The sequence below is a fragment of the Ursus maritimus genome, unplaced genomic scaffold (genome assembly GCF_017311325.1).
Source record: "Ursus maritimus isolate PB19 unplaced genomic scaffold, ASM1731132v1 scaffold_7, whole genome shotgun sequence".
Classification (NCBI taxonomy): domain Eukaryota; kingdom Metazoa; phylum Chordata; class Mammalia; order Carnivora; family Ursidae; genus Ursus; species Ursus maritimus.
Window position 1 is genome coordinate 83,929,000 of NW_024426885.1, and position 71,673 is coordinate 84,000,672.

The 71,673-nt window shown below is 40.2% G+C and overlaps 2 protein-coding genes across 3 annotated transcripts in view; one reads left to right on the top strand and one right to left on the bottom strand.

The window, feature by feature from the left end:
• Nucleotides 1–1,598: 1,598 nt before the first annotated feature.
• Nucleotides 1,599–58,221, top strand: ERO1B (endoplasmic reticulum oxidoreductase 1 beta). Of its 2 annotated transcripts, XM_040623808.1 has the most exons (16): nt 1,599–1,744; nt 14,464–14,583; nt 20,351–20,434; nt 29,488–29,529; nt 31,026–31,108; nt 31,888–31,961; nt 36,904–37,024; nt 37,164–37,210; nt 40,722–40,733; nt 42,856–42,882; nt 46,267–46,359; nt 46,489–46,735; nt 47,707–47,776; nt 50,169–50,255; nt 51,203–51,336; nt 56,321–58,221. In XM_040623808.1, the coding sequence occupies exons 1-16, from the start codon at nt 1,643–1,645 to the stop codon at nt 56,379–56,381; spliced, it is 1,404 nt and encodes a 467-aa protein (XP_040479742.1). In that variant the 5' UTR covers nt 1,599–1,642; the 3' UTR covers nt 56,382–58,221. The 2 variants fall into 2 exon arrangements, with proteins under 2 accessions (XP_040479742.1, XP_040479743.1); XM_040623809.1 differs by lacking the exons at nt 36,904–37,024; nt 37,164–37,210; nt 40,722–40,733.
• Nucleotides 58,222–64,092: 5,871 nt separating this feature from the next.
• Nucleotides 64,093–71,673, bottom strand: part of GPR137B (G protein-coupled receptor 137B) — a 50,038-nt gene continuing 42,457 nt past the window's right edge. Inside the window, exons 6-7 of the mRNA XM_008689673.2 lie at nt 67,990–68,114; nt 64,093–66,408 (exon numbers count right to left, since the gene is read on the bottom strand). Coding sequence (XP_008687895.2) covers nt 66,297–66,408; nt 67,990–68,114 — 237 coding nt within the window. The 3' untranslated portion in view covers nt 64,093–66,296. The remainder of the gene's footprint in view (nt 66,409–67,989; nt 68,115–71,673) is intronic.

Sequence of the window (71,673 nt, forward strand, 5' to 3'; positions counted from 1 at the left end):
TTATAAAAAAGCTCAGAAAGGTATAACACACTACTTGTTGGTTGATTACTATCCCCCAAAGATGTGCACACCCTCATCCCCAAAACCTGTCAGTGTGTTACCCTATATGGCAAAAAGGAGTTTGCAGATGTGCTTAAGAATTTTGAGGTGGAGAGATGATTCTGGATTATCTGGGTGGGCCCTATGTAATCACAGGGGTCTTTATGAGAGGGAGGCAGTAGGGTTAGAGTAAGCAAGAGAAGGCATGTGACAATAGAAGTGAGGGAGTGAAGATGTGACAATGTGGTACACAGTTACGAGCTGTTAAGGAATGCAGGTGTCTTCTAGAAGCTGGGAAAGGCAAAGAAACATATTATCACCTAAAGCCTTTAGAAGATGCTCCCTGCTGATCTAATTTGGACTTCTGATTTTCAGAACTCTAAGATAATAGATTTGTTTTGTTTTAAGCCACTAAATTTATGGTAATTTGTTATAGAAGCAATGGGAATCTAATACACACTACATATATGTAAGCTGATGTATTGCTAGTTTTCCAGAAATCAAGGCTATTAATAAATAACAGCTATCATTGATTGAACACTTCCTCTATGCTAGGCACCATACTAAGCCCTTTATGTATACAATCTTCTGTAATCCTAAAACAGTGTTCGAGGTGGGTATTATTCACTTACAGATGAACAAATGAAGGCTCACAGAGGTTAAGTAACATCAGTAAGTCTGAAGCCCATAATAAACTAGGATGTTTCAGATGTGGGAGCTGAAGCCAGTCTGTATCACTCCAAGATCTTCTGTGCGTTTATCCCCATTCCCATACATTATTATAAATGTTTGGGTTTGTTCCCATTCTGCAACGTGCATTATGTTTGTCTCAGCAGAGGAGCGGGAGTGGGACGAGGAAGAGGATGACGTCCACCTCTGCGGGGTATGAAATGAAAGAGCCGGAGCCGCCTGCCCAGGTCGCAGGGGGCTTACTAACGTACCTGCAGGAGATCGGAGGCTACAGAACACTGAACGAGACAAAGAACGCACACCCGGCGCATCCTGGAGCCTCCCGGCTGTGCGGTGTCAGGGAACTGCCACACAAGGAAAAACCCCGCCCGGTTTCCAGGAGCAACTGCCGGGGGAGGGGCGCGGCACTGCGGGCGGCGCAGGGGCAGACAGCCCCGTCCGCACGCCCGCACCGCCCGCAAGGCCCGCACCGCCTCTTGTTTTGGAGGCTCGCGTGGTCCTGCCTCATTGGCCGCCTTCTAGCCCGAGGCCCGGGGAGGCGGAGCAGCCTCCGCTGCTGTAGTTCCCGGGTTTTCCCGGCCGCCGGCCCCGCCTTCCGGGAGGAGGCCGGCTCGCGGCTGCGCGGGACCACAACTCCCACAAGGCCCCGTGCTCGGAGGGGGCGTGGCCGGGGCGAAGGGGAAGCCGGAGGCGGGGCCGCCTAGGGGATGAGGTGGGGGCGCTCGGCTCTTCAGCCTCACTCGCAGCTGCCGGGAGCTGGGGAGAGCGGCCCCCGCCTCCGGACGGGCGTGCAGACCTCTGACTCTGGAGTCTCTCAGCCGCCGGGAGCCGTCCCCGTGGGTCGTCGCCCGGGCCGCCCGCCGTTGCCCGGCCCCGAGGGGCCCGGCCGGCCGCGGTGGGGGGAGAGGTCAGCATGAGCCGGGGGGCCCGGCGGGCCGGCGCTGGGCAGGGGGCGGCGGCCGCAGTGCAGCTGCTGGTCACCTTGAGCTTCCTCCCGAGCGTCGTCGAGGCCCAGGTGAGCCCGAGTGATGGCGGGGCGGGGACGCCCGGCCGAACGGCGGCGGTAGCGGCGAACGGGCCGCAGCTGGGGCGCGGGGAGGGCCGGGGCCGGACCACGAGGGGCTTCTGGGGAGGGGAGAGGGCTGGGGGCTGGAACCCGAACCGCCACGTCCAGGAAACGTCTGCGAACCCCTAGCGTGGTGAGCGGGGATGGCGACGCTCGTGGGGTGGGGGCCGTAAAAAGAGGAAGATGGTGACGGTCCCCTGAGGTGTTTTCGGTTTTCTTTCTGATTTTTTAAGCGGCTGGGAGTGTGGCGGGAGATGAGATGGGAATGAAAACGTCTTCAGCGGTTTTGGGAGGAGAACACGCGTAGAAATGGTGAAACCCTCCCCTTCAACAGGGAGGGAGGGGAGGTGCAGGTGGATGCCCGCGCCCCGCAGAAGTGGAGTGGATCGGGTGGGGGACAAGACTTGACTTCCTTGAACTTCTGGACTAGAGAGCCCCTCGGCTTCTGCCCTTGCCCTAGCGTCTTTCCTTGCTTGGGACTGCTGTTTTTTACCCAACTTGTGCCCTGTCTGCTAGGTGGCATCTCCAGGACGGGGGCGGAGGGCTGTGTCTGGCCTTACAAGGCCTGTCAGTGAGGTGATGGCTGGAGAGTAAACTAGAATTTAGGGGCTGCCTCTGTGAAACCTTTATTGCAGAAGTGTTCTCACTTCTCTGGAAATGGAGGGTTTTGGAAACCAGATCTTTTTGCCTTGAGAGCCCTGTTTGCTTCTTTCTACAGAAGAATTGGAATAGCCTGCCAGGTGCTGCTGTGCCTTGTCTGCAAAGTGGCAAAACTGCTGAGAGGGAGAGAGAGAAGTGTCTCAGGTGGCGCGATAATGAGGGGAGATGTCATTTGAAGCAATTAATGCTCACTGCTGAGAAAAACTGAAGCTATGAGTAAACATGTTTTTCTGACTTTATTCACATACTTTTTTCATGCATGGTGTTGTGCACTAAATCCCAGAAAGCCCGAGTATGCTATTTGTGTAAAATATTTTTTAAATGATTTTTTAAATGATCTGATAAAAATAAAAGGGGCAGAGTTTTGGTTTTGGTATTGGTGAGCATGTTAAAAATGCAGATTCTCTGGCCCCACTGCCACATGTTCTGATGTAGTGGATCTGCAAGTGACCCAGGGGGCAGCAATTTTAAACAAGACTTGTTTGTAAGTAACTGTAATGCATTTATCCTCTGAACTACCTTTTGAACCCTGCTTAGAAAACACTGAAATAGTGGAAAACTGGAAATCTTCTAAAAAGTAAATTTTCCAAATTGTCTTTAGCAAAATTATTTTCTAGCTATTGGTTGGGTGATAGTTTTTGGGTGGAATATACATTTAGATATTTTTCTAAAAGGAGATTTTTCTCATTTTTTTCTTTTTATAGTACATATTGTATACTTTGTCATCAATCTGGAAACTTTAGGTTTTTTTCATCTACTAATTACATATGTTACTGTTTTACAATTGCATGTTTACTTTTATTATACCCAAATGAATATATGTCATTTTATCATGTCCAAATGAATACATATAGTTCAGAAATTAAAGATTTGTGCATATTCAAAGTAGCATGGTGCCAAACAATCCTCAGAAGTGGATACATTTGGTTTTTGTTTCCGGTCGTATTTTCTAATATAGTGTTGGAGCATATTATAAATAGTATTTTAATTTCTAACATGTTTAAATATATATTATCTCATTTTATTGGATCTGCCTCCCAGAGGTGGAGCTATTGAGGTAACTGAAGTTGAGACAGCTTACATGACTAATATCACTTCTCAAGTGAACAAGATTAAACTGGAGCCCTAGTAGGCACCTTTTTCTTCTGTACAGTATATCTCCGTATGCTTGCTTCTTTAGGGTATCGAAATAAAGCAGAGGGAGATCCAGGAAAACAAAAAAGTGGAAATAAGTTCTTTCACTTCTCTTACATATACTAAATTGGGAGGGGGGAGAAAAAATTCCGCTAAAGTATAAAGGGAAAAATTTGTTTTTTTTTAAATACCTGTATTTATAAGAAATCATTTAAGAAGAGGAATATATTGAATATGTCTCCTTGCAATGAAAGCATAAAGTTATTTTTGAGCACATAAAATGATAGGCATTTGTATATCTCATACCCCATTTTCTTTTTTCTTTCCTTTTCTTTTTCTTTTTTTTTTTTTTTTTAAGATTTTATTTATGTGATATAGCATGAGCAGGGGTAGGGGGAAAGCAGAGCGAGACCAACTCGGGGCTTGATCCCAGGACCTGGAGACCATGACCTGAGCCAAAGTCAGATGCTTAACCAACTGAGCCACCCAGGCATCTCTCATACCCTGTTTTCTTATAAATTAAATGCAAATGTGCTTTGTAGTCTGGGAAGCACTACGAATGAAAGACCTAGTGTATACAAATGGTATGATGAGTTAATCTTCCTGTAAAGAAGTAATTTTAGTCAGATGTGTTTTTAGGTCTTTCTAAATGCATCTGAGGTGGTATGAAATCAGGGAATACATAGAGGCCCCCCCCCCCATTCCCGATGGAAAGCTGATCTTGAGACTCAAAAAGTGTGTTCCAGTCCATAACCCTGAGGATTTCCCCCCAACCCTGAAGATCTTGACTTTCTGCTGTGATCCTTGGTGCGATACAGACAAGAAATAAAACACTCTTTGTGTGCCCAAAGAGAGGAAACTAAAAGGAGACTGCGCCATAAAGCTTGAACTCCAAAGAGCTACATTCTCAATGTGGGATATGAATCCTACCAGTAATAAGGGAAAAGTAAGAAACTTGCTAGGGAAGGGGGAAGAGACTCCCTTGAGAATCTATAACCACGAGCCAGCCCTTACAAAGGTTTACAGGCCAAATTCATGGCACCTATGCTGGGAAAAACTTCTAGTGGAAAATTTAATTTACAGCAGACCCAGGTTGGTATGCCCCCAGTTTACTGATAAAAGTAAATATCCATCCCCTCTGGAGGAATTTATTTTCAACCCAGGCCCTGAAAAATTCACCAAACATGAGGCACCGTGAATGAGGTACTAGAAATATAGACTATGGAAAAAGACCTGTGATGACCTTAGATTCTGAAACTATCAGACCCAGTTTAAACACATTAAATACCAAGGGCTGGGGGGCAGAGACAGAAAGACCCTGACCTGAAAGGATTTTAAAGAATGATAAAAAAAATTAAAACATAATGTGATGGAATTTCTAGAGCTGAAATTAAAAACTCAGTGGATGGATTAGATAGCTGATTATATCCAGCAGAAGAAATGATTACTGAATCAGGCAACCATTTTATGTCTTTTTCTACTTAATCCTCCAATACTTTCCCTTTTCTAAGCTTCATACTTCACTAACAAAATTGGAGTAATCAATGTAATCCATATGTGTTTACCTATTAGTCTTTGTACCCACGCATCATGACTTTCAGTGGATTATCGTTGATGAACTGAACTCTTATCAAAGGCCAATCCCTCTCTTGTATATTAGGTTCCATTCCTTCTTTCAAGGACATGGCTCAAGCAGATCTTCCCTTTCTCTCCTGGATCATTTAATTTTTCCTTGTCTGATGGACTGTTAACTGTCATTCTAAAACATAGTGTTAATTCTAATTTACAGTCTCTCTCGACCCGTTCATCTCTCCTGACTCAGCTCCATTTTTCTGTTCTCCTCCATAGGAAAAACTCCTCAAAGGAATTATCCTTATTCCTTCCATTCTGGTCCTCTCTTCAGCCTGCTCCAGTCAGACTTTTGCCCCTTCCGCTCCTCAGAAACTGCTCTTGTCAAGATCACTAATGTCTTTCTTGTCATTAAAGCCAATAGTTAGTTTTTAAACCTTAGCTTTACCTATAGAAGCATTTTTTCCCCACATTTCCCCCCTCCCCCATTACTCTCCTTGAAATACTTTTTTTCTTTGGGCTTGCAGGATGCTGTACTTTTTTGATTTTCATCCTTTCAGGCTAGTCTTTCTGGTATCCTTTGCTTATTTCTCCTCTTTCAGCTGCACCGATGACCCCTGGGATAGGGAGAGGGGTGCTAGAGATTGAGCTCTGTAAAAGCTCTTAAAACAAGATTGATGAGTTTCCGGGTGGGTAAATACAGACCCTTACTGGGAGGGTGGCTCGGAGGCAGGTCTGTACTTGCACCTCCCAGTACCCTATGCCCCTGTCTATTCTATTTGGCCTTCTGAGTTGTATTTTTCACAGTAAACCACTAAACATAAGTGTTTTCCTGGTTTTGTAAGCCATTGCAAATTACTGAGCTGGAGAGTAGTGGGAAGCCCCAATTTATAGCTGGTCAGTCAGAAGTACAGGTGGCTTGGAAATTGAGACTGATATCTAAGGTGAGGACAGTCTGTATGATTTGAGCCTTTAATTCTGTGAGGTCTGCTCTAACTCCAGGTGGTATCAGAACTGAATTGGGCATCCAGTTGGTGTTGGAGAGTTGGAAAATTGGTTGGTGTGAGAAAACCCCAAGTTCCAGTAAAGCCGGAGTCTTATAATCGTCTCCTGTTTCTCCTTTTCACCTACTACATAGTCCTCCTTATTGTTCCTCAGAAACTTTGGGCAAGCTGACTGCCTTGGGGCATTTATATTTTGTGTTCCCGGTATCTAGAATGCTCCCCCCCCCCCCAATTGGGTGGCTTGTTCCTTTTCCTCCTTTAAGTATTGCCAAAAATTCACTGAGACCTTTTATAACTCTCCTTTTGAAAATAGTATCAGGGCACCTGGGTGGCTTAGTTGGTTAAGCATCCACTTTTGGCTGGGGATCGAGCTCCTCACGGCAAGGGGCCCTCTGCTCAGCGGGGAGCCTGCTTCTCCTCTCCCTCTCCCTGCCCCTCTGTCTGCCATTCTGCCTTCTTGTGCTCTCTATCAAATAAATAAATAAAATCTTACCCCAAAAAGGCAAAAACAAACAGTAACAACTCAGTCCTGCAATGCCTGTCTCCATTCCCTCGTTTTCCTATTACTTTATTACCTTCTGACAGACTCTGTACTTGGCTCATTCTTTTTTTTTTCCCCCTTTCCTGTGAGAATATAAGCTCATGGAGGGCAGAGATTTTTGTCTGTTTTTTTTTTTTCTTTTCTTTTCTGTTCTTTTCTTTTCTTTTCTTTTTTCTTTTCTTTTCTTTTTTCTTTCACTTCTGCACTCCCAGCAGTTAGAACAGTGCAAGGCTTACGTTAGGTAGATCCTCAAATATGTTGAATGAATGAATGAATGAATGAATGAATGGAAAATAAAAGCAAATTAATTATTCAGAATGAAGCTCAGAGAGATAATGGGATAGTAAATTTTAAAGCTTAATTAAGAGACATGGTTTAATATAATATGTCTGGTTGGAGTTCCTGGAAGAATGTACCAGCAGAGGGAAAAAGTATTGATTCCTGCCTGTTAATATGAAAAAGACAACTCAGTAGAAAAATGAAAGACAGGTATTTCACACAAGAAGAAATACAAATGTCTTATAGACCATAAAATATTATACTTCATTAGTACAAAAATTAGATACCCTTTCATGCTTACTAGGTTGGTAAAAATTAAAAAAGCATCAACTATTGGTAAGGATATGGTTTAGCATAACTTCTGTCTGCGGTTGGTAGGATTGTAAACTGGTATACCTATTTCAGAAATGAGCTGTAGTAATTCCACTTGTAAGCATATAAGCTGGAGAAACTCTTACATATATAGGGAGATAATGAAAAATATGTTTGTGTAGCCTTGTTCTTTAACTTAATCTGGAAACAACGTGACTATGGGTTGCATCCGTTTCCTATTGCTGCTCTAACAAATTACCACAGATTTGTGGCTTAAAACAATACAAGTTTATGATCGCATGATCTATAGGCCACAAGTCTGCAAGCGGTTTCTACTGGATCAAATCAAGGAATCAGCAAGGCTGCATTTCTTCTGGAGGCTCTAGTGGACAATCCTTCCTTCCCTTTTGCAGGCTTCTAGAGGCTGCCGTGTTCTGCCATGTGTCCTTTTCCACGGTCTTAAAAGCCAGTAGTATAGCATCTTCCAGTCTGACTCTGACACTCTTGTCTTCCTCTTACAAGGGTCTTAGTGTTGAGTCCACTTAAATAATCCAGTGTAATCTTACATCTCAAGATCCTTAATCATGTCTGCACAGTCACTTTTGCTGTGTACTGTAACATATTCACGGGCTTCAGGAACTAGGGCATGGATATCCTTGAGGGGCATTATTCTGCCTACCTTCCAGGTCAACAACAGAACAAATACATTGTGATATTTTAATATAATGCAACATTTATAGCAGGGAAAATGAATGAGCATAAAACTCATGATGGGTAGCTGTCAACATATTAGCAAAAGAAGCACATCACAATATAATTCACACAATAGATGCCATTAATATTAAAGTTAAAAAAAAAACCCTCTATATTGTTTAGGGATATAGCATATGTGATGAAATTGCAAGGAAGAGTAAAGAAATTAACAAAAATAAGATATTCTACCTCCGGGGGGGGGGGTATTTAGAAAGGGACTTAAAAGATAATTCTTTTTCTATTCTATTTCTATTCTATTTCTATTTTTTTTCAAGATTATTTATTTTAGAAAGAGAAGGGGTGGAGGGTGGGGAGAAGGAGAGAAGCAGGTTCCCTGCTGAGCAGGAAGCCTGAAGGGACAGCCTGAGCCTCCATCTCAGGACCCTGAGATCATGACCTGAACTGAAACCAAGTCAGGTGCTCAACCTATGAGGCATCCAGGTACCCCTCTATTAATGTTTTTAAAAATTTTTGGTGATATGCAGGTTTTTGTCTTAGTAGTTGTCTTTAAGAGTTAGAAATAAATACATGATAATTTTGTATACCTTACCCCAGCCTCTACCACAATTAAGATATTTTAAAAAACCAAACAAAAAACCCAGAATATGGTGGTTTACTAAAAAGGAAGAATTTAAGAAAAATTTGTAAGAGCAATCACTGGATAAAATATTTTTAAAACCTGGAAAGTTGTCAGTTGGTATTTCTGCTCCCCCTACCCCCTGCAATACTTAGAATTTGAAGTTTTATAAATAGTAAGCTAGAGAAATGGAATGAAATTCAGTGGAGTTAGTGACAGGATCTTAGTAACTAGGATAGTAAAGCATCTGGAATTCTAGAGCCAAAATTGTTGTTAACGATCCTTTGTTCTTTTTTTTTTTTTAATGATTTTTTGTTATATTGTGTTAGTCACCATACAGTACATCCCCGGATTCCGATGTGAAGTTCGATGCTTCATTAGTTGCGTATAACACCCAGTGCACCATGCAATACGTGCCCTCCTTACTACCCATCACCGGTCTATCCCAGTCCCCCACCCCCCTCCCCGCTGAGGCCCTCAGTTTGTTTCTCAGAGTCCATAGTCTCTCATGTTTCATTCCCCCTTCTGATTACCCCCCCTTCTTTATCCCTTTCTTCCCCTACCGATCATCCTAGTTCTTATGTTCCATAGATGAGAGAAATCATATGATAATTGTCTTTCTCTGCTTGACTTATTTCACTTAGCATTATCTCCTCCAGTGCCATCCATGTTGCAGCAAATGTTGAGAATTCGTTCTTTCTGATAGCTGAGTAATACTCCATTGTATATTTGGACCATAGCTTCTTAATCCATTCGTCTGTTGAAGGGCATCTCGGCTCCTTCCACGATTTAGCTATTGTGGACAATGCTGCTATGAACATTGGGGTGCATATGGCCCTTCTCTTCACTACGTCTGTATCTTTGGGGTAAACACCCAGTAGTGCAATGGCTGGATCATAGGGTAGCTCAATTTTTAACTTTTTAAGGGACCTCCACACTGTTTTCCAGAGTGGCTGTACTAACTTGCATTCCCACCAACAATGTAGGAGGGATCCCCTTTCTCCACATCCTCTCCAACAATTGTTGTTTCTTGCCTTGTCTATTTTTGCCATTCTAACTGGCGTAAGGTGGTATCTCAGTGTGGTTTTGATTTGAATTTCCCTGATGGCTAATGATTTTGAACATTTTTTTCATGTGTCTGTTGGCCATTTGTATGTCTTCATTGGAAAAGTGTCTGTTCATATCTTCTGCCCATTTTTTGATTTGTTTATTTGTTTCTCGTGTATTGAGTTTGAGAAGTTCTTTGTAGATCTTGGATACCAGTCCTTTATCTGTAGTGTCCTTTGCAAATATATTCTACCATTCCGTGGGCTGCCTCTTAGTTTTTTTGATTGTTTCCTTGGCTGTGCAGAAGCTTTTAATCTTGATGAAGTCCCATAAGTTCATTTTATCTTTTGTTTCTCTTGCCTTTGGAGATGTGTCATGAAAAAGGTTGCTTTGGCTGATGTCGTAGAGGTTGCTGCCTATGTTCTCCTCTAGAATTTTGATGGATTCCTGTCTCACATCGAGGTCTTTCATCCATTTGGAGTTTATTTTTGTGTATGGTGTGAGGGAGTGGTCAAGTTTCATTCTTTTGCATGTAGCTGTCCAATTTTCCCAGCACCATTTATTGAAGAGACTGTCTTTTTCCCACCGGATGTTTTTTCCTGCTTTATCAAATATTAGTTGCCCAAAGAGCCGAGTGTCCATTTCTGGGCTCTCTATTCTGTTCCATTGGTCTATGTGTCTGTTTTTGTGCCAGTACCATGCTGTCTTTGTGATCACAGCTTTGTAGTACAGCTCGAAATCCGGCATTGTGATGCCCCCAGCTTTGTTTTTCCTTTTCAACAGTTCCTTGGAGATTCGGGGCCTTTTCTGTTTCCATACAAATTTAAGGACTATTTGTTCCAGTTCTTTGAAAAATGTCCTCGGTATTTTGATCGGGATAGCATTGAAAGTGTAGATTGCTCTGGGTAGCATGGACATTTTAACTATGTTAATTCTTCCAATCCATGAGCATGGAATATCTTTCCATCTTTTTATGTCTTCCTCAATGTCTTTCAAGAGTGATTTATAGTTTCTAGAATATAGGTCCTTTACGTCTCTGGTTAAGTTAATTCCAAGGTAACGTATGGTTTTTGGTGCTATTGTAAATGGGATGGATTCCCTAATTTCTCTTTCTTCGGTCTCGTTATTCGTGTATAGAAATGCAACTGATTTCTGAGCATTGATTTTGTATCCCGCCACGTTACTGAATTGCTCTATAACTTCTAATAGTTTGGGAGTGGCTTCTTTTGGGTTTTCCATATAGAGTATCATGTCATCTGCAAAGAGAGACATTTTGACTTCTTCTTTGCCAATTTGAATACCTTTGATCCCTTTTTGTCGTCTGATTGCTGTTGCAAGGACTTCTAGTATCATGTTGAATAAGAGTGGCGAGAGTGGGCATCCTTGTCGAGTTCCTGATCTTAAGGGAAAGGCTTCCAGCTTTTCCCCATTGAGAATAATATTTGCAGTAGGCTTTTCATAGATGGCTTTTATGAGATTGAGAAATGTACCTTCTATTCCTACACTCTGAAGGGTTTTAATCAGGAAAGGATGCTGTATTTTGTCAAATGCTTTTTCGGCATCGATTGAGAGGATCATATGGTTCCTGAGTCTTTTCTTGTTGATATGATGTATCACGCTGATTGATTTGCGAATATTGAACCACGCTTGCATCCCAGGTATGAATCCCACTTGATCGTGATGGATAATCCTTTTAATGTACTGTTGGATTCTATTAGCAAGTATCTTGTTGAGGATTTTGGCGTCCATATTCATTAGGGAAATCGGTCTGTAATTCTCCTTTTTGAGGGGGTCTTTGCCTGGTTTGGGGATCAAGGTAATATTGGCCTCATAGAATGAGTTTGGTAGCTTTCCTTCTGTTTCTATTTTTTGAAATAGCTTTAGGAGAATAGGTATTATTTCTTCTTTGAATGTTTGGTAGAATTCCCCAGGAAAACCGTCCGGGCCTGGAGTTTTGTTATTTGGAAGGTTGTTTATCACTGACTCAATTTCTTCATAATTAATTGGCCTATTTAAGGAATCAATTTCTTCCTGTTTCAATCTTGGTAGTTTATAGGTTCCAGGAAGGATTCCATCTCTTCCAGATTGCTTAGTTTATTGGCATATAGCTGTTGATAAAAATTTCTAATAATCCTTCCAATTTCAGTGGTGTTCGTCGTGACCTCTCCTTTTTCATTCATAATTTTAATAATCTGGGTCCTTTCTCTTTTCTTTTGGATAAGTCTTGCCAGTGGTCTGTCAATTTTATTGATTCTCTCAAAGAACCAGCTTCTAGTTCTGTTGATCTGCTCTACTGTACTTCTGGTTTCTGCTTGATTGATTTCAGCTCTAATTTTGGTCAACTGCTTCCTCGTGCGTGGATTAGGCCTGTCCTGTAGGGATAGAGGGTACATTTCTCAATCTCATAAAAGCCATCTATGAAAAGCCTACTGCAAATATTATTCTCAATGGGGAAAAGCTGGAAGTCTTTCCCTTAAGATCAGGAACACGACAAGGATGCCCACTCTCGCCACTATTATTCAACATAGTACTAGAAGTCCTTGCAACAGCAATCAGACAACGAAAAGGGATCGAAGGTATCCAAATCAGCAAAGAAGAAGTCAAAATGTCTCTCTTCGCAGATGACATGATACTCTATATGGAAAACCCAAAAGAATCCACTCCCAAACTATTAGAAGTTATAGAGCAATTCAGTAATGTGGCGGGATACAAAATCAATGCCCAGAAATCAGTTGCATTTCTATACACGAATAATGAGACTGAAGAAAGAGAAATTATGGAATCCATCCCATTTACAATAGCACCAAAAACCATAAGTTACCTTGGAATTAACTTAACCAGAGACGTAAAGGACCTATATTCTAGAAACTGTAAATCATTCTTGAAAGACATTGAGGAAGACATAAAAAGATGGAAAAATATTCCATGATCATGGATTGGAAGAATTAACATAGTTAAAATGTCCATGCTACCCAGAGCAATCTACACTTCCTTTGTTCTTCAAAGATAATATACCTCTGACTCTTTCTGTTGTAGGTGGGGACACATTTGCATTCCTAGGGGAAAAGCTTGACAAAGCAGCAACTGGGAAGTTCCGTTTTCTGATCATCTTTGCATAGATCCCTCCAATGGATCACAAGAATGATCTTTAACAACCTGGGTCCCATTTTTGTTTTTATTTTTATTTTATTTTTTTAATTTTAATTTTAATTGATATAATTGTAGGTTCCATTAAGTTGTAAGAAATAATAGCAAAAAATGCCACCTACACTGTGTCTAGGTTTCCCACATATAGTGCAGTATCATCACCAGGACGTTGACGCACTGCTGGTCTTACTCAGATCCCCCCTCGTCTCACTTGTGTCTGTGTGTATGCGGTTCCCTTTCATCCCACCTTTAGGTTTGTGTATCCACCACCAGAGTCAAGATCCTGAACAATTTTATCACCACAAGGGTCCTTCCTCTTGCCCTTTATTAAGACATTTAATTAATTTTTTAGAGAGGGAGTGGGGAGGGGCAGAGGAATAGGGAGAGAGAGAGAGAGACTCTCGGGCAGACCCCCCACTGAGCACAGGGCAGGTTGCTCACTGTGAGGCTTGGTCTCACAACCCTGAGATCCCGACTTGAGCCAAAACCAAGAGTCGGAAGCTCAACAGACTGAGCCACCCAGGCTCTCCTCCTCTTGCCCTTTTATAACCACACTTACCTCCTTTCTACCCTTCTCCCTGTCTCCAATTCCTATATCTACTCCAGTCCTTAAGCCCTGGCAACCAATAAACTGTTCTCCACTTAAAAAATGTTGTATAAATGAAATCATAGTATGTAGCCTTTTGGGGTTGGCTTTTTTCACTCAGCCTGATTCCCTGAAGATTCATCCAAGATGTGGATGTCAGTGAGTCCCATTTTTTAATTTACGTAAAGAATGTTTTATGGAAGTTTTGGATTCTGAACTCATTTTGTAAATATTAGTTAGTGTATACCTTGAGTAGTGGATACAGCATGTATTTTTAAGTGGGATTGACTTGGGACTAAGTCTCATTTCTACTTTGGAAAAATTATTTTAACCATGCTCAGCCTTAATTTTCTTATGTATAAAATGAGGATAATAATACCTATTTCATAGAATTTTTAAAGAATAAATGAGGTAACATGAAATGTTCTTAGCACTATGCCTATCACATAAGCGTTCCATAAATGGCAATAGAAAAGAAAGATAGGTTACACAGCAATATTATTACAGTCTATGACTTTTAGGTTAGTCTTGGAAGAAATTGCTTTAGCATTGCAACTACTTCTTGGATTTTATGTATGTTTGGGGACGGGAAGGAACATTCAATATATTTCTCTAGCCTCTAAACAATAATGCTTAGTTCTTCAGATTAGGTATATCTAATCCCTCTATTGTTTTTTACTTAATGGGCCATAGTAAAAAGTAAATGATTGCTTTAATGTTATGTATCTTTTTTTTTTAAAGGATTTTATTTGAGAGAGAGAGAATGAATGAGAGAGTGGCAGAGAGAGAGGGAGAAGCAGGCTCCCCACTGAGCAGGGAGCCTGACACAGGGCTCAATCCCAGGACCCTGGGATCACCACCCGAGCTGAAGGCAGAGGCTTAACTAACTGAGCCACCCAGGCACCCCTTTAATGTTACGTATCTTAACAAAGGCTAGTTACCTTGAATGAATGAATGATCTTTTTATATAATAGTACAGATTTGTTAAGGTTGAAATAGCTATAATTTACATATTTTAAATTTTATATGTATCTGTATATATATGTATTTCACCCCTAGGTCACCGGAGTCCTGGATGATTGCCTGTGCGATATTGATAGCATTGATAACTTTAACACCTTCAAAATCTTCCCCAAAATAAAAAAATTGCAAGAGCGAGACTACTTCCGTTATTACAAGGTATAGTTATAATTTTTGATTCTGTTAGTAGAAAAAGTTTTTTACATAGCTGTCTACAGATGTGACTGTATGACCCTTTTGAAAACCCGTTTTGACTCTCAGCACTCTATGTGTTTTTTATCTGTGGAACATATCAAGTATTGTAGTGAAACCTGATTGTCTTTTTGAACACAAGGAACCTGAACCCTCTTCCTATGTTTGGGGAATGCCTCATCTTTCAGTTTTGGTTTTGAGACAGAGACTCCTTTTACAGAAGCTGAAATTGCCACAGACTTATTTGTCAGCCTTGGTTGTAAGTTAGGCTTTGCCGTGTAGACTGCTACCCGGGCTCTGTGTTGTGCTGACGGCCGGCCGTGTCCTGTGTTAGTGCTGTTCGCAGTGTAAGTACCACAGCCGCAGACATTTCCTGGGGAGCTCACTGGAAGGGCTGCCAAACCAGGCTGGGGAGAGAGCAGAACACCCTTCAGAGTAATACTGCAGAGTTGGTTCTTAAATCTGACCTCTACTCTAGACCTTTACAGAGTAACCAATGACAGTTTAAAGGTAGCAACAATAACGCAATATTCAAAAGAGCAGTATTTTAAGTTTAAGAACAATATGGTAAATGCTGCTGTTATGCTTTGCTGTGCTTCTGCTCTCAGTATTCAATTGGGTTTATAATTTCTTTGATTTTCATTTTTAGTTTATTTAAAAAATTGAGCATGATTTTCTTTTTTAATCCTGATTCTATATAGCTATCTTAGTCTTTATATATTTCTGAGGATAAGAAAAATCAGAGCAGGAACTAATGGCCATTCTTTTTATGTCACCACCAAAATTTTGGCTCAGCCATTTCCTGTATTTTTGCAATACTTTATACAGGTGCCAAATTTCTGGGAGAAATTTCTCCCAGATTTCTGGAAAAACACTTATACAGGTATCTAATTGGTCTAATTGACCAAAAGAGGAAAAGACATTTTGGTTAACAATCCGATTTGCATAAATAGAAGGCTGAGTGATTGTTTCTCAAAGGAATATTAGGGGATATTACAGAAGAAGGAAAAATGAAAGTTGGGTAGGCAAAAATAACAATGTCCTAAGAACACGTTCTAACCAATTTAATGAAATTACTCCGTGTGTAACGGGAGTATCCTACTCTGCCAGGGGAGGGTAGTGCTGTGATCCAGTTAATGCATTTGTCTCCAAGTCAAGGGTATTCAGGTGACATCTACTCCTTTTCTAGTTCTGCCAACCTGTGAATCAAACAAAAAGGACATTTAACCACCACCAGTGTACCCTCCACACACTAGTGGCAGAAAAGGAAAGCAGAGAGAATAGGTTAATTTTAAACATGTGCATACAAACTTATGACGGGGCAAGCGAGGACACACAGGTAGGAGCAGCAGTCCCCCTGTTAACTGCTCAGTCGGCTGCTATAGCCGGAGTTTACAGTCTCTTGTACTGTCCATTCCTTTATTCACCAAATAGTTATTGAATGATTACTTTGCAGTAGGCACTATTCTTTTTTTTTTTTTTTAAAGAACTTTCCTATTTTTATTTTTTTTTAAAGATTTTATTTATTTGTCAGAGAGCACAAGCAGGGGGGGAGTGGCAGGCGAAGGAAGAAGCAGGCTCCCCGCTGAGCAGGGAGGCTGACACGGGACTCCATCCCAGGACCCTGGGATCATGACCTGAGCCGAAGGCAGACGCTTCACTGATTGAGCCCCCTAGGCGTCCCGCAGTAGGCGCTATTCTAAGTGCTCTGGGTAAAGTAATGAATAACACACAGACTGACTTCATGAAGCTTTTATTCTGATTAGGAAGGCAAGCAATAAACAGTAAAATATAATTTCGTATGGTTATAAAGTAAGTGCTATGGAGGAAAAGTAGGAGATTTAAAGAGTAAATTAATGGGGTAGAGAGGGTAGGTAGGTTTATTTTTAAAGAAGGTGATCAGGAAAGGAAGGCATTCATGCTGTGCCATTTGAGTAAAGACCTACATAATGTGAAAGCCATAACAAGACATGGAGAGAGAACATTCCAGGGAAGGGGAGTAGAATTACAGGTGTAAAGGTTTTGAATGCGGGCATAAAGGTTTAGCGTGTTTGAGGAATAAGAAGACGGATATAGCTGGAGCAAAGTGAGTGAGATATGGAGAGTTGGAAAGATAGGTAGGAGCCAGATTAAAAAAAAATTATAGTGGGCCTTATTCAGCATAAAAAGATGTTGGATTTTAATGTTAGTGCGATAAACTTTTGGTGGGATGTGTACAAAATAAACTCTCAGGGTGTGAGACAGGAAATAGAGAAGCCATGGAGGAGGTTTTTGCATGAGACCAGATGGAAGGTGGTAGGGGTTTGGGATAGGGCAGTAGAGCTGGAAGAGGTGACAGGTGAGCAAATGAGCATTGTATGTAAGAGGTAACACCAGCAGACTTATCTGGTGGAGTGAACGTAAACTGTGAGAGTAGGAATGAAGTCAAAGATGATGCAGCGCTTTGAGCATATTACAAAAAAATATATCCTGACCAAGTTAATCTTATTTTAAGAATGCAAGGACAAGGCTTTTAGGTCTTCAACACAATTCAGCACACATTCCTAATTTTTAAAAAATTTAATAGAAATGATGGACACTTCCTTAACATGATAATTTTAATCCTGACGTTAGCATTGCCACCATCTTGCTTGTTGGGAAATAGTAGAGGAATTCTCACTTAGATGAGGGACCAAGACAAGGGTACCCCCTATCTTCTTTAGGGCTGGCAGTACTAATTAGTGTATCAAACAAGAAGCAGCAACTGGAGGCATAAACATTTTTGAAGAGTAAGCTAAGTAAAACTATCTTCGTTTATAAATGACAAAAAGTATACTAGAAAACTCAAGTAATGAACAAAAGTGATAAAAAAATGCATTAAGATAGCAGGCTATAAACTTAATATACAAAAATTCATATCTTCATAAATATGAACAGTAAGAAGGTATGACAGAAACAAAATCCCCCTTTACATTAAGCAGTGAAAAAAGATGAAATATATAGGAGTAAATGAATCAGTAAATCTGCACAACCTAGAGGAGGAAAGCTTCAAAACAGTACTGAGGCACAAAAGGAGGCTTCAAGAAATGGACGGATGTCTTTGTAGCATAAAGATGTTAACTCTCTCCACCTTAACGTATAGATTTAATGTGATCCTCATAAAAGTACCAGTTTTCTGCTGGAGCTGGACAAGTTGCTACAGCCGAAGTTCTCTGGGAAGCAGATTCTGAGACAATGGTTAATGGACAAGAGGTTAATTAGGGACTGCTTGTGGCTCCGACAGCCCAGGGAGTGAAAAGAGCAGAGGGAGAGGTAAAGCTGTGAGTCAGCTTCTGAGGAAACGTCAGGTGAGCATCTGGGAGTCCTTCAGATGGGATGGCACTCCAGAACTGTCCCCACTTGCAGGGGAGGTCTGCGCCTTGCAGCCCTACATCAGTTATTTGATGAAGGCCACCGTTGGAAGGGGTGGTGTGACCTTGGGCAAAGTGGCTGTGTTCAGCTGAGGTTGGCTGCCTCATTTCCAGAATTTCAGAAGCTAACGTTTCCAGAAGCTGGGGTAATAAACCCTTATTCCTGAAGGGTGATGTGAGCAGCACGGTACAGTGTCCACTCCAGTCCACTCCTTGCACTGTGTATTAGTTTTCTACCACTGCATTACAAATTAGCCTAAAATGTAGCAACTTAAAACAGCACACTGAGAAGGTGGCATTTGGGGAAGATCTAAAGGGAGTAAGAAAGCAAGCCATGTTTATATTTGGAACAAGCACACTTCAGGCAGAGTGAACAGCAGGAACAAAGGCCCTGAGATCGCAGTGTGTCTCGTGTATTGGAAGAACAACATGGAGGCCAGGGAAGAAGAGGTAGAGAGCAGAGGAGCCAGACCATGGGAGGCATTCTTGGCCATTACGGGGACTTGGATTTTGAACTGACTGAATTTTCAGAGGTATTGTATGTGGGCTGAGAGAGCAAGGAGTCAAGGATGATGCCAGGATTTTGGCCTGAGGATCTAGAATAATGGAGTTGCTATTTACTGAGATGGCAGTAAGAATGTCCCATGGAGATATCAGTGAGGTGTTGGACATACAAGCCAGGAGTTCAAGAAACCTCCAGTTCCCAAACAAACATCCTTATCCCTCTGCCTGGAAATCTCCTTCTCTAGGAAACTTCTAGTCCTACCCATTTTACATATTACCAATAGGAGGCCTTCCCTCACAACTCCATAGTGAGAGTGGACCACTCTCTCCTCCTGTTGCCAGTCTCTACATATGGTACCTCTTCCTCTGTAGTGTAGTGTTATTTATTTCATTTTGTGTCTATTTATTGAGATGTCTTTTTTTTTTTTAAGAGAGCACGAGCGTGCCTGTCAGAGAGGGAGGGGCAGAGAGAGAGGGAGAGAGAGAATCCCAAGCAGGTTCCACACCCAGTGCAGAGCCCAACATGGGGCTCAGTCTCACAACCCTGAGATCATGACCTGAGCCGAAATCAAGAGTTAGATGCTTAACTGACCGAGCCACCCAGGTGTTCCTATTGAGGTGTCTATTATGTGTCCTAGGCACTGGGGATAAAAGAATAAATAAGGCAACATGTCAATCCTGACAGTGGGGGATGCAGACAATTGATAAATAAGCCAGTAATATTCAGGCAGTGTTAAGTGCTATAGAAGAATGTAAAACAGGGTGTGGGGTGCATATTGAACATGCTTTGGAGAGTCTGGTCAGGGCAGGTCTCTGCTGAGGTGCCGTCTGAGAGAGTCCTGAATGAGGTGAAGGGAGTGGGTCATAAGATCGGGTGCGACGGTACGGGCAAAGAGCAGAGCCACTGTAAAGGCCCCGAGACAGAAGGGAGATGAGTGTGGCTGCTGTGTGGACCACAGATGGTACTTGGCGGGGTCTAGACAGGAAGGGAGCTGTGGCCGTGGAGGTGGTGGGACGAAGTGGATAATGAATTGTTTGCAGGAGATAGAAAAGGAGTTTTGGCTTGGGCAAGTTCAAAGTAAGAAAATCCAGAGTATTTAACTATGGTTAAAAGGGTCTTTCCCCGTCCTATGTCTACTGTCATTCCCCCACTAAAATTCAGCTAAATTGGTTTTTGTTTTTTTCAGTTCTCACAACCGCTCAAGCTCTATCACTTTATCCAAATGCATGTTTTTCCCAACATTCATCCATCCTAAAATATACCTCCTCAGAGGCCACCATCCACCAGCCCCATTATTTTCCATCACAGAACTCTGGATATTCCTTTGTAGCATTTAACACAGTTTGTGCTTAAACAAACATACAGGCATATAATTTCTGTTCCCTCCTGTAGGCTCTGAGTTCCAGGGGGGAAAGTGCTTTTTTATGTCTCCTTTTGCCCTAGACCCTACACATTGCCAGGCAGATAGATAGTGGGTGCTCAGTACACATTGAAGTGGGTGGGTGTGCGAGAGAACTCTAATGAGTAAGGTGACAGTAAGGTGCTGACAGACATTAAAGTAAAGTGCTTTCCAGGGTCTGCAGATGAGCAGTGTACTTGGACTTCATTTCTTTTTTGAAGTGTCAGAGGACTAATAACAGTTATTTTAAAAAATTAATATTACATTTGGGTGTCTGAAAAACTGCAGTTGTTTAAAATTCTGAACTCAGTCGATGCCACAGGATAGGAAGCTTCCTCTTCTTCCCACCACCACGTCCTGGTGCCGAGCACAGGGTCACGGAGCGAGTGTTGCAGAACCAGCCCACAGCTGGACTAATGTTAATCCAATCTTTCTCTCAAGGTCAATCTGAAGCGACCATGTCCTTTCTGGGCAGAAGATGGCCATTGTTCTATAAAAGACTGCCACGTGGAGCCCTGTCCAGAGGTAAAATAAATTTAAAAAAATAATAAGGACAACATTGCTTCCTCTTGGGCTCTTAGATAAGTGTGAATTTATATTTTAGGCCACTGTTGATGTAAATCCATTTGACTTGTCCTCAAATTCATGTGCTGTCAGCTCTTTTTTAACCGGATTATTGAAGACTTATACTTGTCACCAAAATGGGTTTGAAGACACTTTTGTATTCAGTAATATTGATTGGTTGTGAAAGTATAGTATGACTCTAAGACAGATGGAAAATTGGGGGCCTGTGCTGGCACAGGATCTATAGTTGGCTCTTATTTCATGCTTTATTGAATATGCATATTGTTTCATAAGAAAAGTGATGCTACTGGACCTTAAATTTTACATTTAGAGTGGGAATTAGAGTAGGTAAAATAGAGCAATTTCAGGCTTGGTATGAGGTCTTCACTTGGTCTTACGTTTAAAAAAGCTATACTTACATTTTAGATTTTGTTTTTTGACATCTAGCATAATTAATTTTTCTTGAACAGTAATTCATTATAAGCTCTGTTTTTATTTAACGTTTTGCTTTTCTTAATCAGTTACTCTAGTTTGTTATCCTTAAAAATGGGGGGAAAAACCCATCTTAACCATTGCCCTTTCTAAAGGGACAATTAAAAAAATTCTCTTCATTTTCCTTTAAGAATAAAATGGTTTTGTTTTTGTTTTTACTTTTTAGTTTGAAATAATTTCAGACCTACAGAAAAATTGGGAGAATAATACCAACAGTCCTCATTTACTTTTTATTTAGATTCCCTAATGTTTATCACGTTTGGTTTATTATTCTCTGTATATGTACATGTTAATATTTTCTGAACTATTTGGGTGTAAGTTACCAACATGGTGATACTTTACCCCTAATTACTTGAGTGTGGTTCCTTAAAAACAAGATGATTCTCTTATCTCACCACAATGTAATTAGCAAAATCAGGAAATTAACATTAATTATAATACTAACATCTAATCTGTAGACTTAGTCATATATTTTCAGATGACTTAATGGACTATATAGCTTAAGAAAAGTGTTAAAATATAGTGTTATATTCGTTTCATGTGTACAGAATAGTGACTCGGTAGTTCCATATATTACTCAGCTCATCAAGGTAAGTGTCCTCTTAATCCACTTCGCCTGTTTCAGCATCGCCCCCTCCCACCTCCTCTCTGTTGACCATCTGTTTATTCTCTATGGAGAATATTCTGTATGGAGAACCATTCTCTATGGTTAAGAGTTTGTTATTTGGTTTGTCCCTCTCTCTCTCTCTTTTGTTCTTTTGTTTGTTTTGCTTCTTAAATTCCACATATGAGTGAAACCGTGTGGTAATTATCTTTCTCTGACTGGTTTAGCTCCCTAAGCATTATACTCTCTAGATCCATCCATGTTTTTGCAAGTGGCAGAACTTCACTCTTTCTTTATGGCTGAATAATATTCCATTGTGAATGTATACAGCACATCTTCTTTATCCGTTCATCTATCGATGGACACTCGGACAGCTTCCGTGGTTTGTGTATTATAAATAATGCTGCTATAAACATAGGGGTGCATGTATCCCTTTGAATTAGTGTTTTTGTGTTCTTTGGGTAAATACCTAGTACTGTAATTGTTGGATCATAGGGTAGCTGTATTTTTAATTTTTCAAGGAACCTGCATGCTGTTTTCCACAGTGCTGCACCAGTTTGCATTCCCACCAACAGTGCATGAGTGTTCCTTTTTCTCCACATCCTCGCCAACACTTGTTTCTTGAGTTTTTGAGTTTAGTCATTCTAACAGGTGTGAGGTGATAGCTCATTGTGTTTTTGATTTGCATTTCCTTGATGATGAGTGATGTTGAGCATCTTGTCATGTGTCTGTTGGCCATCTGTATGTCTTCAGCCCATTTTTTAATTGGGTTATTTGGGATTTTTTGGCGTTGAGTTGTATAAGTTCTTTATATAATTTGGATAGTAACCCTTAATTGGGTATGTCATTTGCAAATATCTTCTCCCAATTAGTAGGTTGTCTTTTAGTTTTATTGGTTGTTTCCTTTGCTGTGCAGAAGCCTTTTATTTTAGTGTAATCTCAATAGTTTACTTTTGCTTTTGTTTTACTTGCCTCAGGAGACATACCTAGAAAGATATTGCTATGGTCAGTGTCAGAGAAATTACTGCCTGTGCTCTCTTCTAAGAATTTTATGGTGTTAGGTCTCACATTTAGGTCCCTAATCCATTTTGAGTTTTTGTGCACAGTGTAAGAATTCCAGTTTCATTCTTTTGCATGTAGCCGTACAGTTACTCTTTGTTGAAGAGACATTAAATATAAATATTAAATATTCTTGCCTCCTTTGTCAAAGATTAATTTACATTAGCATTGTGGGTTTATTTCTGTGCTTTGTATTCTGTTCTGTTGATCTATGTGTCTATTTTTGTGCTGGTACCATACGATTTGATTACTACAGATTTGTAATATAATTTGATGTCTGGAATAATGTTCTCTCCAGTTTTGATTTTCTTTTTCAAGATTGCCTTGGCTATTCAGGGTCTTTTGTGGTTCCATACAAATTTTAGGATGTGTTTTTTCTAGTTCTATGAAAAATGCTGTTAGCGTTTTGATATGGATTGCATTAAATGTGTAGCTTGCTTTGGGTAGTGTAGGCATTTTAACAATATTTGTTCTCATAATCCATGAGCGTGGAAAGTCTTGCCATTTCTTTGTATCACCTTCAGCTTCTTCCATCAGTGTTTTATAGTTTTCACAGTACATGTCTTTTACCTCTTTGCCAAGTTTATTCATGGCTGTTTTACTATTTTTGGTGCAGTTGTAAATGGGATTGTTTTCTTAATTTCTCTTTCCGTTGCTTCCTTATTAGTGTATAGAAATGCAACAGATTTTTGTACATTAGTTTTCTGTCCTGAAACTTTACTGAATTCATTTTTCAGGTCTAATAGTTTTTTGGTGGAGGCTTTAGGGTTTTCTACATAGATTATCATGTCATCTGCAAATAGTGAAAGTTTGACTTCTTCCTTACCAGTTTGGTTGCCTTTTATTCCTTTTTGTTGTCTGATCTCTGTGAGTAGGACGTCCAGTAATATGTTGAATATTAGGGGAAAAGCTCTCAGTTTTTCCCCATTGAGTATAATGTTTTCTGTACAAGGCCTTTATTATAGTTGAGGTGTGTTTCCTCTAAACCTACTTTGTTGAGGTTTATTTATCATGCCTGGATGCTGTATTTTATTGGATGCTTTTTCTGCATCTGTTGAAATGATCCTAAGGTTCTTTTCCTTTCTCTTATTGATATGAAATATCACATTGATTGATTTGCAAATATGGAACCACCCTTGCAACCCATGAGTAAATCCCATTTGATCATGGTGAATAATTTTTATTTTTTTAATGGATTGTTGGACTTGGTTTGCTAATATTTTGTAGAGGATTTTTGCGTCTATGTTCATCAGAGGTATTGGCCCGTAGTTGCTTTTTTTTTTAATTAAAAAAATCTTTTTAAGTAACTATTTTTTTTTTTTTTAGTTATGTTTTTTAGCGGTGTCTTTATCTGGTTTCGATATCAGAATTATGCTGGCCTCAGAGACTGAATTTGGAAATTTTCCTTCGTCTTCTGTTTTTTTTGAAATAGTTTGAGAAGATTAGGTGTTAATTCTTCTTGGAATGTTTGGTAGAATTTACCTGTGAAGCCGTCTGGTCCTGGAGTTTTGTTTGTTGGGAATTTTTTGATTACTGATTCAATTTCATTGCTGGTTATCAGTCTGTTCAAATTTTCTTTCTTCCTGTTGCTGTTTTGGTAGATCATGTGTTTCTAGGAATTTGTCCATTTCTTCTAGGTTGTCCAATTTTTTAATATATAATTTTTTATAATATTCTCCTACAGTTGTTTGTATTTCTGTGGTGTCCATTCATTTGCAATTTTGTTTGGGTCCTCCCTCTTTCTCTCTTTTTCTCCCTTTTTTTAAATGAGCCTGGCTAGAGGTTTTGTTGATCTTTTCCAGGAACTAGCTCCTGATTTCGTAGATCTATTTCATTTTTAAAAGTTTTCTATATCATTTATTTGTACTCTAATTTTTATTATTGCCTTCTGCTGGTTTTGGGTTTTGTTATTCTTTTTCTAGCTTCTTTATGTGTAAGTTTAGGTTGTTTGATACTTTTCCTGCCTCTTGGGGTAGGCCTGTATTGCTCTAAACTTCCCTCTTAGAACTGCTTTTGCTGCATCACCAAGATTTTGGACTATTGTGTTTTCATTTTCATTTGTTTCCATGTAATTTTTTATTTCTTCTTTGATGTCTTGGATGACTCATTCATTGTTTAGTAGCATGATATTTAACCTCGATGAATTTGTGCTCTTACCAGATTTTTTCTTGTGGTTGACTTCTAGTTTCTTAGTGTTGTGGTCAGAAAAGATGCTTGGTATGACTTCGATCTTCTTGAATTTGTTGCGGCTTGTTTTATGGGCTAGTATGTGATCTGTTCTGGAGAATGTTCTGTGTGCAGTTGCAAAGAATATGTATCTGCTGTTTTAGGTTGGAATGTTCTGAAAATATCTCTTAAATCCATCTGGTCCAGTGTGTCATTCAAAGCCACTGTTCGTCAATGTGTCCATTGATGTAAGAGGGGTGTTACAGTCCCCTACTGTTATTCTATTCCTATCGATTAGTTTTTTTTTATGTTTGTTGTTAACTGTTTTGTGTATTTGGGTGCTCCCATGTTGGGTACATAGATATTGTTATATCTTTTTGTTGGATTCTCCCCTTCATTGTTGTATAGTGTCTTGCTTCAGTCTGTTTCCTTGTCTCTTGCTACAGTCTGTTTTAAAGTCTATTTTGTTTGATGTAAGTATTGATACTCTGGCTTTCTTTTGACATCCATTTGCATGACAAATGTTTCTTCATTGCCTCACTTCAATCTGCAGTTGTTTTTAGGTCTGAAATGAGTCTCTTATAGGTAACATTATAGATGGGTCTTGTTTTTATCCACTCTGTGTAATCTAAAGACAACCACCCTATGTCTTTGGATTAGACCATCTAGTCCATTTACGTTCAAAGTAGTTATTGATAGATAAAATTTATTACCAAGTTGTTATTTGCTTTGTGATTGTTTTGTAGTTTTTCTCTGATTCTTTCTTCTCTTGCCCTCTTTCACCGTGTTTTGGCTTTCTTTAGTGATATACTTGGATTCCTTTCTCTTTATTCCTTACATATCAGTTGCTGGTTTTTGATTTGTGGTTACCATTCAGTTTGTATATATCATCTTCTGCATATAGCAGTCTGTGTTAAGTTGATGGTCGCTTGAGTTTAACCCGTTTCTTATTCCTTTCTGCCCAATGTTTTAGGTATATGGTGTCATACTTCATATGCTTTGTGAATCTCTTGACTGATATTTACAGATATACTTACTTTTACTGCTTTTGTGTTTCCTACTTTTCATACTTTTACTTGTGGTTTTTTTCTTTCCACTCAAAGAGTCCTCTTTAACATTTGTATGGCTGGTGTAGTGGTCATAAAGTCCTTTAGTTTTTGTTTGAGAAACTCTTTATCTTTTCTTCTATTATGAATGATAGCCTCGCTGGATAGAGTATTCTTCGCTGCATATTTTTTCTTTTCAGCACTTTGAATATATCATGCCACTCTCTTCTGGCTGAAAAAGTTTATGCTAAAAAAAAATAGCTGATAGCTTTTTGGGGCTTTCCCTTGTATGTAATGGTTTTCTTTTCTCTTGCTGTTTTTAAAATTTGTTCTTTTGGGGCGCCTGGGTGGCACAGCGGTTAAGCGTCTGCCTTCGGCTCAGGGCATGATCCCGGCGTTATGGGATCAAGCCCCACATCAGGCTCCTCCGCTATGAGCCTGCTTCTTCCTCTCCCACTCCCCCTGCTTATGTTCCCTCTCTCGCTGGCTGTCTCTATCTCTGTCAAATAAATAAATAAAATCTTTAAAAAAAAATAAAATTTGTTCTTTTATCACTACTTTTTGCCCTTTTAATTACTATGTGTCATGGTATGGATCACCTTGGGTTGATTTTGTCAGGGGACTCTGTGCCTTTGGGATCTCAATATCTGTTTCCTTCCCGAGAGTCAGGAAGTTTTTTAGCTATTATTTCTTCAAATAAAATTTCTGCTGTCTTTTCTCTTCTACTTCCAGGATCCCTGTAATTTGAATATTATTACGCTTAATGGAGTCACTGAGTTCCCTAAGTCTATTCTCATTTTGTATAATTTTTTTTTCTATAACAAGCTCAGCTTTATTACTTTCCATTACTCTGTCTCCCAGGTTGTTAATTCATTTGCTTGTTTCCTTTAGCCTACTGTTTATTCTGTTTAGTATATTTTAATTTCATTTATTGTGTTCTTCATCTCTGATGTGTTCTCTTTTTATCTCTGTGTTAAGGGTCTCACTGATGTCCTCCACTCTTTTCTCAAGTCCAGTGAGTATGTTTATGATCATTACTTTGAATTCTCTATCAGTCATACTAATTTTCTCCATTTCACTTTGGTCTCTTGCTGTGGTTTTGTCCTGTACTTTCATTTGGGACATAATCCTTATCTCCTCATTTTGTCTAACTCTCTGTATCTGTTTCTGTGTGTTAGGAAAGTCAGCTCTGCATCCTCCTCTTGAGGGTCGTGGCCTTGTGAAGAAGAGGTCCTGTAGTGCCCTGCAGTACAGTTGTCCCCTGCTCTCCAGGACCTGGCACTTCAGGGACTGTCTCCTGTGTGTGTTGCATATGCTCTGCTCGTGTATCCTGGCCACTTTCTCCTTTAGTCCAGTTGTCTGCAGAGGCTCTCTTAGCCCGTTGTGGGCTGTGTTTGGCCCCCTGCTGGGGTGCGGCACATTTTAACAAGGTCTGTGCTGATCTGTTTATGAAACGAGACCTGTTGCCTGCACTGGCGGATGGGAGGCTGTGTGGGTGGGGTACCATTTTTAACAGGGTGTGCCTTGACCTTCTGCAGGGCCCACAGCTGCCAGGACTGAGGCCCTGCAAAACGTGTGGGTCAGGAGAAGCTGCGTTGGCAATGTTGATGCTGGTCTTCTGTGGGAGGGGATCCGTAGCCAGAACTGAGGCATACCTGGTGAAAAGGGGATCTGCCCAAGCGTGGGTGGGTAGGGCCTCAGTGTAAGCAATTAGGTGGGGAGTGTTGCATAGTGCTGTTCCTGCAGGTGCCTATGTGTCTATGTCGAGGGTGGGGGTGGGGGAAATGGTGCCTGCCCCCTCTATTCTGGAAGGGCCTCCCTGTGATCCCTGCCTCTCTGGACCTGCTCTGAGATTAGTAAGTAAATCTCCCTCCCTTATGCCCTAGGCGTTTTTTCAGATTGCTGCTTCTATGCTGTAGCTACCTGGGCTGTGTGTCATACTGTCTTTTTTAAGGGCAGGAACTCCACTTCCTAATGCCTTTCAGGCTCTCCCAGAGTGGAGCTGCTGACTTTTAAAATTCCAGGCTTCAAGTCCCACTGGTTGTAGGAACTCATGATTTGGACCCTCTGGCTTTCAAAGCCGAAAGTTATGGGGATTGGTCTTCCCCGTGCAGGTGTTATGTAGTCTGTTTCTCACCCTTCTCCGTGCCTCCATCTCTTGACTGGACAGTCAAGGCCTGTTTCGTTCTCCACTGCATCTCTACCCTTCCTACCCAATTCAATGTGGCGTCTTCTCAACCTTTAGTTGTGGAGTTTTTGTTCTGCCAGTCTTTGGGTTGTTTTCTGGATTATTCGTGCTGATGTTTGTGTTATCTAGTTGTATCCATGGGATGAGGTGAGCCTAGGGTCCTCCTACCCCGCCATCTTCCCTGCCTCAGTCCCAGCTAGGTTTATTTCATGCTTGATTTTAGTTATTAGTTTTATATTTATCACTACTTCTAATAATTCTCTTTTGTGATTGTTATGTGTTATCCATGACAGTCCTCTGTGATGCCTACCCCAGTATTTCCAAAAGCCTTGTTACTAAGATTTGCGTAAGTCAGGTTACTGCATTTAGCATCAAACCTTTAAAAAAGCTGCTAAAGATTTTGATTTTAGCACATTATACTATACTAGTCAGAGGACACACTGCAGCCAGCAGTCACTTCTGGTTAGTATTTATTCCACGTTTTAAATTCAGGGTGCGTGGCTGCTAGATTTGGCTTGAGTTTTAGTCTTCTCTCTTCTGCCTTCTGTTAGATGTTTTAGCAAATGCTGAAATCAAAATATTGGCAGCAAGTAACATTTTAATCTGCTAATCTTTTTATTTGTTAGGGAAATATCTCTTATCATCATCATTATTATTTATATTCTTCCACCTGACAGGAAGATATTTATTCTGAATATTTGGTTAAATTTACCTATGTTTAAATTTATCTTGAAACATGAAAGGATTTTAATAGGTAATTTGCTATACCATAGATTCAGATGTTGGAAATCGGTGCCCTGGATTGATGAGAGGATCAACCTGTGATTTTCTGCTTTCAGATACGATTTTTTGCTTAAAATTGTGTTTGATAAACCAGTTGTAATGATTTCTAGATTTGCTTTTTAAAGCCTAAAACTAATTATTGGCTTTTAGAAAAGAAAGCTGGATCTCTGTGTGGTTTTCTGTTAGTAAACCCTGATTGCCTAGGTTGGTAAACCCTAGGTGAATCCTGTGGACCAAAGAACTAATTCTTTTGGTATTAATCCCAAACTGCCTTCACTTTAAATGTCAATTTAGAGCAGAAATTAAGATTGAGCATAAAATATTCCAAAGATCTTTGAAAATTTCAAAGCTTCTGTTTCTGTGGTAAGTTTTTTTTTAAACCTGAAAATTAGGTAAACTATTCAATATTGCATTGAAGAGTTTAAATTATAGCTGATTTTGACACTCTTATTTTGTATATGTCATTCAGTTTGCTGAACTATGATTTACAAGTCTGTAATTGGTATAATTCTTTACTGTTTATCTTAAAGAGGTAGTATGAAAACAGAATTTGAATAGATGTTCATTTTTTCATCATAGAATAAAATAGCCTTTGTATTTGAGCAATGGCATTACTAATTAAGAAATCTAAAAAAAAAAATCTTTCCTAAATTTTTCTTGTTGTTATTCTTTTAAGAGCAAAATTCCAGTCGGAATTAAAGCTGGGAGTTCTACTAAGGTGAGTCCCTTTTCTTCCTTGACTCTTTTTGCTTTCCATTGTCACTTACATTTGCTGCTTGACAGTGGTTGTGGAAGAGAACTGTACTCGGGTTCGTTGGGAATGGGCACGTTTTGCCCCACAGCCCCAACTTCTAATTCTTGCAGCGGGGACAGAGCTTGTGTGTTTTTACAGTTACACTATACAGCTGCTTTTGCGATATACTTCCATTCTGTTTTCTCTAGAATGGCTGTAGTAGTGTAACTGCAGTGTCACATGGCACATGGCCTGTGCGCAGGTGTTTACCATGCGTGTAGTTGTAGTCTTGTGTCCCAACTAGTCAGCCTGTCGTATTCAGGATTATATTGTGTAAACAGTTATCAAGATATTTTGAGCATAGTACTTTTAAATGGCGTTAGAATATAACTGTGTTAAAGATTACCCTTTTCCTCTTACAAGCATGCCATAATTTACTTAGCTGTGCATGTTTTTAGATAACAGTTTACTTCTAGGTTTTCTGTATGCATAATCAAGATCGTCATACCCTCTCCCTCTGCTTCCTCGCTCCTTCTTCTTTTTTAGTTTTCTCGTGTGGTTTTTTGTTTGTGTTCACTCTCTTTTATTTTTGTTTCAGATCTAAAATAAGAGTATTAGGGACATTTGACATCCCTTCTGGACTCCTTCCCAATCCCATTCTGTTTCCTCCCTCCCTGAAGATAGCCACTTTTTTGAAATCGATGTGTGTCCTTCTGTGATACTTCTTACTTTTATACTTCTATTGCACATGTGTCCACAAGTAATGTATAGATTTTTAATAGGAAGTTTTAAAACATTAAGATTATATATTTTTAAATTTTTTCATTTTAAAAACATTTTTTCAGTTATTTTTTTATTCCGCATTGTGCTTTTGAAATTCTGTGTCTGTTGATATATGTGGCTTTGTTCATTTTAATAGTTGTGTAGTTTTCGATTGTCTATCACTGGTTAGCTCTTCCTCTGTTGATGGACATTTTAACTGTTACGAGTTTTTTGCTGTTAAGAACGGTGATGCATCAGCATTTTTGTGTACACATGGAAGAGTTTTCCTAGGTTGATATTTGGAAGTAAGGTTGCTGGGCCGTTGGTTATGCCTATCTCAACATGATGAGATAGTACCAAATACCTTTCTAAAGTGGTCGTACCTTGTTCTTGGTTTCAAGTATTGCTCTGGGTATGGTTTCGGTTGTAAGCCTGCTGGTTCAAGGGTTTATGCATTTTTACAGCTCTAGATAAATACTGTCAAATTACTTTCCCAAGAGGGTTTTCTCAGTTTACATCATCACCAGCCTACCAGTGCTCATTGTTTTTAATGTCTTATTTAGTTGGTGGGAATTTGTGACTCATTTTGATTTGTATTTCTTACATGTGTGAGAGATTTTGATAATAGGATGTATCTGTGTCATCATTGACAGATTGCCAGTGGAACTTAAAGGGAAAGGTAATAGTTATTACTAAACTTACTGTGAACTTCCTTTCAGTACTTGAAAGTGGCAAACAGTACCAAAGAATTAGAAGATTGTGAGCAAGCTAATAAACTGGGAGCAGTTAACAGCACACTAAGGCAAGTTTTATTTAGTAGTATAAAAAATACTTTTATTTAGTATATCAGAAATCTTATGTGTTTCTTGTGATTTTGATGGAACAGTAAAGTTTCAAGTCATTCTTAAAAGGAAGAAGTTATTCTTCATCCTAAATTCCATTGGGCTTTGCTTCCTCCTCTTAGTGGATTTGTTCTTAAATTTCTAGAATGTACCATCAGTAGTGACTTTATAAAAATGTAAAAATATAGAAGATTGTTCAACTAGCAGTTGAATCCATTCTTCTTGGTTATTATAGTAAAAGGAACTGGAACCTCTAAGTTTTTTGTAAATAGTAATTCAATCTGTATGTTACATTTTGAACAGGAGAAGTTATTACCGTAACTATTAAATTTCATAGATTTTTTTTTCCTATTGACTTTTCCTTGTTTGCTCTAAGTAAAAACCTGCTTGTGAAGGCCAACGTAATTTGTGAGTGGTCTCAGATTATGCACTCTGAAATGACTGAGCATGTCTACAGTTGGGAGTAGGGAATACTTTTTTACTAATAGTCTTTTTAATTTCCCTGTTTGTTTAGGTTAGCATTTGCATACTATAAGTAGAAATCCTTCACGGAAGTTAATATCTGTGTTTTTTGTATAACTTGTTATCATTCCTTCGGGTAACCACTGATTGAATTTATGAACTATCTAAATTAAAGACATGACCTCAGATGTTCTATTTTTAATTATAGAAGATACAATGTAAACATTTTCAACTCCAGATTTAATCATTTTTCTTTTTTATTCCCTCCTTCCCCTAGTAATCAAAGCAAAGAAGCTTTCATTGACTGGGCAAGATATGATGATTCACAGGATCACTTTTGTGAACTTGATGGTAATAAAATAGACTATTTTAATTCAGTTATTTTAGCCTTAATCCTTTTATAAGAAATTGAAATCAAGGAAAGTATCATCAGTTATAACTCAGATACACTGGGTGTTGCTATGTGGATCTTATTATTCATAATGGTGTTTATTGAGAGCTTATGTTCTAGATTCTGTGCTGAGTGCCTTAAGTACGTTATTTCTAATCTTTACAGTTACTTTAATAAGTATGTATTATTTCATATCCGAGGAAACAGAGTCTCAAAAGGACTGACTTGCCCAGGATCACACAGTAGCAAGAGGCTGAGGCAGGATTCAACCCCAGAGCTGACTGGACCCCATACCTGTATTTTTCCATCATGACACCGTCTCCTATGGACCTCTATTTTAAGCCACTTAGTTTAGGTCTGTGAACATATAAACATGTTCACACTGGAATTTTCTGGAGGCCCCAACAAACTAACATAAAGACACCTTGCAGTATTGGGGAGGACTCTAATTTGACTTCCCCACAACCCTCCATCCAAGAGTCCCCTGGAATGGTACAAGGAGAGGGCGCTGTGGAACAGTAACTACCGTGAGTCTTCCTTCAGAAGGTAATGGAAGTGACACAAAATTTTTGATCTAAGGAGAATATTCCCAAGAATTATGCTGAGTAGGCTTACATCATTCATTTGGCCTCTGTTCACTTTTTATGTTTATATCTTGGGTGGTGGAAGAGAATTCGGGGCTCAGCCCTGCGTGGCTGGTTTTAGAAGGTTCACTTGTGCTGTTGTGCTGTTAAGCCGGTGCACAGCGGGATCAGTCACTGTGAGCCGCTGCAGTGGTACGGCAAGGTGAGAAGATGCCAGGAGGTGCGGTGTTGTCACCATAGTTTATGTGGTTTCAGCAAGGGTAGCTTTGGTTTTTTCAAGACTTTATTTATTTATTTAGAGAGCATGAGTGGGGTGTGGGGCGTAGGCAAAGGGAGAGGGAAAGAGAGAATCCTAAGCAGTCTCAGGGCTGAGCATGGAGCCTGATTCAGGGCTCGATCTCACCACCCTGAGATCATGACCTGAGCCAAAATCAAGGGTCGGATGCTCAACCCACTGAGCCACCCGTGTGTCCCCAGCAAGGATTTTTTTTGTTTTTTTTTAGATTTTATTTATTTGACAGAGAGAGGGTGGGCACACAGCAGAGGGAGCAGCAGAGGGAGAGGGAGAAGCAGGCTCTCTGCTGAGCAGGGAGCCCGACGCGGGGCTCGATTCCAGGACCTTGGGCTCATGACCTGAGCCGAAGGCAGACGCTTAACTGACTGAGCCACCAGGTGCCCCAGAGCAAGGATATTTTTAAGAGATCTGAAAAAAAGTTTCTTTGGGTATCTGTATATAATGGAAATTAAATACTCCTGTTACGGTATTTAGAATTGGCAAAGGTTTCATCAAAGCAAGCTGTTGTACCTAGCTTACATATTGACATCACTGCTTACTCTTTCATTTGCTCTTTGGTTATCATTCTAGTTATATTTAGTGTTCAACACTCATGGGCACTTCTTGCCAACTCACCATTTTACCTATTCTTTGACTAAAATAAAAATTTTTTAGTAGTGCTTAGTTAACAGATTTTTATTATTTTTTTTTATAATAATATTTTTTTATTATGTTAGTCACCATACAGTACATCCCTGGTTTTTGATGTAAAGTTCAATGATTCATTAGTTGCGTATAACACCCAGTGCACCATGCAATACGTGCCCTCCTTACTACCCATCAGCAGTCTGTCCCATTCCCCCACCCCCCTCCCCTCTGAATCCATTTCTGTGAATATTTCTCTTATAGGAAAAAATGTAAATATTTATTTTATAGGTATTTAACAAAAAATGCTACTCAATCACAGAGATCACTTAGTATGATCAATGATGTACTCCGTTACCTCTCATCAGTACAGTGTTAACTAATTTTTTAACATTTGCTTCTTATATTGTAAAAATGGAAAAGATGTCCTATAAAAATTTACATAAAATCATCCCATAAGATTTTTAGGATTTCATAATTTTAAAAAATTAGTGATTTTTATATTTTGTGTAGTCCTTAAACATCTAAAACCATTCTACTAGCTGGTTTACCTACTCCTCTGGGTAGTAATGTTCATGTGTGTGCTGATGATTTATATGTACAGTTTTTAAAAACACATCAGAGTAGCTTTAGAGTCATTGTTTAGTTATTTCAGTTATTTAAAACCATTGGATTAAAACAGTCTAAAGAATGTTCACCCCAGTTTATTGGAATATATCTGTACACCCCTGTTCTCTGTTTTGTTGTTCTGTCTTTATTTGAAAGGAAGGTGATCCTTATAGATCAAATAATTTTTAAATAATTTAGCAGTTTAAGGTAAGCTGCTTTCCCNNNTCCTATTTTGTTGTCATTGTTGCTGTTCTTTACGCGTGGCTTCGTTTGGTTCAGGTTTCTGCTCAAATGTCACGTCATCAGAGAAGCCTGCTGTCACCTGCCTGTAGAAAATAGCAATGACTGTCTCTCTGTGTGTTGGCACTGCTGCCTGCTCGCAGCACCGAGAACTCTCAGAGTGCAGGATGGGTTCTTTAGTGTATCTGTTTGTGTCTGTCTGCTCCAGCTGGGTTGTCAGCCACCTGAGGGTACGGGCTTTGTCTTTCTGGTTCACTGCTTTATCCCTAGTGCCTAGAACAGTGCCTGACATGGTACTTGCTCAGTAAGTGTTTGCTGAATGAAGTTGTTGGTCCAGAAATAACCTAAATAGTATGACAGATTTTTACTTTTCTATTTTCCCTTAAAACATGTTCATTAATAAATTTAAAATATTGTTTAAAACAGTAGTTTCTAAACCTGGCTGAGTATCAAAATTACTTGGGAGCTTTATAAACTATAGATTCTCCTCATCTGAGTAAATTCTATTTTAATAATGCATTACTAGCAATCGGGGATAGAGTTGGTGATGGAGGATTGTAGGCTCAATCCTGAGTCTACAGCAATATTCTTTATGTGTATCTGTAAACAGAAAGCCTGCATGCTAAGTTGGTCTGTGCTGTGTTTGAAGAGATATTTGGGTTAGGAGGTGTGGAGGACTGGCTCGCATTCTAGAACATGCAGTGTAGCCACCTAACACTAATATTCAGTTAAGACAGTGAAAAGGAAATTCAGTTGGGGAAAAAAGGTATACTTGAAGAAAAAACAGTTGAAATTGATGAATCCCCAGAATTAGGTATTTTGATTCAGTGAAAATTCTTTGAATCCTTAGGTAACGGTTAGAATGGTCAAATAGAACAACTTTAGAAGGGCTTTATAAAGGGAGGAAGAAGAGAAAGCTTTTGGGGAGGAGGAAGTATTAGGGGTCCAAAGAGCATTATCCAAATGAATGCTAGTCATGCAAATGGAAAGAATTTGTAGTTTATGAGCAAATTAATTAAAATCATGTGATAGGTGGCCCCAGGGAAAGGATGGGGGTACCAGCACCGGTGTGTTTGCAGGGGGGCTCAACCTGTGTATGCCCCCCCGCCCCCTCATCTTGATGCCATGAAACTCTTGTCGGTGTAGGTCAGGGATTGACAAACGTTTTCTTCTGTAAATGGACAGATAGTAAATATTTTAGGCTTTGAATATTGTTGGTTGACAGGAAAATATACTATTAGTAATGAAAAAAAGAGGGACCATATTTTAGTGACCATATTTGGCCACTGTTTTAAGTCAGGTGCCTGCATACTATTGGTTTAAACTATTTGCCTTTCCTATCCAGAATTTAAGCCTTAATAATTAAGAACATTTTCATTATCTTTTGTATCCCTCAGAGATACAATGTCCAAATAGTGGGGATCTGGTAAACACTCGCTTGGATTTCAACACAGAAAATAGTCATTTATGGGTGCCTGGGTGCCTCATTCGGTTAAGCGTCCAACTCTTGGTTCCCGCTCAGGTGGTGGTCTCACCGCCGTGGGGGTGGAGCCCCTCGTGGGGCTCTGAGCTCAGTGAGAGTCTACTTCAGATTCTTTCTCCCTCCCCCTCCCCCTTTACCCCTCCCTGCTTGTGTTCTCTTTCTCTCCCTAAAATAAAATCTTAAAAAAAAAAAAAAAGGAAATGGTTATTTAATTCTAAATGTCTTAACAAGTTGCTGAAGGTGTGCCTGCTATATATTGGCTTGAGAGGGAAAAAAGCACTTCTGTATGTTAACAGCGATAAAAATAAACCGTAGGGGCGCCTGGGTGGCTCAGTCATTAAGCGTCTTCCTTCGGCTCAGGCGTGATCCAGGCCTTCTGGGATCGAGCCCCGCATGGGGCTCCTCCGCTGGGAGCCTGCTTCTTCCTCTCCCACTCCCCCTGCTTGTCTCTCTCTCACTGGCTGTCTCTCTCACTGGCTGTCTCTGTGTCAAATAAATAAATAAAATCTTAAAAAACAAAACAAAGCCGTAATGTGTATTTTTTTTTAAATTAGAGCATTGTGTAACTCTGTGATCAAATCTGAATCACGAAGTTACTGAGCCATTTATTTCTTAAGTCCAAAGTAGAGAATAGAAGAAAAATCTCTTTTTAGTACAGTATACGCTAAACAAAAATGTGTCTAAGCATGTGTTTAGGTAGGTGCCTGCATAGGGAAGAAAGCAAATCCAACATTAGAACAGGTTATGATTCTGTTAGGTTTTTTCAATCCTGTGTGGTTAAAATTTAAGAATGATGAATGCCCCTAAGTAGGGGAGGGGTGTTGTGTACTTGAGAGCACTGAGCATCCAAAGGAAAGGGAGGAGTTGTTTTTTCCTCTCTCACAAGTGTGAGTTATCCCAGGTCAAGCACAGTCCCCAGTGTGCTAACCGCTCTACCCTTTAAGTTGGAGATTACTTGAAAAGTGCAGCCTTTCTCTGATCTTTTGGTAGTTATGTTTGCATTAAAATGTTCCATTTCAGACAACTGGTGGCGTGTGGGTGGTTTTTATGAATTGTTTCTTGTTCAGATGAGCGATCGCCAGCGGCTCAGTATGTAGACCTGCTGCTGAACCCGGAGCGCTACACTGGCTATAAAGGGTCTTCCGCGTGGAGAGTGTGGAACAGCATCTACGAGGAAAACTGTTTCAAGTAACTGGAGGGGGTCGGGGAAGGAGGAGGAATGGCCAAAGGGAGGGCGGAGGGAGAGGAGTAGGATTCTGTTGGGGGGGAAAATGACGTAAAAAAAGCCAAACCATTTTATGTTTGAGTTTTGCACTTGCTCTTTCAGGCCTCGATCTGTTTATCGTCCTTTAAATCCTCTGGCACCTAGCCGAGGTGGGTTTTTCATACATTTTCATGCTTTTAGAGATTATTTACAAAATGTCTTTGTAACTAAACTAAATCTGAGTGAATTTGCAACTATTTTATATTTTCTTCAGTTTGAATGATCTAAAAGTGTAAGGTTAGTTCATAGTTGTCTAAAGTTTTCTTCGTGTTTTATATAATTACCGGCATTGATTGAGTGCCTGATATGTGCCAGGCCCTAAATAAAACAGGAGTTCTATGGAAAATAAATGAAAATATATGAGTAATCCATAGATGGCAGAGGTTACCTGGGGAATTCTTAAACATCTGGATGCCCAGGCCCTATCCCATACTAATTAAGTCAGAATCTGTGGGATTAGTGCCAAGTGTTGCCATTTTTTTAACTGTCCAGATGATTCCAGTATGCAGGCACGTTTGAGAACCACTGGCTCACAACAGGCTTCTCAAAGTTGAGTGTGCATACAGATTACCTCGAAGTCTTGTGGAAATACAGGTTTTGATTCTGTGGGTCTTGCATGAGCCCCGGAATTCTCATGCGCTCCCAGGCGATGCCCGGCGTGCTGGCTGATCCACGACCATGTTTGAGTGCTAAGGATGCAGCCTTGCTGAAGACAGGTTGCCTGGAGCGCTGCGGTAAATGTGCCTTGTCCAGCAAGGTCGCCGCTTGCCACGTCGGGCTGTTGAGCACATGAGATACGGCTGGTGCAGAACCAAACTTTACTGAATTTGTTTAAATTTAAGAACTGAAGCAGTGTAATATAGTTCTGTCATTAAACAGAACTTTATTGTTTTTGATAGGACTGTTTTTACTCTGGCCTCACACAGTGTATCATTGTTGCATTGTACCGCATGTATACTTTTCACTTTTTAAAACATGGATACTAGAAAAAACTTTCCTAGAAATTTCCGTTAGGAAAAAATCTGAAATTACATATGTGGCTGGCATATTTCTGTGGTACAGCATTTCCGGAGGTTAATCAACGTAAAACTCATTGGGCACATCCTCAGTCTCTTGTCAGCAAGGAGCCAAACCCTGGGAGCAGCCCTGTAATTGACTTGACATTCTCATGTTTTCTTTAGACCAGGGTTGATTTAAGAACTTGAATTTCCTGGTCTAGATTTGTACCTTTAAGGCATTTCTGAGAGCCAGAGACACAGAAAGGTTTACTAAAGGGACTGCTTGTAGATGCTCACGGTCTTACGATGCGGCAGATGTTCTTCCTTAAATTCATTCTGATACTGCTGGAAAGGGATTGGGTCCTGAAAAAGGTGTTCATGGTTTCTTTTCCTTTGTCTCTTTTGCTGCTTTTACCCTTATAACTTATTATTATAAAAATGGAAACCACACACACACAATGGAAACAACACAAGTTACATAAAATAGAGAGAGAAAGCCCCCCTCCCTGCCCCCATACCCACTTGCCTTCACGAAGACCTCTGTTCCATAGTACAGAGTTCAGTAGGTATTTTTCCAGATCTTTTCTATGATCACTTTTTTTTTTTTTAGGATTGGAGTTAAAATATTTTTTAAAATAGAGGTATAATTGACATACAACATTATATGAGTTTTGGGTGTTCAATATGATGTTTAGATATTTGTGTATATTGCAAAATGATCACAGTAAGTCTAGTTAAATATCTGTGACCATAATAATTACAGAATTTTTATTCTTGTGATGAGAACTTTTAAGATCTACTCTGGTACCAACTTTAAATCACAGTGTTATTAACTGTAGCTGACAGTCTGTACATGACAATCCCAGGACTTACAAGCTGGTACCTTTTGATGCCCTTTATGCGTCTTGCCTACTCCTCAGCCCCTGCCTCTGGCAACCACCCATCTGTTCTCTGAATCTGTGAGCTCGGGGACTTTTGTTTTGTTTTCAGATTCCACATGCAAATGGGCTCCTACAGTATGTGTCCTTCTCTGACTGACTGCCCTCAGCCTGAGGTCCTCAGGGTCCATCCCTGTGGTCGCCAGTGGCAGAATTTCCTTCTTTTTTATGGCAGAATAATATCACTTCCTTTGAAAGCAGAAAATACGGTTCATTTAATGAAACCATCACATCCTAAGAAATACCTAACGTCCATGCTGTGACAAATTAGAGAGTGAGACCGCTGGAAAGATGGGAGGAAGGAGAGTGCCACGTAGGAAAAGACAGAGGCAGAAGGGGGGGGGGGAGAAGAAAACCGTACTAAGAGAAGGGAGGCAGAGGACCAGGTGAGGGGAGAGCAGGGGTCCTGGTTGCGGTAATGAAGAAGCTGTCTCCGCTGGAGGTGCTGGCATTGGCTCCCAGCTCCTCAGCAGCCTCAGCTCAGCCGCGCGCACGCCCTTGCCGAGCTGGCTTTCCAGCACCTTTCCAACAACAGACCCTTTCTTCCGAAATGAAACCTGGCATCCAGAAGTGCACACACAAAGCAGATAAAGGCAGAGCAGCTGTGGTTCCCTAGAGCCCGACCCTGGCTTCTTCGCCTGGTCTGGGCAGCTCTGTGGCGTCCCCCACTGACGGTTTCACTGATCACAGTTTGGGAAGTACTTTCTTGAGGTGCCTTAGAGGCCGAGGAGCAGTAAGAAAGAGGGGGTTGTGTACTTAACGATGAAAGGAGTGCCTGTGTCCATTTGTTAGTTATTGAAACTAGCGATCTTTAGGAGTATTTTTAGATGCTTTCTGCTATTATGTACTGTATAAAACATATGAAGGTCTTGTACTTTGGGCCTATATTCTTACTGAGAAGTCTCATTTGCAGGGTGATAACACCCTTGGTGTGGTTTTGGAATACAGGTGAGGTTCAGTGGGGTGGAGTCCAGAGCCCACGACCAAGAAAGAATTCTTGAGGTGTCTTTGGTGCAAAATGGTGGTTTATTAAAGCACAGGGTCAGGACCCGTGAGCAGAAAGAGCTGCTGCCCCGGGGTTGTGAGGGGTGGCTGATTATATACTATGGAGTTTGTGGAGGTAAGGAAAAAGGGAGGTTTCAAAAGGATTTTCATATGTTAAAGAAGACTCACAGGATACTGAAGGCCTGGCCATTGTCAGGTTAAGGTTCTTTCCCCCACTAGCAAGGCATTAGCATGAAGATAGTTGGGAGTTTCCCGAAGGAGCATTATATTTGTCCTGCTTCAATTATCTGTCAATGGGCTGCCGGTTGTAAGGACATTTAATTGTATTTACATTTCCTTCCGGAAGCTAGGTTATTGATAGAAATGCTTTGTTTTTGTAGATTGCTAAGACCTTTGTAAACTGAGGGAGAGTCAGGTCCTGCAGGATTGTGATCTCCATAAGTTAACTATTGCCCGAGGAATGTCACATATATCCCATCTGGAGTGGGGGGTTTTGGGGTGTCAGCTTCTTCTCTGTCCTCAGCTTGCCTTCTGTTCCCTCATCACCCTGACCAAGGTTCGTGGTATAATTAATAGTTTAACACACAGTAAGTTTTAATCCCATATTAAAGTAAATAGAATTGGAATCTGAACTGTGGGGGACGGTTTCTAAAATCTTGTTTACTGTTTTCTTTTTTCAGGAGAAGATGATGGTGAGTTAAAACTCTTGTGTTTGGGTATGCCGCCAGTGCAGAGGAAATGTTTTTAATGATCAAAATTTGATTTTTCCTCTGTTTAATTCAAAAGAAAATGTTTATCCTATTTTTTTCAGAAATAGCTACCAATCACTTGTGACAAAAAATAAAGAAGAGATTTATAATGTAAATTTACCCTATGTTTAAAAAAAACTATAAATTCCCTTTTACTTAAATATTTAGCATAGAAACCAGAATTACATTCCAGCTTCCCCATTGTCTGGTTATTATAATCTACTAAAATATGTTGTGAAGAAATGGAGAGAAGGTAAGATAGTTTTACCAGATAATTTGTCTTGTGACTTTATTTTCTTACTGACTTTGTAATTTATAACCTCAGTTATTGTAATACTTAATCTGGTGAATAGTGATTTATCAACAGTTGGTTACTCCAGGTTACCAGATGAGTATCAGTCATAATAAATTGCCCCAAAACAGTCAAAATAGTTATTTCAAATGGATGTTTACTTACTCTGTGTTCAGGGATACAGTGATGGGCATTGTGCGGGATAGAAATATGTGTACAACACGACGCCTTCGCTCCCGGAGCTGGCGGTGTATGGCAGAAGGATCAGCACTGCACGTGGTGATAGGAAGTGCCGCACATACGTAGTTAGAGCAGTAGGTGGTGGACAGATCCTGTCTCACGGGAGGGGTCTGCAGAGCTTACTACGGAAAGTGGCGATGGAGAGGAGTTTTGAGTAAGGGGACAGATGTAGGCTGGTAGGATTGGATCCTGTGGGCTATTAGGAGAAGATGGCATGGACCAAGGAGTTGCAAAGGGAAGAATCAAGCATGTTTGGGGAGACCCCGTTAGCAGTAGGGAAGACTTTAAATAGCAGTGGTTTAAGTTAGAAACATGGGAGGCCAGATTATTGAGGCCTTGGGAGCTCGACTTTTCCTGATAGCATTTGGGGTTTCTCAGGTAAACAAGTGAGATCATGATGAATGGCCCTTAGGAAGAGTATCTTGAAGGCATTAATCTGTGGGAAGATGTTTGTGTAGATCTGCAAAGTGTGAGGACTCTCAGGAAACAAAGCAATTCTCTACCATCTCATTTATCCCCTAGACTCCTGGCTCGGCTCATCTATGTGTTGCGTTTTTCTTAGGCTTTGCTTTTCTTAATTAAAATAAAGATAAGTAACTCACAAAGTGCATTAACTGTTTTGATCTGTACTGACCGTCATTTTTGTTCCGCTCAGAACAGTACTGATCTAGAAATAGATCTTTTAACATTAGTACATAGTTAAGTCAGGTCCCTCTGTATTCTAGTCATTGACTTTTCTGAAAAATTATCTTGAAAATTAAGGGATTTAAAAATTACCCCTTGAAATTTAGTAGTCTTAGATAATTGAGGAGATATACATAGCTTTACTGCTCAGGAAAAAATGGAATAATTACTAATTTGATTTTTGTATTATAATTCAGTGTTTTTTCTAGAATTTTTAAGGAGTTCTGTGGTGGTTATCAAAAGCAAATTTAAGGGGCGCCTGGGTGGCACAGCGGTTGAGCGTCTGCCTTCAGCTCAGGGCGTGATCCTGGCGATCTGGGATCGAGCCCCACATCAGGCTCTTCTGCTATGAGCCTGCTTCTTCCTCTCCCACTCCCCCTGCTTGTGTTCCCTCTCTCGCTGGCTGTCTCTATCTCTGTCGAATAAATAAATAAAATCTTTAAAAAAAAAAAAAAAACAAAAAAAAAACAAAAGCAAATTTAAGATTTTTAAGCTCTTTCACCCTCTATACTTGTTTAAGCCTTCTAATGAATAAGATATTTTATATAATATTTTGAAATGTTTTCTTAAAATTTTTTGCTTAAATATTATTTATAAGAAGATTGTCCAAAAGTTACTTAAATTACTTTGGGGTTTTATTTTCTAGAACCATATGCCTATTTCTCTACTTCACATGATGCAGTGGCCATTTCTAGAGATATTCCTTAGTCTGTCATAGGAAATATTTTATATACTTAATTTATTCTGATTTGTAAATGACTGTTCAAAATATTTTAACCCAAATCTGTGTGTGTGTGTGTGTGTGTGTGTGTGTGTGTGTGTGTCTGTGTTTTGTTTTGTTTTTTAAAGGTGAATCATTCTACACATGGCTGGAAGGTAAACTTATATGTCTGCATTTTGAATTTACTGGTTTCTTGTAAGAAATGTATGGATTTATTTAATATATTTTTGTAATTCAGCATTCATTACCTAGACAACTAATTGTTATAGTGTTTGAAAAAAAATAACATTTTAAGTCACTGTATTTTAGGATACAATGATTTGAAAATTTTGAGGCTATTGGTCAGCCAAGAATAATCAGCATTAGGGAAATAGGGCAGATTTTGGCCTCTGGTTTTTGTAACTGGCTTCTCCGTGTTATTTTCATTCTGTATGTACCACTCATCCAGACTGCTTTCTAGTAACCATTATCCACACTACTTTGTAAGTAGAGACCTTCTTTTTGGAAGGAAGTACTTTTTATATACATATATATGAAATTGAGGGAAGGTAAATTTGGTTTCAGAAGATTTTTTTTTTAAGATTTTATTTATTTATTTGACAGAGAGACAGTGAGAGAGGGAACACAAGCAGGGGGAGTGGGAGAGGGAGAAGCAGGCTTCCTGCTGAGCAGGGAGCCCAATGCGGGGCTCGATCCCGGGACCCTGGGATCATGACCTGAGCCAAAGGCAGAAGCTTAACCACTGAGCCACCCAGGCACCCCCATGATTTCAGAAGATTTTAAGCAGTGTTTACACATGTTTCTGTAGCCTAAACTTGTCTAATTAAAGGATAAAGCAATATAGATCCCAGTAGATACTTTGCATTCTTATATTTTCTAGTGTTGAAAATATAAATGCTATTAGTGGAAAGCTGAAACACTCTAGGATTTTAACAGCCTTATTTAAAAACTGGATATATGATGCTTTTAAAAAATTTGCCAAATTGCCATTCATTTATTAAAAGTTAAGATGTATTAATGAAAGATCAGCAAGTTGAATGATACAGGAGATCATAACCTTATAGGAACTCTACAGAGTAAAACTACTTAATTCTATTTTGTGTTTGCTAATCGGTGATATTATCTTATGAACATGATTTCTCTTTGTTTTTAATGAAGTGTGTACGTATAATGGCCATTACTAAGGTGAACGTTATTGATGTGCCCATGCTATTAGGAATGATATTGATAAATGGCCTATGTGGAAGATGATTCTTCACTTTGCTTCATTAGCTGTATTGTAAAGATACAAATTGTGAAAAGTAGTATTTCAGTTAAAAGAGGTGGTGAGAGACTGTGAATATTGACAGTAGAGGATGGGAGTGAACTGTATGGGCAATACTGAAATCTAGGGTAGTCTGTATGAACCACTTTTGTAGTACCCTACTGATGGGAGCCCCTGAATATTGATACATGGTTTCAGAGAACACTCCTATTTTTATAGGCAACTGACTCAACTTTTCTGAGATTCAGTTTCCTCATCTGGGTCATGAGACTGGCAATAGCCAACCATTTTACCTATACTGTGAGTATAGATGATGCCTGTAAAAATGCCTTTGAAAATCACCGAACAGTGTCCAAGTGTCACATAATCCTGTTACAGTAAATCTGGCCCTATTATGAGAGAAGAAGTTATAGACAGTGTCACTTGATGAACGTGAATTTGAATGAAATTAAATCCGAAAGCAAGAGACCCACTCTCTAAATTGGATAGTTGAATTTGCTCTGTATTGTTAGAAGGCGATATAAAGAACTTCTCAGACTCAACACCCAAAAAACAACAATCCAGTCAAAAAATGGGCGGACATGAATAGACACTTCTCCAAAGAAGATATACAAATGGCTAACAGACACATGAAAAAATGTTCAACATCATTAACCATCAGGGAAATACAAATCCAAACCACATTGAGATACCTTACGCCAGTTAGAGTGGCAAAAATTAACAAGACAGAAAACAGCAAGTGTTGGAGGGGATGTGGAGAAGGGGAAACACTCTTACACTGTTGGTGGGAATGCAAGTTGGTACAGCCACTTTAGAAAACAGTATGGAGGTCCCTCAAAAAGTTAAAAATAGGGCTACCCTATGACCCAGCAATTGTACTACTGGGTATTTACCCCAAAGGCACAGACGTAGTGAAGAGAAGGGCCATATGCACCCCAGTGTTCATAGCAGCATTGATCACAATAGCGAAATCGTGGAAGGAGCCGAGATGCCCTTCAACAGATGAATGGATAAAGATGTTGTGGTCCATATATACAATGGAATATTACTCAGCCATCAGAAAGGATGAATACCCACCATATGCATTGACATGGATGGAACTGGAGGGGATTATGCTAAGTAAAATAAGTCAGGCAGAGAAAGACAATTATCATATGGCTTCACTCATATGTGGAACATAAAGAATAGAGCAGAGGACCATAGGGGAAAGGAGGGAAAACTGAAGGGGGTTGGGAATCACAGAGGGAGATGAACCATGAGAAACTATGGACCCCAGGAAACAAACTGGGGGTTTTGGAGGGGAGGGGGGTGAGGGACAGGTTATTCCGGTGATGGGTATTAAGGAGGGTCTGTGTTGCAATGAGCACTGGGTGCTATATGCTAATAATCACAGAACACTACATCAAAAACTAATGATGTACTGTATGGTGACTAACATAATAAAAATAAATATTATTAATCAGGGGGAAAAAAAGAAATAGAAGTTGGTAGATTTTGCCTTTGTAAATCAGCTTTTGCAGATGTTACTTAAGAGTCATCCAGGAATTTCAACCAATAAACAGTGTACGTTGGCGAAAGTGTTAAGTAACACAGTAATTAACACTGTATGGCTACATAAAATAATTTTCCATCATATTCCTACACTCCATCTGATAAAGATTCTGGTCACACAGTAAAAAGTCAACGTACATTGTTTATTGGTTGAAATTCCTCAGTGACTGTTTTGCAGGTTTTGCTCCTTACAAGCACACCATTTAAGTAGAACTGGAGAATTCTAGGGCAGAGGATTAGTAAGACACACTAAAGAATCTGGAGGAAGACGAGAAATGGAATGCAGTTTCTTCTTCCTCCACGATAAAGTAGGTTCAAAGAAAGGACATCCCTAGGGAAGAGAAAAGGAGAAACCGCTATTGTTAAGCCAAAGCAGTGACTCTGAATTACATTTGCTTTAGTTTAGCCTGACCATGAAAAATCTGTGCTGTTGCCCTCTGGGTAGCACAGGAACTTGCCAAGTCCGTCCATAGTGCTTAGACCTCCAGAGCCCAACATTCTCTGCCTCATTCTGCATTGTTATCATATTCATAACTCCATTCTGAAGTCAGAATCTTATTTTGTCTTATAGTGAGAGAATCTTGATCTAATCATTTTATATTATTCCTTGATTATTTTTAATGTCCTTGAGCCTTAACTTTAAGCCTGTGTACTGAATCTTCTTGATTCAATATTTCTGTTATCTAAATGGATGTGATTTCTTTTTCAATATTTTTCTGAATAGGCTTGTGTCTGGAGAAGAGAGTCTTCTATAAGCTTATATCTGGACTTCATGCTAGTATCAATTTACATCTATGTGCAAATTATCTTTTAGAAGGTAATCACATTTTTATGTAGAGATCTTGCCTTCTATTAGTGTAAAAATTGGGGGAGGAATATATATTCTCTATAGAGAAAAAAAATCCTATTTATTAAAGCTGTATTATGTATTTCTCTTTCTCTTTAGAAACCTGGGGTAAACCTAGCTGGGGACCTAATATGAAAGAATTTAAACGGCGCTTTGACCCTGTGGAAACTAAGGGAGAAGGTCCAAGGAGGCTTAAGAATCTATACTTTTTATACTTAATTGAGCTTCGAGCTTTATCAAAGGTGGCCCCATATTTTGAGCGCTCAATTGTCGATCTTTACACTGGAAATGTAGAAGAAGATGCTGACACAAAAACCCTTTTACTGAATATCTTTCAAGATACAAAGTAAGAATTGAGTATCAGTAATCTGAAATTCCACACTGTATGAATGATGTAGCCCTTGAAATACAACAGAAACTGACTCCTACAAGTTAGGAAGAGGGAGAATTAGAACTGAGAAGGAACGTGGTCAGTAGGACGGCCTAGTCACACTTGAGAACAGGCTCTGTTTTCAAACAGAACTTTGCATTTTATGTAGTATCAAAGTTTGATGCTATTTTATTTTAAAGATTTATTTAGAGAGAGAGAGTAAGTGGGGGGAAGGGATGGGGGAGAGGGAGAGAAAGAGCTCGAAGCAGACTCTGGGCAGACTGCAGAGCCCGACTCTGTGAGGCTCGATCCCCCAACCCTGAGATCATGACCTGAGCCGAACCCGAGAGCTGGACGCTGACCTAAATGCGCGGCCCAGGTGCCCCAGAGTTTAACGCTATTTTCACGGTTTTTTTCCTTTTTCTTTTTTTTTTTTAACCAAGTTCATATTCTTCCAGTTGCTGTTTAAATTCTGGTGCTATAAGTGTGCTCCCATGAAGGTAGATAGATAAGGGAACATTAGCTTTATCTTCTAGACTATAAATTCTTTTAAAAAATGCTGGGTCTATAAAATTTGAGTTTACTGGTGGTTAACATGAGCATGAACCAAAGTTGGATTAAGAAGTGTTTAAATTATGCAAAACCTCTGTAATAGAGTTGCGCATTTTTCACATAAATTGCTTTTAAGTTCAATTTTTAGATGATTTTTATCATGTAATTTCTTTAAAACATTAGTCTTGTAAATTATAAAGCCATTCTTATGTTGCTTTACTCTTCTATTGAGTAGTTTACATGTGAGTTATTTGCCACCTTCCTGTGTTATTAAACTTTACACATGAGTAAATTAAAAATTACAGATATTTGTGGGGATAGAAAATTTTGTCAGAGCTCTACTACCTAGTACGTGAATGTTTTGTCTGTAACTTGTAGTGTTGTCATTTCATCAGGTCCTTTCCCATGCACTTTGACGAGAAATCCATGTTTGCAGGTGACAAAAAGGGGGCCAAGTCATTAAAGGTAAAAAGTTCTTGACTGGGGGACAGGGTGGGGGAGCAGATGACGGGCTGTGTCTTAATCCCCTCCATCTAAACTCTTCTTGCCCAGCCCTCCATCTTGTTGAAGTTGGTCTGACTGGATTTTACTAGAAATGGCACAGAAAGCCCCTTCTCCATACTTTTCAGTTCCTTTCTCCTTTCTGGCTTGGTCAGCTCTTAGCAAAGTCTCTGTTAACTGACCGATGAATATGGCACCTTTATAAAGGTCTTATTTTGAGAGAAAGTTTTCTTACCTTAAAATCACAGTGTGTATTGTTGTTTTGATTTTAAAAATCATGACTGTTTGCCACTCTGAAGGCAATAAATACTATATTTTCCTAAAGTTTGTTTTATGGAATATTTACGGAAAGTTCCAGTTTCTGGAACATTTGTCTTTATGGACTAACATAAAAGGCAAAAATTACCTGTTACCCCGTGATATCGGAGAATGTATTTTAGGGAGCTAACTTGAGAGCTCTTTGTTTTCATTTGCCTACAGCGTATTAAGGAATACATTGTACCCTTAAAATGTTCATAAAAGTATTTGAAATTGACTGGCAAACAGTCTTCTAGTGCTGCTCCACAGTCTTTTATATGTAATTCAGAAATCCAGAAAGCTCCAAAAACGGAAACATTTTTCTTATGTTTGGTACAAATTAATTTGTTAGCAAAACCTGACCTGTACTGACATAAGAATATTTGTAGTGCTTTTAAAAAATTTTGCTTTGTTTAAATATTCTTACATTTTGCTACAGAACCATGAATGTATATGATTACTAGGTGTTGCCACACATGCTGGTGGGGGTATTTCATGATAAATAATGTATGTACTGCATTTCTAAAGTGTGGAGAATTTGGAATTCTGAAACACATTTGGCCCTGAGACGCCCTAGATGCTCCCTGATAAGCGAGCACCGAGTAAGAGTCTCTTGGTGCTTCTCAGGTGAAGTGACTTAGTCACAACTGTATCTTAGTTTTGGAAGGTTGTTGTATTTTATGATTATTATTATTTAAGATTTTATTTATTTGACAGAGAGAGACACAGCGACAGAGGGAACACAAGCAGGGGGAGTGGGAGAGGAAGAAGCAGGCTTCCCGCTGAGCAGGGAGCCCGATGTGGGGCTCGATCCCAGGACCCTGAGATCATGACCTGAGCCGAAGGCAGACGCTTAACCACTGAGCCACCCAGGCGCCCCTGTTTTATGATTATTTTAAGGGCATATTGCTGTTGTGGTGTTTACTATAATGTTAATTTATTTTTGTAGTGTTCCTATTTTTTAACTATTTATACAAGTAGTATACTTTTGGGAGGCTCTGTGGTTCTTTTTGTGGAGGAGGATGGTGCGAGTGAGAAAAGAAGTAGCTGTCATCTATGAATTGCTGGAAATTCTTTTTGCTGTTTTTCAAAGGTGTATGAAGGAGAACTCAAGTCTGTTTCTCCATCTCCTCCCAAGAACATGAGTTACATGAAACGGAGAGCACAGGACTTTGGTGTTCTTTATTTTGTCTTTCAGCCAGGGTGCTGTTTCTTTGGTGGAACCTTTGGAAAGCAGCCGACAGGGCTTCTCATGGCCGGAGTTTTCAGGCTGCTTGCCTCTAGCTTCATGCAATAAAATGTTCACCTCAGTACAATAAAATGAAACTTATTGTCTGTGTTTGCCACATGAAAAAGATGAGGAAACTCTGGTAGCTACTGTTAGCCTCAGATGAGCCTGGCCTTAGAGTCCTAGCAGCCATGCCCGATGCTCACAGGCAGAAGAATCCCTGCTGCGTAGGAAGCAATTGCAGCGCAGCCCAGCGATTCAGTTAGCAAGCATCCCTGGAGAAGCTGGCTGGCAGGTGCGGGACTCGAGGCCACACTTTCCTACCGCCCTGTGAGCATCGGTGCTGATGGAGCACCCATTACAAGCAGCCTGTGGCACTGAGGAGAGATGAAAATTGATCGTTGGTCTAAGACCGGCTTTCTGATTTGGACTCACACAAGCAATACATGAAAAATAAACCAAGCCTAATATAGACACATTTACCACTGGCTATATGCGGGTATGAGATGGAGGCAGCAGTTAAGCTCCTTCAGACTTAAAACCATGTATCACTTACCTGTTTCTCCCTTAGTGCCTGTGTTGGTGCTTTGCATAGAGTAGCACCTCAATAAAAAGTTGGCTGAATTAATATGTGGAATGAATTTTATAAATTTCCATGGTTGTTTTAGGGGCCATGTTATGCCATACAAATCCCGTCAGTTTTCTTCTTCACTGTTGAAAAACACAAGCCATTCATTAATAAGCTTCAGAACTTTTATTTCTTATAATTCATACAAACGCAGTTTAGTTTTCAAGCCTCTAATGAGAGTAAAAATATTTTCTGTATGTTAGGAGGAATTCCGCTTACATTTCAAGAATATTTCCCGTATAATGGACTGTGTTGGATGTGACAAATGCAGATTATGGGGGAAATTGCAGGTTTGTGTTTTGTCTTCTGTTTTAAAACTATTACTAACCTTAAATTTTCCTACTGGAATGTTGCAAGTTTTTATTACAGTAACCCTCACTGTTCATTGAAACAGAAGATCTGAAGTGTGGCTTTTCTGCTTTATTGATGAAAAAGATGAATATATTAAATCTGTGTTATATGTGTAAGAATGTTTTTCCTATAACCTATGTTCATTAACATTCATTTTGGTTTTATTGTATCTGTTTCTGTTGGTACAATCTGAGATTCATTTCTGAAGGTGGTTATAAATAGTATATTAGTATTTTGTAGACCCATATAAAAAATAAGATATACAAAGTCTTAATTATCAAACTTTGTTCACTAAATTTGTTTCAGTGGTCAAAAGAAGACCACCTAGTCACAAAAAAGAAGGTTCTGCCAAGCAGGCCCATTTCTCTCTCTGTATATTTAGTATATAAAGGATGGTTTGATATTTTATTTATTTTTTTTTACAAAGATGATAATTCAGAAAATCAGGAGACAATTATTTTAATGGAGACTACACTGAAATCAGATGTTTCTTTTTCTCTAGTTCTAATTGATAAATTTTTAAGTGTAGTTATCACTAATAATTTCTAAGTTTTGAATTGCTAGGGTCTGTAAAGAATGCTTTCAGGGTTACATATTGAACATTGTAATCCTAATGTGATATTTTCTAGGTTAAGAAAAAGCATTTTAGTAATTTATGTCCAACAAATGTTAAACTATTCAGGTTCCTTAACAGTTAAGGTAAATTTATCATATGCATAATGTGTGAGGAAGTAGAAACTGTATTTTGCAGTTTAACATTTTGGTGAAAAGTTCAGTTCGTGTGAATTTCTTGACTGTCATCACAGTGACTGTATATTCCTTTCAACCTTTATAGTAATTGTTATTACATTAATTTAATTGTTACGTGTATGACTATTTTCTTTAGACTCAAGGTTTAGGAACTGCCCTGAAGATACTATTCTCTGAAAAAGAAATCCAAAAACTTCCAGAGAACAGCCCATCTAAAGGCTTCCAACTCACTCGACAGGAAATAGTTGCTCTTTTAAATGCTTTCGGAAGGTAAGAATGGTTTTCACAGTGAAGACTTGCTGGGTTTTGCTGGTTTCAGCAAACTTCAAAGATCATCTTCTCTCCTTAAGTACTTTGTTTTGCTTTGTTTGGTCAACAAAGAGAAAGAATTATATACTGTCATATTTGTACTCACAAGCCAGGGTCTCAACAGGTCACAGGAAAAATTAATAGGGTCAGATTGGCAGTGTTTCTATTTGCCTTCTCAGTTTTGTGGGGAAAATATTCTAATATTCAGCTGGCTATAGCTTGGTCAACTACAGTAGCAGGAGTAAGGAAAGGAGAGCTTGGTTGAGATGTGATGAAAGAAAAAGAGATTAAACCTTCTCACTGCCTTTTTTCTTTTTTTTTAAGATTTTATTTGAGAGAGTCGGAGCAGGTGCATGTAGGAGCAGGGAGGAGGGGTGGATGAGGAGGGAGAGCGAGAATCTGAAGCAGATTCCATCCAGCCCAATGTGGGTCTCTAGCCTATGACTCTGAGATCATTATGACCTGAGCCAAAACCAAGAGTCGGAAGCTTAACCCACTGAACCACCCAGGTGCCCCAGCTTTTTATTTCTTAAGCTGAGGAGGCATTTTCCCTCCATTCATTCTTACCCTATTTTTCCCTGCATAGACCTATAGTTTGCTTTTGGTTTATGCCACAGGTGGTTTCAAACAGAATTTGTACCACGTGTGGTACCAACTAAGGAATACAGAGTGGAAGGAAAAGAATCCTAGAAAATGAGAGACAATAAAACTGGGCTGCCCTGGAAAATACAAAGTCAAGGAAGAACTGTTTAAAATAAAAAGGGGGGGGCAGGTGATACAGAGATTATTTCTTATGTTTTCTTAACGTGCATTTTTAAGTTAAAAAGGGGGCAGTTAAGAGAAAAATAAATTGTTCCTTCCCCATCTTAGAAGATGTCACCTGTTGTTCCCATGTACTGACAGATGACTGTGTAGGTTGGGGTTTCAAGCATAAGCTAGACATAGGATGTCCATCAGGAATTAGTACTTCGTGAAGAATTTAGTTCACCCACTTACGAGGCCCGTAAATAAGATAAAACAGGAGAAACTGAATTAAATTTAGAGTATTTCAGTGAAATTTAAATGAAAAGTATTTTAAACAATTTACACATTTTAGATCCAAATAAAATTGAGAAGAAAACGAATGTTGACCTCCTCAAAATGTCTCTGAGTCTCAGAGACTATCATAAAGGCAGGCCTGTCGGCTTCAGTTCTCTGTCTGGAGCCTGGTATTTGCTTTACTGTTCTGTGAAGAGAACTGGATTCCGAGCCTGCGGTCCTGTCTGCATGAGCTCAGGCACTTCACCCGGTTCCTTCAGCTTCCTTCCTTTCTCTGTGAAGTGCGGCTGATAGAAACCCTTCTCCAGGGGCGCCTGGGTGGCACAGCGGTTGGGCGTCTGCCTTCAGCTCAGGGCGTGATCCCAGCGTTATGGGATCGAGCCCCACATCAGGCTCCTCTGCTGTGAGCCTGCTTCTTCCTCTCCCACTCCCCCTGCTTGTGTTCCCTCTCTTGCTGGCTGTCTCTATCTCTCTCAAATAAATAAATAAATAAAATCTTAAAAAAAAAAAAAGAAACCCTTCTCCAGAGCTAACGTGAAGGTGACCTGAGCTTAGACGTGACTGCGCTTCCTACACTGAGCTGCTCCCGGGATTCCGTGGCAGCTGGTGCTAGTGATGGTGGTTTACAAACCGATGGATGGTTAGTGCTCTTGTTTTTCAGTAGACAAAAACTGTCTTTTTGTTTCTGACTAAACTAGATGTGGAAACTGTTCTTCTCCTGAGGGCAGTGACACTTGGGGTGGGATGCTTACACAAGTAAGGGTATAGCCTAATTTAATCTCCTTTTTCCCCCTCTACAGAAAAACAAACACCAGTTTATCCATGTGCTAATTAAAGCTCTTAAAATAATCCTCTTTCCCTGCCCCCCCCAATTATAAAAATAATTCGTGGTCATTGTAAAAAATTTGGAAAAACATGGAAGTATAATTTTAAAAATAAATTTAAAAGTCACCGCTATCCCCACTACCCAGGACTGTTTCAACATGCGATGTACTTTTAAAATGTGTATTTTTCCTCGACTTGTAAGTAAAATATTTACATGTGTGCGTGTGTTTATCTATGTGTTAACAGAGTTGAAAGCGTATTTTTGTGTACTTTCCTGTTCTTTTTTACTTGGCATTGTATTATAATCATGTCTTGATATTATTAAATTTTTTTCATAAGGATTATTTTGTTTTTTGAGAAGAAACTGTGACATTATATTAGTTTCAGGTGCACAACATAATGATTTGATATTTGTATATATATTGCAGAATTTTTGCCACAGTAAGACTAGTTAACATCATCACCACCCAGTTACAGAATTCTTGTCCTTGTGATAAGCGTTTACTTTCTTAGCCACTTCCAAATACATAAGCAGCATTTTATTTTTTATTTAAGTTTTTAAATTCCAGTATATTTAACATACGGTGTAATATTAGATCCGGCTGTACAGCTTAGTGACTCAGCAGTTCGGTACATCGCCTGTGCTCATCGGGACAAGTGCCCGCCTTCATCCCCATCCCGTTTCCCCCTTCCCCCCACCCACCGCCCCTCCAGTGACCATCAGTGCGTTCTCTGTGGATAAGGGTCTGTTTCTTGGTTTGCCTCACTCTTTTTTCAATATATGCCATATTCTGTTACAAGGACATACCACAATTTATGTAGCCACGCTCCTTTTAATCTTAGTTGAGCCCGATTTTTTAATTTATGTGGATTCTGTACATTTACTTTTTCCTTAGAGAATGTTACAGGTTTTTTTGTTAGAGTTTTTCTTAATAATTGTTGATGGGATCTTTTCATTGTATCTTCTACCTGATTATCAGTCCATTTAAGTAGTAAATGACTCTGACTGCATTAACACGTAAAATTATTGTGTGACACCTCAGCGAGTTCGTGCATTAGCTTTTCTGCAGTGAATTAGTCTTTAGTCATTTTCTCTGATGGCCTGTTGTATACAGTTTTACCTAAGAGCACCCAGCCCCACGTCGCTTTGTCACCTGATGCTAGTGGGCAGTTCTGGCCACTGAATCCTGCAACATGGGGCTTCTTTACCTGTTTCTACAGGAACAGCCATTTTCTGATAGTTCCAGCATTCATAGGAAATGGTTTCTTTTCCAGCATACAAATAGATACGGCATTGCTGTCCCTGTTAGATGTGACCGTGTCCCGCAGTGCCCCTCTAAGAGAGAAGCAGTAGGTCAGGGCAAGTGGCCCCTCCCTTCCCCTGCCACTGCTCTGTTGGGGGGTCAGCTGTGAGGTCTGGCTCGTGTTTCCACGGAGACTGTGCTCCCACGGTCCCAGTAGTGACGGTCAGTGTGGGGTCTCTGGGTAAGGGCGACATACCTGTAGTTAATTTGTGTGTGACCTTTGAGTTCTCTGATCCCTCTCCCTTTCGTGTCTAAGTCAGACTTAGCGCTTTTTCGTTCCGAGCACACCTGCTGTTTGCTTGGCTCTCTTTCTTTTCCTTTCAGGCCATGGTCTCTTCACCGTATCTTCGTACATATTTGACACAAGTTTGTGGGGTTTTTTTTTAATAGGTACTTTAATGTACAGCATATGATTTTACACATTTATTTGATAATCATATTCTGTTTTTTTCCTAATAATTAAAAACTGTTTCGGTCCTTTAATATTCTGAGGATTAGAGTAAGAATTCATTTTCTACTAATCCCACAACTTGCAAGAGTAACAAAAAAATGTTGAGACTCTAGAGAGCTTGGACTTTTTGAGAAGTTATGTAGTCATGAGATATGATGAACTGGTTGGAACCCATCTATTAGCTGGGTGACCCTGAAAAATTACTTGATTTATGTCAGTCTCGGTTTTCCTCAAATTGGAACATCAGGGTTAATTTTATCTACCTTGGAGAATTTTTTTTTTACAATGACTGAGAATATGTGTGTGATGTGCTGAGGACGTTGCCTGGCATACTAAGCTCTCAATATAAGAAAAGTTCTTGTTTACTAAGTATTTAGAGTAAAGAAAGAAGCTTAATACTGCATACTACATCATCTTATTTTATAGAAAGAAAAACATTAGATTTTTATCATACCAACCTGAATTGTATGTAAGGCTAACTGAGCTTATAGAACTATTTTTTTGTGGCTCCCATCCCAGAGTTTTACTTCTGGGCCTGGGCCCAGAAGCATGCATGCGTTCATTCACTCGTTCAATAATTACTTACTTTTTGAACGCCGTAAATAGTGGTGGATGTAGGGCACAGGTGTGTAAACGATAGTTACCCGTGTGGAGCTAACATTACCCCCATGTAGTCAAACCTCCATGTGTAACTATGATTCCCCGATAACTTAATGTCTAATAGCTTACTGTTGATTGTAAAAGCCTTACCGATAACATAAGCAGTCATTTAGCACATATTCCATATGTCACATGTATCATTTACCACATTCATACAACAACATAAGCTGGGGAAAAGAAAGCGTCAAGAAAATCATAAGAGAAAATACATTTACAGAACTATCTTTATTGAAAAAAAGACCTGTGTATGTGACCCCCCCACGGTTCAAAGCCTTGATGTTTAAGGGTCATCTGTAGTGTGTTTGGGGAATAACGAGGAAGGAGTGGACATTTGGAGAGGAATGTGCAAAATGAACTTATAAGACCAGTTGTAAATGATTAGAGTTTCTTTATTGTAATGAGTTACTCATATTGCTGTTGCCATCATTAATCCAGAATGTGTTGATAATAAGTGACTGGCTCCCTTTGCCCCTTCTGACCCAAGAGTGAAGAACTGTAGCTGTGCACAGCACAGTCTTTACTAAGTAATCACAGCAAACTCATTGGCCAGTGGTGTTTATATTCTTTTATTTTGGATTTTGCTTTCAAATTACAGCTCATGGAATGGTATCAGTAATTTGAAATATGTGCACATATGAACTAATATGTTCTTTTTTTTCTTCTGTAGGCTTTCTACAAGTATAAGAGAGTTACAGAATTTTAAAGTCTTACTACAACACAGTAGGTAATAAAGGCTTTTATATGTCTAGTTAGAGACATAATCTGACTGTGTGAAGCCTGTCAGTCTTGGACGTTCAGCGAAAGGGGGCTGATCTTCAAAGACCTGAAGGAAGAACTCTCAACTCTTAAAGAGAAAATTCAAATGTTCACTTGAATATTTATGATTCTTAATAGATTGTCAATTAGAGATATTTATAAATGAAGTATATACTTTTAAAACATGTAAGTTATACTAATTCTGTGTTTAATTTCGTATGTTTCCATTTGTTGAATATTCTGCTATTCTGTTTAGAATTGGTTTTTTTCTTATTCTGTTCTTTATTTCCAGTTGTCGGACTTAAATGACCATCCTAATAAACACTGTTAGCAGTCTGCTATAGAAAAGGAGAGCTAGAGAACAAACATTGCTGCTTTGGGCTAGGATCAGTGATAAAAATTTATCAGTAATTTTTCAAATGTGTTGTTAGTCTTACCTGATGTCACTTTCTATAACCGGGAAGTGTCAGTGTGATGAACGGCCCTTTCAGTGCATAGTTACAGAAGGGACTGAAGCATCCCCAGGACTTCAGCTTCAGTTTCATTGGTTTTTATTTAAGATTTTCAGTTGCTGTTGTTGTTGCTGTTTTGTTTTGGTATAAAGGCCCGCCTTCAGTAAAGGTGAGTGCGTACTGTCCCCTCTGCTAGCTGCCCAGCCAGATTGCCCGTGTGTCGTGGGCTGGCTCCAGAGGATTCTCTACTTAGAACCTATCCTGTGTATCTGTTTCTTTTGATTTTGCATTTCTTTGTCTTTACTCCAATTTTAGAAAATTTTTGTTTACTTTGAGAAGAAAAATTTGCATAAATACTTACGTTTCACTTTGATAGAATTTGGGATTATATGGATTTATAATGCCACTTTAAAACGATACACACAAAATTTACTCTTTCAAATTAAACATTTTTAAAGGATTTTATTTTAGAATACAGTCTATGCAATCCTCTCTCAACCGGAATTTCTTCGGTAGGTTATTTAAACAGGCAGGTGAGTTCGAGCCTTGTGAAGCTTCCCTCTCCCTACCTTTCCTTTCATTTCGGTTCATTGTATATAAATGGTACTTTGTGTGACTTGTACCAACAGATGACCTTCACGTCCTAAGCTCATTTTCTAAAGCTGGGATTTAAATATCCTCCAATATTTAAAATATTCTTTTAAAAGCTGTTAGAGATAGAATGTGATTAACTTGGAAGGAGGCATCTGTGTAGAAGTAATACGGGTACAAAACCTAGAGTTTCTCCTTCAACTCTTCAGTCTTTTATGAAGTAAGTGCTCTTAAACCCACACCTTACCTGCCAGAGTCTGAAATGTGTTCATCGATGATTTAGTGGCGTATTTTAAACTGTATTTAGTTGGCTCACCCCTCTTTTAAAAATATTTGGTCGTCCCTAGGAGAGGGATATGGTTGAAAGGAGTAAGTTCTCACTAATTAATTATTTTCCTACCCAATTTTAACATTTATAGACCCAGGGGTTTTTTGTTGTTGATGGTGGTGACTTTTTTTTTTTTTTTTTGGTTGTCAAATAAAACAGGCCGGCTTGATTGGAGCCCTCTCCACTTTTCATTTCTAGGGATGTAAGTATTGTATGGTAGGAGAGGGGGACCTTAAGGTGAACTTGTCTAAAAAGTGAGTAAGTAATCTTCTTGATAAATTAGTAAGAATTATTCTTAGTGTTCATTCAGAGTTTAAGAAAATGTGAAAGTTTTGCACCTTGTCTATTATTACTGTAAGTTCAAAAATCTTTTTGGTAGTGTTACTTCACTGTTCTCTCAGTTAAAAGCTATTATTTAAATTCTGTTTACTGGAGAAAATCCTTGGTCATTTCCAGTGTTTTTTGTTTTTTTCTTTACTGTGATTTGTTTCAAGCTTGGGAAAGATTGTATATTCAGAGTGAGTTCTAGGAAACTAAAAGGTTAGTATAAAAAGTTCTTTTCAAGGTTTTAATGAATTTTTGCACCACCAAGAAAATAAACAAATGAAGTATTCTTAAGCTGAAATTTATTTAACTTGATTTTATCACAAATTGGATTCCGGGGGCAGGGAGCAGCCTACATTTTTGTGTCTGTGTGTATTTCATAAATGATTGTATAAGGTGTAGGAACCTTTGTTTTGTGAGCCTGGTAATACTGTATGATATTTGTGATATAACCTGTTTTTCCAAGTCCCAGCCCCCTTGTCGTGCAGGGTCACTAGGGGACTGACTGCCTTGTGAAAACGCTTGGCTGGTAATTCCTCTCTCGTTTTGTCTTTATCTCATCACCTAATTTTAAAGTGCAGCACTTGATAATATAACTGACAGAAATGATTGTACCAGCTGATGAAGTAATGAAAATGAAGAAAAGGAAAAGAATTCCTTCCTTCAATGGCATGAGTTTATTTTTTTTCCCTTAAGTGGCATCTATGTAAGTTAGATATACTATATATTAAAATTGGTAAAATTTGAATGTTTCTCCTGTGTTGATTCTTAGATTATAAAGAGGATCAGAGTAGTTAATAGTTTTCCCAGTTTTGAAATTTGATTAAGTCAAGCATTGTGACATTGTAACACCGTGAATTTACTCAATACTTGTAGTCTCTGTGTGTCTGTGAAACACTGCCGTATTCTCCAGCTTTACCTAGGTGCCAGTGTAAATGAGAAAGGACAGTTATTTCCATCTTCATCAGCATTGCCTTCAGCTGGAAGTTTGGGCACAGTTCACAGTAGACATCTCAGCAGTCTACAAACTCAAGTACCTGCAGAAACCACAGCTGTTCACCGAACACACAGACTGGTTACGTGGTACCATGGCAGTCATCTGGTAAAACCAAACACCCACAGATGCACACACAGGCGGACAGGTGTTCTAGTTTAATATCTACAGGTGCGGCTTCGATTCTGAACACCATTCCAAATAATTTGTTGTTGTGCCCACCAGACTGTAGCGAATAGGAGTTAAATAAATGTTTCTGCTATCTTTCTTTCTTGTTCCCCTCCCCCCGCCTTTGAAACGTTTCCCTTTATGAGCTGAGGATTTGTTTATAATTTGTGGAATACATAAGGAGCGTGAGCTTGTTTCTTACAATGGCAAGATCGGCAGCCACTGTGTTGAGGGCTTTCCATGGATTCCTTACTCTTCACAGCAGCATTAACTCTTAGGTGGAATTACCCATTTTATAAATAAGAAAACTGAGGATAGGAGTGGCTAACTCGTCTATAGTCACAAATTCTAGGTGGTGCGGCTTGAGTTTAAAATCAGAAAGTCTGACTCCAGATCCTTCGCTCAGCATGTCGTGTGTCTGTGTTACTACCTAAGTTGGCTTATTACTGTTCAACTAAAAACTGGGGACTTTTCGCGTCTTCTGACTTGTACCGAGTCAATAAGTCTTTTTAAATCTTTATTTTTCAAATAGGTAATACATTCACATGGTTCAAAAACCAAAACATATGCAAGGCTATACAGTGGAATGTCTTCTACCTGCCCTCGGCCCACCTGTCCGTACTGCAAATCCTCCCCTGCCCCTCATCCCATAACCTCTGATCTTGGTTGCTTATGTTTCCATCCATACTTTTTTCAGGCATATACAAACAAATACAAATGTAAAGTCTTAATTTTTCCTCTCATTTTTACCCAAAGAGTCACATCCTGTCCATACCATGTGCTTGTATTCACTGTTCTTGTTAGTCTTCTCACATCCCTAGATAGCTTCCTCGTTAAAGTCTTTTTCTTAGTCACTGCTTGGTATTCCATTACATGAATGTACATGTGTTTAAGCAATCCCCTATTATGGGCATTTGGATTGTCTCCAGACCTTGTGTGTGTGCCACTTCACACAGGCATAAATATGTACTTGTAGAATAAATTCCCCAAAATGGAATTCTGGGGTCACAGACCATGACAGTAGCATACCCCCTACGTACAGGCAGTAACCCGACTCACGTACCACTAGCATGTGAGACCGTGCCTGCCACCCACTGCCATAACTGTGTAGTTGTGGCTTTGACGTTTGCCATTCTGATAGATACAAAACTACAGGGCCACAGGTTTCAGTTTCTACTTTTCTTACAAGTGAGCTTGACTCCCTTTAACATGTCTCAGATCCACTTGTATTTCCTCAGGTTCGTGTCTGTTGCCCATTTTTCTACTGCATTGTTGATCTTTTATCAGTTTCTAGGAGTGCTTGGTTACAGATACCAATCCTTTGTGATGAGCTCTAAAGTTTTTTTTGATTTGGTGTCTGTCTTTTGACTTGGCTTATGGTGGTTTTACCATGCAATTTTTGTTTTTTTCAAATTTCTCAGTTTCTCAGTGGTTTCCGGACTTTGAGTTATAGTTCATACACCTTCTTGCTTGCACGGCAGCAGTTCACCTAGTTTTCGTTTAGAGCTTTTGTGGGTTTTTAGATCTAAGTTTTGATCATTGGAGTGTGTCCTGGTGTAGGGTATCAGGAATGGATCCAGCCTGATTTCTTCTGGGTGATCACCCCATTATTCCAGTACCATTGACTGGACGGTGTGTCTTGCCCTCTCTAGTTGGGGATGCTACATTTATCATTCCTGACATCACGCATGGAGTTAGCTCCATATCTGGGTTCTCTTTGTGTTTCATTGGTCTGTTTACTCAGACACCAGGACCACAGCTATTTTAATTACTCAGGGTCTGTGTTAATACCTCGTGTGTTTGTCCCCTTTTCTCCCCAACCCCCGCCCTTTTTAAAAACAGTTTTCTTTAGCTGTGCTTGTTTATTCCATATGAGCTTAAAAAAAATTCTTTTAACATACAGATCATGCTGAAACCCTGCCCAGTTCAGTGTTTTCTCTTGAGAGTTGCACTTTTAACCACTTTTAACCCTAATCTTTTAATTTTACACTTTATCTGATAAAGACCTACGTTTTACTGCCCGCTGTGCCCATTTCAGTATTCTGTTTGCCAGTGCCTGCACGCGTGAGGGCAAAGAGACAGGGCGTGTAATGCCTGTGTAGACAGAATTTCATCTCCGTGCTTCTAAGATTGAGTTCTCACATCATTCATGGAGACTATCCTTACGTAAAATCCTTCTTTCCTTTTTTATTCCACTATGAATTCTCTACCCAAAAGTTGGATATCTGAGAAAACAGGGATAGGTCCTCACATGAGTATTATATTTGTCAAATCCATACACAGTGGACGAAAGTGCAAGTGAAAAGAAGTTACCTTTAAAGACAAAGTCTACCACAAGAACAGGATTTGACCATTCACCACTGAAGATGCTGGGAACATAGCAGTGAACAAAAACACAGCTCTCCCTGACATCAGGCAACTTATGAATTCTACAGCCTAACTAGGCTGTATCTAGTTTGCAGTGAGAATTCACCCAGAGAGAGAATATACCAGTTGGAGTAGAACAGCTACCATAGAAACCTGTCTAGTGGGGATGATGCCCTCAGCGTGAACAAATCTTAGTGTCTACTTGATGGTGGCATCGGGTTGTCACAGAGTAAAATCACCCAGCTAACACCCCTGGGGCGGGGTCTGCATTCTCAGGCAGCACTTGGATACATTATTTCACTTTCCATACGGATTTCCTTCCTCTAATGGGTAAGTGTTCTGCTCCCTTGGGTAGGGATTAAGTCTACAAGCTATGCCTAGGCTCTGGGCTAGTGAATTCAGCAAGGGGACAGCCAAGGGTACTCAGCGACACAAAGTGGATGGCCCTGGCAAAACATTAGTTTATCCTAAACATGCCTCTTCATGTCTTCATTAATGCCTTCAAGGAGCACCATGACTTGAGACTGCAAAGGGACCAGAGGGACAGTTGTAGGTTAGAAAGATGCGTGGGAAATAGAGGTTCAGAGAAAGGGAAGGATTTTGAGGCTCACATGGACTGAAGAGAAAGAGGTTACAAATCCAGGGCCGGGAGGCATCTGATCTCCCGTTCTGACTACACTGAAGTTCAGAGGCAGGAAGTATGTTCTAAGTGGAAGGGCAACCACGTTGCAAAAGGGAAGACCAGTTTGGAGGCTACACCGGAATTAATCTTGGCAAGGTATAACCGTTTCTGGGAAAACAGAGGATAGGTGTAGCCCCAGGTCCAGGAATAGAGGAATCCAGCTTTGTAGCTGCTGAGTCACTGAATTTGAATCCGAGGACGTTGACCCCCTACTTGATGATGACCCGGGCAGAACTGCACATGAAGGAACCCACCTCAGTGCCTGGGCTTGGAGAGCCGCACGACAGGTATGGGGAATCCTCACGGGACAGCTTTAGCATCCCGCCATTGGGACCCACTGGTGCAAGGGTTTTTCATAGATCCCTAGTAGGGGCCTAGAGTAGGGTGAAAGGAGGCTGTGGCTGAGTTTACAGACTGGACCCACAGACTGGCAAACAGCTAGTCGTCCCAGTGTCTAGCAGGTAACAGGCACTCAGTAGACACTGACTGAACTCCGCTCCCTTCATTCCTTTTTAAATGTTTCCTCACTTTGATCACTTTATAGTTTTTGATGAGAATTCCACTTTTTAGCCTGACCCTTTCCAGCAGCTCCCTTGGACCATGAGAAGTCTTAAATAGTATTATGTATAGATTTTTTTTTTTTTTAAATAAAATTCTCCCCTGGGACAAAAAATGGAAAGACATATTAGACCTACACTCGTCTAGATTTTATCATACAGTACTCCAAAGTGAAGTTTTTTAAAAAAAAAACAAAGTTTCTTCATTTGGAAATCTTAAAAACTCAGATACGTAGACACATTTAATTTTAAGGTAAGTTTACTTTGATTAAAAAAGAATTCTAAAAAATTAAAAATATTCTGGTAATATCTACTATGTAAATATAAATGAGAACCTTTTTCTCTAAGTACTTTTCATGCTCTGGGATTTTTTAATGCTTATTTCCTCTTAGTAGGAATTAAGTGTTCAAGGAATTAACAAAGAGTAGTTCTATTGGATTTTGGGAAAAGAGACTATTTGGGGACGCACTACTGAGTGCACACCGCTAAATCTGGTGACCAGCATAGTTTTAACAACACGCCTGCTACATCCCAGACAGACCTGGCATAACTGTCACTGATGTGTAGACTGTAAGAGGCAAAAAACTCCTTACAGTTCACAGCTCCGTGGGTAACATACGCCTGGACGTTGTCATCAGTGGCTCAGTTAAATGGGTTACTTGTAGAAAAAAGAGCCAGTGCAAGCTATCTACACAGATCGGTTGGCATTTTTAGTTACCTGCAGAAGGAGATGCCTCTTCTGCATATTTCCACTAGGTGCCCAGAACACTCATGTGCAGCCTCTAGTGTTGAATCAGACTTAGTACAAAATTTTCAGTGACACTGCCTCTTCCCCATACATTTTTTTTTTTTAAAGATTTTATTTATTTATTTGACAGAGAGAGAGACAGCGAGAGAGGGAACACAAGCAGGGGGAGTGGGAGAGGAAGAAGCAGGCTCATAGCAGAGGAGCCTGATGTGGGGCTCGATCCCATAACGCCGGGATCACACCCTGAGCCGAAGGCAGACGCTTAACCGCTGTGCCACCCAGGCGCCCCTCTTCCCCATACATTTTTAACTTTCAAATACCCAGGGTTTTAATTTCATTATGTTGCCTTAAAACAGAAGGACATTTGGGTATTTTATAACTGGTAATCCCCATTCTTTGCCTTCTTTGAGCCTTTAATATCTCACCCAAGGAGCTTTGTTAGTGTACCTAATTGAACAGCACAACACAATTAGAAAACTGAAGAAATTTTTAATTTCCCTTTTCATATCTACCATATCTATCATGTTTCACAGGGTATCTGTGGTCACTTACTATGAGAGAAAGACCATTTAATACAATCCTATTTTTTATATTCTAGATGTGTTTACAATACTTGTGCTTTAGCAAAACTTTTTAAAAAGGGGAAGAAGAGAAAAATAGGGTCTTAGAACATTTTTATCCTTTCCAATAAAAAAGCTCAAATAGTAGCAGCTTTATCATAAAAATAGATTATGGCTTTTATCACTTAATGCTGGTTATTTCAATTTTCCTGCCAGTAATAACAGGATAATAATGTGTTGCTACAGCATGAATATAATTGGATGATTTTAGTGATCTTTTTTTATTACTGTATTTTAAAAAAATATATCTACCCTTGAATGACCTAATTGAAGTACTTTCTGAAAGCATGATTTAAAGTTTTAAGTGTATGCTGGGTCTGCGTTTAAATTCTTCTAAGTATTAGTAACAAAGATCACATGACAAGTAGGGTGTTCTTAAAGCTATTTAGAATAACAACAACTTAAAATATTTTAAGGCAACCCAAATAATCTGTGCAAATTTTGCTTCAGTCTAGAATTGTCCCTGACAGTAACTATTTTCAATGATATGTGACCCCAATTCTTCCATATACTGAGAGGCAAGAACACTGTTATGTGGGATTATGTAGGATAAAGGGATCTGTACAAATGAAAAACCCAATCACAAGCCATTTAAAACTTAATTACATCAAGAAAAGTAGACTTGACATCTGTTAAATCAATGCCCAGAGATAAATCCTTTCTGAAGACCAAAACGGGAAATCGGAGACCTTGGAAATGGGTTTCATCATGAAGGCAGAATTTACTAACATCACTGTCTCTTCATCTGCCCCTCCTCCCCCTCCTGTCCCGAGAGCTGACACTTTCTAGGCAGAGAAGATACTGCATCTCTGCTGATGGTCCTCCCTCTAGTACCTTCTCTCTGTTTTACAGAAAATAAGAGCTTTTGTCCTCCCTGACAGTTTTCTATCACAGCCAGTTTTACCTGCATAGACCTGGGAAGTTTCAGGGTCGCACGCGTGGCTGGAGAGCTGGCTGATTTCATTGAAGCGAAAGACGACGGAGCCACGCTTGTCTGGACCATGCGTCCTGACGTGGCAAGGGACAGGAATGATGCCACAGGATACTGTGACACTACTCCGGTTCTAAAGCTGCTGCCTCACGAGCCTGCCTTCAGAGCTATTTAAAAATACAAGGCATTCTTTCTTTTAAGTATGGTGGGAAATCCAGGAAGACCGTCAGGACTCCATACAGTCTTCTGGATCAAGGGCATTTATTATTCACCCCCTTTTGAGAACCTCTCCTCTGTTCCTTCAATGTAATGACTGGTCCGTGATTTGGGAGGTACTGAGGTAAGAGATGCTAGCTCTCACTGGGCTGAAAAATCTCTGCAGGGTTTCTGAATACAGCAGAGAAGGGTTAGCAGCAAAGGTGGCTCGATGCGTGCTTTCAACGCAGCCACTTCCCACTGAGTGCACACACTGAAGTGTATACGTCAGCGCCCTGCTGAAAGGAGTACCACGTTTTTGGCAAAACTTAGGAGATTGTTTGAGATAACAACTGTCTGGACCTTAAGGAACTGGAAGGAAGGAACCAGTTACCTCATATGTGGTCTGTTGATCCTCTGCTACATTGTAACACTGGAGCCGTAACTCGCTTTCTAGATGTCAACTGCCAGCATCTGCACGACCTGAAGAGGTAAGGATCTGAAGAATGCTTTAGTCCAAAAGCCTGAGACAACCATCAGACCACGTACTGTATACTTTTAAAGTGAATTATGCATAAAAGTCCGTGCAAACTACAAACATATAGTGCAGTAACATCCTCCAAAAATCCTACTATATATTTTAGCATTATTATTTAAGTTATATAAAATACATCTTTATAAAGGTACAGAATTTCTTTTAAAGTTTAAGTTATACCCACTGAAATAGGCAGCCAGGCTCACTTTTTAGTACTAAAATAAGTTTTATCAATCTAGATTATTGCTTAGTCCTAGAGTCCATTAGAGACCTGTAACAATTAAAAATCAAGTCCTATTTCTTAAGGAAAAGTGCCTTAAAAATTCAGCTGTCATTAAGCTAGTCTCTTTGAAGCTCTTCACTTGAGGAATCTTCCATGAAACTGTTGACTGATGCTACCCCTGGCTTGGTTTGTCAGGGTCCAAAACTGAGTCTGGCTGGAAAGTTCCCACTGGTGCCAGGAAGCTGTTAGTTTGTTGTCCCCAATCATAATAGTCTGGAGCAAAGCTTAAAAAGAAAAAAAGAGATAGTTGGTGACTTGAAACATCATACTCCCTATTGATGACATGTCTATTTTACATGGACAGAACTGGGATTTTGTATAAACTGTAGAGATTCCCAGTTTTTAAAGTGGCTTCTTGAAGCCCAGGTTCAGCGGCTACAAGTTCACCCACAAAAATGACTGAACTCGGGGCCCCCGGGTGGCTCAGTCGGTTTTCAGCTCAAGTCCTGGTCTCAGAGCTGTGAGATAAAGCCTTGCGTTGGGCTCTGAGTGTGGAGCCTGCTTAAGATTCTCCCTCCCTCTCCCACCTCCCCCCACTCAGGCTTGCTTGCTTGCTCTAAAAAAACAAAACAAAAAACCCTGAACTCCCCAGAGCCCAGAAGCATAGTATTACTAGAACCATAAACCAATCATTATGTGTAACAAAATATTTTGCCAGCAAATTGTATCTGAAACCTCTGGACAGGTAACTTCTGTGCACCAACGCTGTCATCCGTGGAATGCCAGTGATACCAGTAACTGCCTTGTTGGGCTTCTGTGAGTTAATACCTACAAACAGTGCTTAGAACAGTACCTTAATATACAGTAAGCACTCACTAATGTACATTTTATTCTCCTCCTGTATGCAGTGGAAGAGGGGTCTCCCTCCACTTAGGGAGTGAGACACTCAGCTCTGTGCTGCCTTTGGCAGGTGCAGGGCCAGGGCTGCTCCCGTGGGCTCTGGAGGGACATGCAGGGGGTAACTGGCTAAGACAGCAATGTTAGGGGTGAGGGTGAGAACAACTCTGGACCTCAGGAAGTCCTTGTTGATTGGCTCCCTTCAAGACTTCTATGTTCTTCACATCTGTTGGCTTGGTGGATTGCTTGTGGAGTGCTGCATTTTCTCTTCCCCAACACCATCTTTTATTCTATCTGGTTCCCTTGCTCCCTCGTCCATTGAGAAAGCAGTATATCCTCCCAGCTTCTCCTCTGTTCTCTTGCTGCCAAACAAGGGCTCTTTTCTTTTTCATTTTTCAAGGACATTTATTGTCCAGAATAAGGAGTAGAAAAGCTGGAAAACCTATCTTCTATCATTCCATCCAGGGTTGGGGGTAGTTTTGTTAATGACTGCCTTTAAATGTACAAAGCATTACAAAAAATAAGCTTTGACTGCCAAGAAACACAGCCCAAAGCCTCCCTTTCACAGGACCTGCATCAGGTCCTGGGAGCGTAAGCACAGAGTGGCGGGGGCTCAGTAACACTAGGTCGGCCCTGTTGCTTCTCTCACCCCTGCTGGCCCTGAAGGCCCAGATTCACAGGCAGAAAGAGGGGACGTGATGATAACGGGGCCATGGAGGGGGGCTGAAGCATCACAGAAGAGGGCAGGGAACCCCAGAGGCTCCCACCCCTTCTGTCTGCCACCCAGGTAAGGAAGCAGAATCCCAGGAGTGGGCTCTACTCTGGCCACACTTTGTCCCTCATTCTCCATTTCCTATGTGCCTCACAGTCCCTCTGACTCCAGGGTTTCTAGGGAAGCATTTTCTCTGGGATTGAATGGATTCCACTGGTGCAGTCCTCAGTCTCCTAACCATGAAGTAGGGGCTTACCTTCCCTGAAGTCCCTGAGGGGCAATGTTCCAGGCAAGGTCATCATCACTATCATATCTTCGAGGGTTGTCAAAAAAATAAGATCTGGGGCTGAATCCATGGCTGGGGACCATTCCAGGGTTGGTCTAGAAAGACAATTAATTGTTCAGTATACTCTGAGACTGTGCCTTCCTCTAGACAAATGATGTCTCTCGTCGGAGACTGAAGGTGCTGTAACTCGTGTGAAAGGAGGAGGTACTTGCTCAGCTGCAGGGTTCGTTCCAGTTGCTTTTATACTTAAGAGGTGTTAACTTTTTTCTCAGTATGGACAAAATCTTCTTTCAGAGTTCTGACAGCAATGAATTATCCTTGTTTTAATCCCTTATGGAAACACTAGGCAATGCCCAAATTAACCAAATTAGATAGTCCCAAATTTGATATAAAACTGTGTAATAATGTGGATCTTTACAAGCTAAAATAATGAAATGATCGTGATAATGATAAGTTTCCATATCCCACTTCTGTGATCATTTCCTCCTGTTTCTGTCCTCAAGCTGAGTTCACCATACAAACAATTTCAAATGACTGATTTCAAGTACGGAGACGATCAGAACTGTATCATATGGCAAACCAAGGCCAGCATAAAATCCAGAATTTGTACCTGTGGTCAGTGCTCTATGTTAAGAGTGTGAAATGAGGTTGCTTGCTGTAGCATGGGTATTCATATGTGAATTCCTCCTTTTCTAAGGCTAATCCAGCCAAATACAGGAAATAAAGTAAAACCCAGATAAGGTGGGATGCCTTAAAATTTATTATTTGTAGCAGTTCAAGAATGTTTATGCAAAAGAATGAAGCTGGATCCTAAACTCACACCTATACAAAAAGTAACTCAAAATAAAGACCTAAACGTAAGAATAAAAACTATCAAACTCTGAGAAGAAAAATATAGGGACAGATTGTGGCCCAGGATTTGGCAAAGGGTTCTTAAATATGATGCCAAAAGCATGAGCAATGAAAAACATAAAATTCATCAAAATTAAAAACTTCAACAGATACCATCAAGAGAGTGAAAGAACAGCCACAAAAATGGGAGAAAATATTTGCAAAATCACCTATCGGACAAGGGACTTAGATCTAAAATATATAAAGCACTCTTAAAACTCAACAAAAAGACAATTTAAAAATGTGCAAAAGACCTGGATAGACATTTCTTCCAGGAAAAGATACAAATGTCCAATAAGCACATGAAAAGATGCTTGACATCATTAGTGATCAGGACAAAAGGCACACCCACCCAGGACTCTGGAATCCAAACACCCGTAATGAGTGCTGGGAAGATGTGGAGGGAGCAGAGCCCTCCCGCACTCCTGGCACGTGTGTCAAATGGCACACTCACCGTGGAAACAGTCTGGCAGGTAGTGCGACCTTGACTCCAGGGACGATGCCAGAGGAGGGCCCTACGCACACCTCATCGCAGGGATACACCTGGATAGCACATGAGTGTGAATGGCCTGGAAAACGACCTGATGATGGCAGAACAAACTCCACAACTAAGTGTGGAGAAGAGGCTGCCTCAGTGAGGGGAGGGAGAGTGGAGACATGGTTGCGAACGAGGCGGCCTTGGCCACCTGCAGCCGGAAGGACCAGAGCTTGCAGAGCGCGGAGATAAACAGATCCTCACACCTGGGAGCCTGCAGGGCATGAATCCCCATAACATTTGGCTCTGCACACCAAAGGGGCCAAATTTCCCGAGTTCCTACAACCAGCTACAACTTAAAGGCTGGAACTTTAAAAATCAGCAGGCTCAGTTCCAGGGGACGCTGCTGGGAGAGAGGAAACCTGTCTCTTAAAGAGACAGCCCAACAAGCTGCCTGCAGAGACACAGCCGGAAGGGCAGTTTGAAAGATGCCTGGGGCATGTGGGGGAGTTACTGACCTCTCAGAGCCTGTACCAGGGGGACCGATTTCACTGGGAGACCCCTCCAGGAACAGAGGTGCTGGCAGGCTCCGCTTCCCCGCCCGGCCCCCAGCAGAACCAGGGAGGTGCCAGCATTCATTACATAACTTGCTGACGGGGCACCGGGCCTGCCTCAGCCCTGGTGCTGTGGGTCCCCTCCCCAGAGGCCCCTGGCAAACCCTGCCAGCACGGTGTGTCCCTGCTGTGAGTATTGCGGGGCCTCAGTCCTGGCAGCAGCAGTGGGCCGCCCCTGTGGAGGGTGCTCTGCTCGCTGCCGCTTAAAACTGCGTGCCCTGCCTGCACATTACAGAGTGGCCCTGGCCCACCTGTCTCCTCGAGGCTGTGTCACCTGTGCGAGAGGACTGGCACGCAGAACTGGCCGGCACCACACATCCCACCCACACGCTTCGTGGAGCACTCCGGGCTGGCCCGGGTCGTAACAGTGCAGGCACCACCCCTCTGTAAAAGAACCAGTGCCACCTCGTTAAAAGTGTGCACCCCACCTACTACTTTCAGGAGCTGGATAGGTAGCGGACTTTCCTAACAGAAACAGAGAGTTAGGCAAAATAAGCAGACAGAGGACTATGTCCCAAATGAAAGAACAGGACGAAACCACAACAAAAGACCAAAGTGAAACAAAAGTAACATGACTGACAGAGAATTCAAAGTAATGATCATAAAGTACTCACTGGACTTGAGAAAAGAGTGGAGGACATCAGTGAGACCCTTAACGCAGAGAGAAAAAGAACCAGTCAGAAATAATAACTGGGATTTAAAATACACTAGATGTAATACACAGCAGACTAGAGGACAAAGCAGAGGAACGCATTCATGACCTGGAGGGCAGCGTCATGGAAAGCAATCTGAGCCGGTGAGAGAAAAAATGATGCAAAATGAGAATAGACTTTGATGCTCAGTGACTCCATCAAGCATAAGAACCGTTACACTATAGGGATCCCAGAAGAAGAAGAAAGAGAAAAGGGAGCAGAAAATTTATTTGAAGAAATAATAGCTGAAACCTCCCTACTCTGAGGAAAGAGACATATCCAGATCCGGGAGGCACAGAAATCCCTCGAAAAAATCAACCCAAGGTGATCTGCACCATGATACATAGTAATTAAAATGGCAAAAAATAGTGGTCAAGAAAAAAAATTTAAAAACAGCAAGAGAAAAAAGACCGTTATGTATAAGAGAAACCCCCTAAGGCTATCAGCTGCTTTTTCAGCAGAAACCAGGCCAGAAGAAAGTGGCATGATACATTCAAAGTGCTGAAAGGGAAAAATCTGCGGCTAAGAATACAAACAATCCCAAAATTTGAATGGAACCACAAATGACCCCAAATAGTCAATGCAGTCTTGAAAAAGAAAAACCGTAGGTATCACAATTCCACAGTTCTATAACAAAAGTTGTAGTAATCAAAACTATGGTACTGGCGCAAAATACACATAGATTGGGGCTCTGCGTGGCTCAGTCGGTTAAGCAACCACTCTTGGTTTCAGCTCAGGTCATGATCTCAGGGTTGTGGGATCAAGCCCCACATCAGGCTCTGCGCTCAGTGTGGAGTCTGCTTCAGATTCTTTCCCCCTTCCTCTCCTTCCCTTTCTGCTCCTCCCTCTGCTCACATCTGCTTACTCTCTCTTCTCTCTCTCTCTCTCTCTCTCTCTCTCTCAAAAAAAAGAAAAAACCACCACCAACAAAACAAAACAAACCACATAGGTCAATGGAATAGAACAGAAAATCCAGAAACAA

What these genes read in the sequence shown, in the direction of transcription:
- ERO1B (XM_040623808.1), top strand. Translation starts at nt 1,643, where the DNA reads ATGAGCCGGGGGGCCCGGCGGGCCGGCGCTGGGCAGGGGGCGGCGGCC. An exon ending in ATTCTACACATGGCTGGAAG is followed by an intron (nt 42,883 to 46,266) that starts GTAAACTTATAT and finishes TTTTCTGAATAG; the next exon opens with GCTTGTGTCTGGAGAAGAGA. An exon ending in AATATCTTTCAAGATACAAA is followed by an intron (nt 46,736 to 47,706) that starts GTAAGAATTGAG and finishes TCATTTCATCAG; the next exon opens with GTCCTTTCCCATGCACTTTG.